Below are 69,623 nucleotides of genomic sequence, written 5' to 3'. Positions count from 1 at the left end.
CATGCCAATATACCAGGCGAACAAAGAAATATTCCTGCCCGTTAACAGTTAACTAGGCCTAGGCCATCACATGAGACTTAATTTTTGACCTCTGAGTTTACTTGTCCCTTGCTTAAATGTAATCCCACCGCATACCTAACAGGATCCTCCGGATCTTTTTGGTGATGATCCTAAGAATTCGTAAATTGTATTGGTTCATCGTATATCGTGCGATCAGTTTTTGTCAAACATTGTTTGTGTTTAATTTTAAATAAAAATATTTAAAATAATTTTTTACCGCAGATGTACAATGAATGGACATGATTCATGGATTTCTGCGAGCCTCACAAAGAGGATCCGGATTCCATACCCAACAGGATCCTCTCCGGATCCTTTTGATGAGGATCCGAATTCACTACGTACCATTGACTCTTTCCTCTTCTTCCTTCGTTGCCTTTCCATTACAAAATTCAAAAATGAAATTACAATTGTAAGAGTAATGTTAGGAAGACTAAAGTTTATAAACTAAATGACATAGAAGTTGGTAATTGAATTATTACTTAATCGTTGATAAATGTGCTTATTATCAATTGGTGACATCTCGTTATATAAAAAGGCCTAGTTTGCTCATCTTCCATACATTATATGTATGTACTCAAGCAAATTCACAGGGACATGCACCTGCACCAAAATCCTCAAGTCCTCATCCATGGCACTACTCTCCTTCGACTTACCCTCTTCCTTCTTCCTCGTCTCATTCGCCTTCTTTTGCATTGCCATCAAATTTCATCTCTTGTTTCTGCACAAGGACGACACCGCATGCCCTGCCAAAGACTTCTGTACCTACGGCTCTTTCATCAAAGCCTCCAAATCCTTCCCCGGATTTGGCACCACCGGAAGTTTAACCACGCGCAAGCGTGAGATTGCCACCTTTCTTGCTCAGATCTCTCACGAGACAACAGGTGGGTGGGCTACTGCCCCTGATGGACCATATGCACGGGGACTGTGCTTCAAAGAGGAAGTCAGTCCCCAGAGCTACTGATGTGACTCGACCAACAAGGAATGGCCTTGCTCTCCGGGCAAGTCCTACAAGGGAAGAGGCCCAATTCAACTATCTTGGTAAGTTAACTTGATTCATCACATTCACAGTTATATATATAAATATACAGTTACCAGCAGACAATTGTTAGTTTATATTGGCAGACAATGAACGTCATAGTCCAAATCCTCCAGTAATAAATTGGTTACGATACTGTATCGACAAGTATATATTATAACGTTTTGACAAGTTGAAAATTTTAAAATTAATCTAACTTGGTAATTGATTAGGAACTATAATTATGGACCTGCTGGTAAGGCGTTGGGGTTTGATGGGCTGAGGAATCCTGAAGTAGTGGCAAACAATTCCATGATAGCGCTGAAAACGGCTCTATGGTTCTGGATGACAGAGCAAAAGCCGAAGCCTTCTTCTCATGACGTCATTTTTGGACTGTATGTACCCACAGAAGCTGACGTTGCGGCCAATCGGACTGTTGGATTTGGGCTGGTGACTAATTAACATCAACGGTGGACTAGAGTGTGGAATACCCAACGAATCACGACTGAATGATCGGATTGGTTATTTCAACAGATATGGTGGACTGCTGAATGTCGATACTGGACTTAACTTAGACTGTGAAAATTAAAAGTCCTTTTAATTAACTGTATTTGGAATTTTCTTAGGACTGCTTAGTATCTTAGCTTGATGGATTTCTCTCCTCTACTTTATTTCTCTGTGAATCTATTTCAGATTCGATGAAATTAAAATACGGTGTAATTAATCACTCAATAATGGAGTGTCATTATAAAAATAAGGATACCAATTTCTTTGGCGGATGCTATGCGTCCAACAGCAGACTCGTATTGCAGCAGCAGGGCACATAAAACATGTCTGACATATCTCCATGCCCATGCAAAATATAGTCCAATGACGCTAACAATTAAGAAATGGTAAGACTTATAAATAGATTGGAAGAAACTGGATGGGGATTTGAACATGACATTAAGCGAGGGTGTTCCTTATCAAATTACACCAATTGCTAGTTTGAATTGATCTGATATCATAGGTTGAGAATGGCAGCAAAATTGGCAAGTAATCAAGGAAGGGTCGTGACAAGCTAATGACTGGCGAGAGTTGTGACCAGATTATCACCAACCATGTTTAGCAAGCACCAGAGAGTCAGTAAATCAACTGAAAATGTCATCAAGTAGTGATAATAATATTGACGGGAGAGGGAAAGAGCCAAAAGCCGCAAAGCAAAACGGCACTTACCTAAGTTGACGTGGAAACCTGAGAGCCGTTCGATTGTGTGAACGGCTAAAATTTACTTACAAGTGCAGAGCTCTCAATCACGGGATTGTTACAATTGTACCCCTCCCTCCCTTATCCGAGCTCGTCTCTGCTTTAGTTTTGCTCCAGACTAAACCGCCGCATGCGCAGCCTTGCCCTCTCCTCTCCTCTCCTCTCCTTTCTATCTTGTTCACTTCGTCTCCAAATTATCCAGTTATATCCAGGTGAGTCACTTCACTGTAAAATTCATAGCTTCATCTTCTTAATCTCTGGATTATGTTATGTTTTCTCTTGTAATCATCAATCAAAATCAATCTTGTGAGTAATATTATACTAGAGAGCTCAACAAATGATGGAACTTAAGCTGTCTCTTTCTTCCACCAAGTCCCTTTCTTTGCCCTTGTTTCTCTCCTCCTCCTCTTGCACCAAATCTCCTTTTCTTCTCAAACCCAAGCAATCTCTCAAAACCCCCCATTTCTCGCTCTCCCAAAAATCCCAGTTCTGGGGAAATGGTTTAGTTTTACACGAGAGAGATGCTGCTTGGGGTAACCTCGCCAAAACCACCCATGTCCCATTTGGCCCAATATGTGCTGCTGCTGTCAAGAGAAGGAAAGAACTTCCCTTTGACAACGTCATTCAAAAGGATAAGAAGCTGAAGCTGGTTCTCAAGATACGCAAGATTTTAGTCAGCCAACCTGATAGAGTTATGTCGCTTAGAGAGTTAGGTAGGTACAGGAGAGAATTGGGTCTGCAAAAAAAGCGCCGTTTCATTGCCCTTTTAAAGAAATTCCCAGCCGTGTTTGAGATTGTTGAAGAAGGGGTTTATTCCTTGCAATTTAAACTGACTCCCGAAGCCGAAAGGCTTTATTTTGAGGAGTTGAAGGTTAGGAATGAGATGGAAGACCTGCTGGTGGTCAAGTTGAGGAAATTGTTGATGATGTCGTTGGATAAGCGGATTCTGTTGGAAAAGATTGCCCATTTGAGAAATGATTTAGGGCTTCCCCAGGAGTTTCGTGACACTATTTGTCACCGGTACCCACAGTTCTTTAAAGTAGTTGCAACTGCGAGAGGTCCGGCATTAGAATTAACTCATTGGGACCCTGAACTTGCAGTCTCAGCAGCTGAGTTGTCTGAAGAGGAAAACCGGGTTAGAGAGATTGAAGAGAAGGATTTGATTATAGATAGGCCTATCAAGTTCAACAGACTAAAGCTGCCAAAGGGCCTCAATCTTTCAAAGGGTGAGATGAGGAGGATATGCATGTTTAGAGACATACCTTATATATCCCCTTACTCTGATTTCTCGGGACTGAGATCAGGTACTATTGAGAAAGAGAAACATGCTTGTGCGGTTGTTCATGAGATTTTGAGTCTTACTGTGGAGAAGAGAACTCTTGTGGATCACCTTACTCATTTTCGAGAAGAGTTTAAGTTCTCTCAACAGGTGAGGGGTATGCTGATTAGGCACCCCGATATGTTTTATGTGTCCTTGAAAGGAGATAGAGATTCTGTTTTCCTTAGGGAAGCATATCGTGATTCTCAATTGATAGACAAGGATCGTTTGTTGATCATAAAGGAGAAGCTTCGATCTATTATTTCTGTTCCTCGGTTTCCTAGACGGGGTGCTCCCAGAACTGAGGCAGATGGTGCAGAAGAAAGTGATGAGGCAAAAGATGGAACTCTTGAGGAAGGAGAGGAGTGGTCTGGGGATGATGATGAGTTCAACGATGACGAAGATGATGATGAAGATGATTGGAGTGATGAAGATGATGATACACCCCCAGATTTTGAGGAAGATGGGAAAACACCGACTATTGGAGTGAGCAAACCAGTCAAACAGGAGGGCAGTTTGAGAGAGAATAATGGAAAAGTGCTTGTTCCATTGTTGCCAGATGGTCAACCAAGGGAGCGCTGGTAAATGAATGAATCTGTGGACTCCGGTCTCAAATATATCCTGATAGGGTTCGTTATTTGTTTTTGGCCTGAAATACTATATATGTTTGATCCTGCTCAAAGGAGAACTCCAGGCCTCTACCAATTTTCCTCTTACTCGAGGTTCAGAGAAGTTTTCTGTGGGAGACAAAGGCATCAACTTCAAGTGTTATATTCCTCTACTGCCTTCTGTAACAGAATCATATTATTTTTGTACTCTTTGGTTAAGATAAATGAATATTTTGTGGGAATGAAAAGTATCAGCCTGTTTCATATGATTTTTCGTGCATCTTAGTAACCTGGGTGATGCTGATCTGTTTAGCCGTTTTTCCGGATCTTCATCATACCACCGTTACTGCAATTCCGTACTTAAGGATTCAGAAACTACCGAATCTACCTGGTAAGGATCAAAAGGAACATCAGGTGAGAAACAGTTGATTTTTTTTTTTTTTTTTTAATAACCCTGATGACAATGATAACTAGTATAACAACCATGCTAAAGAAAGATTGATCGTAAACAGGGAGGGATACCTGAGTTTGATAAGTTGTGAATAATTTTGCATCTGCCTTTATCTGTAAGTTGTCCTCATTTTTAGGTAGCTGCTTCTGCAAATATGCCACTGATGAGACTATTACTTACTGATTAAAAGTGTGCCTAACTGCATATATAAGCACATATTGTTTTTATAGGACTTATCAGCTTGCTGAAGAGTCTTGTATTTTTTGTTGCGTGCCTTATACGGTACCACTCCTAGGTCTAGTTTTGCTCAGACTACAGTTCTTCTGTACTTGTGAAACATCATTATCATACACAATCTCTCTCTCGTCAAGGATTGAAATTTGATAAACGATAGATGCATGCGGGTGTGGTTGACTGCTCGTAGCATTTCACTATAACAAATAGAGAGGCCACACTTGGCCTCAAAAACGCACATTCTAAGGCCCAGCACCATCCCAACACCCTACCAGTAACTCCATTGTCACTCCTGCACTTAGCTTCCCACCCTATTTTCAAAACTGCAGGCTACACTGGCTCTAAAGTTTGTCCTTGTAGGTAAGATTAAGATAGACTATTTGAAAATCATCATGGAAAAGTCCTAGTGATCTTCAATCTTTTCGCTGCGGACAAGAACATCCTGCAAGCATAAAATTGATGTAGAATTAAATTAAGCACAAGGACAGGAAATATTGTGACTGAAAACTATGTGGGAGTTAGGATGCGATTAAGAATATGGATTGAGATAATGAATTGATGAAATAGACTTACTTCCAAGGAACATCACCGACTATGAGCCAATCCCCTTCCTCGTCCTCATATGTCAAAACATGAAGTTCGTAATGACCAGAGTGCACTCTGTCCACATCATCTCCCCCTGTTATTGTTAATTTTTGTTATACAATATGTATATATAAGTAGAATGAAGTTAGAGGTAGGTAAGTACAGAGAATGTTGGTGTTGAACATATGTTGGGAGTGTCCATATCGTGTCATGAAAGCCATGATGGGCTAATAGGTCCAGCTTTCTTCCAATGGCATGCCCTTCCATGTAAACCTTGACATACAGTCTTCTTCTTGTGTTCCTGCTGCTGCTGCTGTTCTCAATATCATTGTAATCATCATCTGCTGTCGCTGCATTCATCTTCTGAATAACTGGCTTAATTAAATTCTTGTCCGATGCTCTCCCCCTAATATTATTACATATAAGGCCAGCGACAGTGGCTACTAATTAATATTAGTTATTAATATGGAATGGAATGGACTTAGTAATATGCAACTTGCGGCAGACTCAGACAAAGGGCTTGTGTTGGCTTGTATTGTACTTGTTGAGAGGCTGCAGAGGGTGATAAGCTAAGCCCGAGCTTAAGTTCTGTGGTGAGATCTCTCTTCAACTGTTTTAACTGTTTTGACAACCGTGAGTGATAGTGTGACAAGGAGGACGACAATGAAGAACAAGTAGTGCTTGTAGTTAGTTATAGGTGTGCTGCTGCTGCCTCTGCTCATCGCTTTTAGCAAAATCATTGATGAAGCCACGGCATCGTCATTGCCATTGCCCTTGCTCTTGCCCACCAACTTTGTGTATGTTTATATGTATGGTTTTTATGGATTGAATTTTGGAGGGACAAAGAATATTTATCAAAATCTAAATGGATATGTTTTCTATGATTTGATACAGTGACACTACTAGGTAAGTGTGGAGTGTCGACCCGAGAACTCGGATGCTCTCAGCCCAGCCGACAACTAGTACACGTTTCAAAATCCGCTTTATTAGGTATGTAATGTATCAAAATAATTACATTTCAACTTGATGAATGCACATGCAATGTTGAACATGCATGTGAATATATTATATGTATATTAAATATACAGAAGAACAAACAAAAAGTTGTATTTTTTGTCTTTACCTTTTATGTATCCAGTTCACAGCTTTGAGGTGAAAACTAGAAACATCCTTCTCGCTATACAAATCATTACATATGTTGCAGTTTTGAGTTGTTTCATTGAATAATCCGCAACAAACTCAAACATGCAACACCATTTTTGATTTGTGCGTGGTTGGCTTCAAATGTTCTCATTGTTACATTATTGTTACAAGTATATTTCTTTCCTTAACTAAGAAATATAAAGTAATTATTGAACTGTATTTTGGATGTACATACTTAACCAACGAATTAGCGATGATTATGGGGATGCACTCTCAATCAATAAGAGCTCTGGTATCAAATTCACTAATATTGGTTAACTAGTAGATTTGAATATATACTTTAAGCTGCTATCAACACTCTAAACAATCTTTGAAATGAAATTGAAGCATTTAAGTGTTAATCACCTTTGTCATCACATTATAGGACGTAGGAATCGTAGTCACACTATATTCACGCTAGGAATTAGGGAAAGAATGGGACAAAGAAAAGACACTAATTACTAGTATTAGCTATACTGCTGTAGTGCAGTCAAATTCGAATTCTTCTTGCTTTGAATAAATTAAATTTGCAGCTTCTCCATTATATTTATATTCCCCCTGCATATTTATATTCCCCCTGCATAAACTGTGTAATCATGATTCTTGTGTTAGATTTCGTGCACCACTTTCACTTTTACTTTTGCCAAATTAATTTTCACCATGTTTTTTCTTGATATGTTGGGTTGCATTAGATTTTCCATGTTTTTATCACGACCGAGACCGATGCCGATGCCGATGCCGAAAGGCCCAGAGAGGAAGGGAACATGAATATCTTTCTTTCTTAATTCTTACAGACCTAAACAAGAATTGACGAATTAGAAAACAAGGGAAAAGGGCAAAAGTGCATTTTCATGCTCCCCACCACCCCAACCCATGCCATCATAATAACAAGAAGGTATCGTTGCATCAATTTAATTTCTTTCTTCTTTTGTATATAAAAAAAATATACAAATACATATATTATGAATTACCTGAGTTACAGCAACTTTATAATTTGCTACATCAATTAATAATTTATTATTTTTTAAACACAATGTTTGTTAAATTAATATTTTAAAAATAAAATATAATACATTGAATGGTGTTTTGCCAACTCCTTGATCTCAACTAGAAGAAGTGCTTCCGTACAATAGGAAGGTCATTGCACAGTATTTCAAACCAATCAAACATTGCTACGTGAAAGTTATAGTGCAAGACAATGCAAGATAGTTTTAAGATACCGTCACAACGACATCTCAAAATAAGTTTGTCTCCTCAAGTATGCACACGCTGCAAAGGTGCCTAAAGCTAATGACAATAACAACTTTAGTGTGATGGTAAACCTTCACCTTGGAGGCGCCTGATGTTTAAAGGGAAGTGGAATACCCATCGATAGACTATGGCCAATCGTCCCCCTTCTCTAAGCCTCGTCATCAAACCAAAGAAAGAAATAAAGACAAGAATTTTCCAAGTGTGGGTGTGAGTAAGTAGATGCTAGATAGAACTAGAAGAGTGTAGGTGGACCAAAGCAAAAGTTATTACAACTCACAAGTCACAAGTACCAAGTAAAACTAATAGACAAAATACAATACCAAAAAGGAGAAGGAACTCTATCTGCAAAGCCAGGCTGCCCGGGAAGTCCAAAGGAACATCTTAACTTCCACTTCCTAACATTGCACTTCTACAGGATACATTGCAGAATCACCGTTAATTGAACTATTTGTAAGCATATTTTGATAAAAAATTAGCCACCTCAGCCGCGACATCATAAGCACCCTCAACACATCGACCCAAGGCTACACCAGTGACATAGTTGCCGCCAAGAAACAACCCTTGGGTCCCAGTATCACTTAGACCGGCCTTTGCAGCATCAAGGACATCAAAATGACCAACCAAGAACTGTGGAATAGCTTGTGGCCATACTTTCACACCCAATACAAGAGGCTCCTTAGCATTACGGTTTAGGAGGACTTTTCTCAGATCTTGATCAACTGCTTCAACAAGCTTGCTCTCCATCTGTCCGTGTTTTATTTTTTTAGAAAAGAGTTAAAAGAAGAAGAAAAAAATCAAAGCCTTGGAAGCAAAAAAATGAGAATGTGAATTACATATCCATGCGCGCTGTTCAAATAACGAGAATGTGATTTTAAATGTATATGCAAGTGCACATGGACATGAAGACAGACCAGAAGCAGCAATGGCACAATACCTTGGAAAACAAAGCCTGCTACCCAAGGACAAAACACATGTTTCTGCACACATGGCTGACTGGGACTTGTATGAAGATACAAGATTCATGCATGATTGCTTGACTAATCAAGTATATGAAATTATGGTAGGATTTAGGTTGACGCCCAAAATGAAAGGTTCACCGGATAGTTACTGAAGGTAATTACAAAAAAGGACTCAGGATATTGGATAAAGTGGGGTCTTCTTTTAGGGTGCCATATATAAACTGAAGTACATTTTACAACCTCCATGACAGTTTATGAGAACCATCAATCCACTTAAATGCTATATCACCCGCCTTATCATCACATTCATGGATTTTTCCCACCACAAAATCATATATCCTATGGCAATGGTCTTACCTCTGACAAAATTCCAGGATTGGTGGCACCTCCAATATAGTTCAAGAGCAAAACCCTTCCAGGTGGTGCACGATTAGGAAAGAGTGATGAGCTGTATATAGTTCCTGCAAAACCCAAGAAAACCCATGGAAAAAATCAGCAAGAAATGGTGATCGCTGATGTCAAGCATAGTTATAGGCATAGATAATGAATTCCTAAACCAAATCGAATCTACCTAAAGTTTTCAGCCCTTGGCTACGAGGATGCAATTGACCAAAGCCCTTCAGTTCACCATCTATCAAGCAATCAGTCCGAATTGCTTCTTTTGGATATGAAATAGAAACTGCTGCAACTGGTGGGTAATAAAATTTTGATAGTGCATCTGCAGCAGCAGCCTGCAAAAAAGAAACAAGATGAGAAACCCATTGATTTGTCTTGTAAATCACCACTATTAGAAAAAAACTTTGACCAACCACCAACTGTAAATGCCTCAAAATCAAGATTTAACTGTCAAACAAGTGGCAGTAAAGATAAGAAACATGTAGGGCAGAAGCATACAGATAGAGGTCGCAATAAACCACTTGCTACATAGGATGGAACAGTCATCACAACACTTCTGCTCAGAACTGAAACCAATCCTTCTGGTGTTTCATAGGTCAAAGTGTACCCTCTATCCAATTTACTGATACTTGAAAGCTTCCAAGATAATTTTACTTTGCTGCCCAACCTGCCAACACGATAGAATACAGTACATCATAGCTGTGAAATACAACACGTGTGTTCTCTCCTTGCCAACAAAAAAGGATGACCATCCAACTAGAGTAAGAGTATTTATCCTTTGTTGAAAGAAAGTACCTTGTAGAAATTGCATCCGGCAACATACCAAGTCCCTTCCTAAAAGATCCAACTGTTTGGCCCTTTGGTTTCGGAAGACGCCTTTTGAAAAACTAAAATTAGGGCATTGATAATAAACTTTACGAGTTAAATCATAAAATAACTTCAAAGAAACAAATATATTATTACGGATCTCGAGGTGGCTTAAGGGCATGATTCCTCCCCTGGATTGCTTTAATGGCACCACCAATGATACTACCTCCATTTTGCTCTAGCTGCCAAACTTTTCCGAATGCTGCTTTCATACTCAGTTTTGAAGGATCACCCGCATAAACACCTGAATATGACAAAAGTTTCAGGGCAATTAAGAAATTACTATAACCAGCTGACCAAAAGCTACACCACTTTAAAAGCTTAACAAGTATATACCAAATTAACTGAACAGCTTTTACAGGAAGGTTTATGCGGTTAGTTTGACAAGTATAATTCACGTAGATAAGTGAGCATGGCTGAATAAATGAATTTGGTCAAAATTCAGATCCTGTGTGAAAAAATGGCAGTTCAGTTAAAAGTGACTTTTAAAATTTGTGAAAGGTCACATTTCTGTGATGGACCATTTGATGTCACATGGTGCTTGCTTGCATAAATAACAAAAAGGAAGAAGTGCAATTCAACAGTGCAAACAATTCTTTTTCATTTCGGTTTGTGATTAAAGTTTGAATGGGATATGCAACAATTAGGTAGGTTTGAGTCCCAACCCTTCTTAGGATCCCAACAGAAGGAAGAAGCAAACGAATATTGGAGTAACTAGAAAAATGCACGAGGAGAAGTTAATGATGTAGTCATAATTATTCAAAAATGGAGATGACCTGAACAAAAAGGCTCAATTAAGCGTTCAAAAACCTCATCGCCAAGATTACGACGAACAAACTCTTCAACCGATTCTTCGCGACCCTGTCACTTTTGTCAAAGATTATGTGAAATGAGCAGTACAGTTGAGGAATTGAGGAATAAGTGAGAACAGCAACATAATAAATGAAAAATAAAGTAAAAAGAAAGAGAACAAACTGGAGGAGGCGGAGAAGGGCGAATGCCAAGAGCACCAAAGGCGGCCCTGAGTTTGCCACCGATGCTCATCAAGTCAAAGAAAGGTATGTCAGCTGGGCTGGACGGCACGGGCCTCAGCTTGCCATCCCACAACACGAACCTAGGTGCATTTGGATCCCCCAGAACCAGATCATCCTTCAAACCACAGTCCACCTACCAAATACAAGAAATACCCAACACACAAATCAATACACATACATTATACACACAGTCATTACTCATACAATTAGAGGAAGAAACTGAATGCCCCTACCACTAGCTAAACATATACTAGCAGTCTAATCTAAGTTCTAATTCACTAATTTGCAATTAATTAATTCAATGTAAGTGTTAAAATGTAAATGTAAATGCAAGAACGAGAACTGTGCCAGAGCAGAAAAGAGAAGTAGAGAAGGGCAATACCATCATGGTGAGCATGGGATCGGACGGCTGAAAACTATTGGGGCCTTCTTCCCAGAGATAGCCGTCCTTCTCGACGGTGATGATGTTGCCTCCCACCCGGTCCCTGGCCTCCGTGACTATGACATTCGGGACGGCGTCGCCGTGCTTGGTAGCCAGCACCTGAGCGATGCAGAGCCCACTGATTCCACCGCCCACCACCACGCAGTCAACAGAAACCGACTGTGTACCCTCCCCATTGATCCCCGACGGCGATATGCTCGACTCTTTGGCCACCGAGCATCGCAACTTTAGGGAGGGGGAGGTTCTGTTTGGTTTAGAATCCACCACATAAATGGAGGGAGGTCGGTGACAGTGAGGTGCAGAGAAGAAGAGAGGCTGAGTGGCCGCGATCCTGGCGGTGCTCATGGCGATTGGCTGGCGGTGACCACCACCGGCGTCGACTGAGATAGACAGAGGGCACCCAACCACCGTTTTCTTATCTTTACAAAAACTCGAGTGTCCCGAATCTTATTTTTGGCTTCGATGTATTTTTACGAATTGACATTTTCCTATATATTATGTTATACAATGTTATGATACTATGCAATTGAGTTGCAACTATGCCCACCCATTTTTCCTAGTTTTTCATTCACTTCATAACTGAAACATACATGACAAATGATTTGTCATGTGAGTGACGTCAAATGTGACATTTCATTTCAGTAAAATTTAGAGTTCGTCTCCTAACATTCACCTATAGTTTAAATTTAGTTCAAAAACTAAAAAACTGTTAATTTAAGTATCTAAATTTTACAAAACCTACACTTGATCCTTGCCTTTAACTTACATAAAAAAGTCTATTAGTTTGACGGAGCTTCTAAAACCCTAAGGGTGTGTTTGTTTGGCATCACTAACCTTCACTGGACTGGATTGGACTAGTGATTAGTGAAGTCCTATGTTTGTTGCAGAGAGGGACTAAATTTAATGGGACTCATGAGGACTACATTGGACTAGCACCTTCGCTAGAAGGTCTTAGCCAATCCCCCCCAAAAATGAGAGGACTGCTAGTCCCGTCTTCTCTTTGTTCACCAACAGTAGCCTCACCAACAGATCCTCACCAGCAGCAGCCTTTTCTTTGTACTCTGTCTTTTTTTTTGCACCAACAGTGTAACAACCCATCCCGGATTTGACGAATTGGAAAGGCAATTTGGTAATTTCATTTTGGTTGTGGGATATTTGTTTGAAATGTTGCGTTATGGCCTTAATTGGTGTGCCCAAGGAGGCCCACCCTTTGATTTTATCCCCCGACCCATTACTCCTTCTCCTTTTCCTTTTCTCCGTGAGTCATCTCTTTCCCTCTCCCTGTGAGTCCTCTCTTTCCCTCTCCTCTTCACTCTCGGTGCTCTCTCTCATTTCCGAAGACAACACACACATACATACACGAACTGTCATCAACATCATAGCTAGTTCGTCACTCCGTTTGCTTCTTCTTGTCTTTGTCAACTCTGCAATTAGGCTTACGCGATGAAACAACGACTTCCTCTGACGGCTTAACTCGGAACCCGACGAACCGAGGTGCGTTTGTTAAGTTTAGGTTGTATCTTCGTCTCTAGTGAGAGTTTTTGGGAACCCAAGTTGTTTTTGAGCTGAAAAACCAAAGGTTTCAACCCTGTTCATACGTGTTCTTCTCATTTCCAGTTTTCAGGCGAAACCCAACAGCTTTTGAGCCAATTTCCAGCCAACTCTAGCCACTACTTGGGGAACCAAAGGAATAATCCTAATTTGCTCTAGTTTTTCTTTAATTTGGTGGGTAGATCGTAGGTTGTAATCAAGGTTCGAGGTTGACGTCTTCGTGAAAACCGATCTTAAAACCGAGGTTGACTCGACCCGATAGCCTTAAACCCAAACACACAACCCTAGTCCGGCCCAAAGATTTGGGCCATGGAACCCAGCCCAATTGTCAAACCCAAACCTAAAGCTTTTTGGCCTAGTTTAAGCCCAATTACATAACCCAAGCCCAAACACCAACCCAGCCCAGAAACTAACCCAAAACCTAGGCCTCGCGTGGGCGTGCGTGAGCTCATGTCTTGGTCGGTGCATGGAGCACATGCGCCTCCACTAGAGGTACTGTTCTTCGTCGCCGTCCATGGCGGCGTCGACGACCCAAAATGGTGCGTGGCCTTCTAGGCCGCCACCCTATGGCGGCGCATAAGGGCGCGTGCACGTAGAAGTACTCGAGGTCGCCTCTTATGTTTTTCAACGTCCTGAATCCGTTTATGACATCCGTTTCCCAAAATTCAATTGTTATGATAGAGTTTTATTAATTGGACTTTTTATGTGTTTAGGTGCATTTGTTTATGGCATTTTCGTCCTCTCCTGTTTGCACGGCTCTTCGCCAATAGTGTAAGGTGAGTGGAACCCTTCTAAAATCCATATTTTACTATTAGAAATGCATACATGAAAAGCATGATTTAATGGTTACGTTTTATGAAACGTTTACGAGTAAATTAATTTTACACTTTATGATATTCATGCTTTATTGATTTTATGTTCTTCGTAGTATATATGATTGATGACTATATACTACGAATAGGTTTTACGATATGACGTTGTAGCTACCGAACTCCAATTAGGATATATATATATATAGTATGTTGATGTCTTTACGTACTTATTTAGTAGTTATTCGAATGTTACTGCCTATGGGCAAATGATACTTTTATATATGCCTTCGGGTGGGTGCTGTAGGAGCCTACGGGCGATTGATACTTATATGCCTTCGGGTAGGTGGTGTAGGAGCCTAAGGGCGGAAGATACTTATATTGGCTTTGGCTGGGGGTTGTGGTGCCTACGGGCGAAAGATACTTATATTGGCTTCGGCCGGGGGTTGTAGTGCCTACGAGTGGAAAATACTTATATTGGCTTCGGTCGGAAGAGTTCTATATGCCTTCGGGTGGGCACACTATATATGATATATGTTTTATGAAGTTTTATGGCATGCTAGGGTTTTCGGAAAACCTATTACTTATTATGTTGTATGAGTTTTCTAAACCTAGGGGTTAGTACATTAAAGATTAACTATTTTCGTATTACTTATATATCAACTTGGTCCACTCATGTTTTGTTTTGCGCCCCCTCAGGACTTAGAATCGAGGCGTACAATCTCAGCGTCAAGGCACTCCCACATCGGCATCTTTGAGTCCTCTCGGTGTAGGACCTATCTCTTTCTTCATTCAATTTTATGTTTTATATTATTCCTTTTTAGTGTCTAGGATTAGTTGTATACTTTGAACACGTTCCATAATTGCATAATCATTGTATTTAAATTTATAAGTATTGTTTATATTTATTGTTTCTTATGCATCCTAATATGGCTTCGTCACCTTCGGGTGTCGGCTAGCACGTGCCTACCCTGGTATTTGGAGAATATCAGGGTTGGGCATGTCAAACAGCCCTACCCACCCCAATCATCTTCTTCGATAGTGGTGGGCAGTGAAGGAAGATTTGTGAAAAACAAGTTCATTTGAGCAACATCAACAACATGCAATTAACAATTAAAAGGCGGAATCATGTTTATATGCACTCAAAAAACAAAACTTAACCCATGAACTTCAAAGCCTAGTAGATAGGTGAACCAAGACTCAACTCAAAACAAAGTGAGTTGAGAAATCAATACCTTTGTAGATTCCTCTTTGCATAAGCAAAGGCTAATCACCCAAAGAGAGGGCCTTCATTCCTTGCATCTTAGATCCATGGATTTGGATGGATGAAAAGGTTTCTCCAAGTTCCCAAAATTTAGAACCTCCAAGTCTCCACACCAAGGCATATTGTAGAAGAAATGAGTGACCTTGAGGAAGTAAGATTGCTAGATGTTTTCCTCAAGGGTGGCCGGCCTCTTTTAGAGCAAAGGGAGGTTTGTGTTCTCATCTTTACTCCTAAGAAAACCCTAAGGATGAAATGGCTATAAAGATGTCTTTATACCACCTCACAATGGAGTGGCAAACTTGCAATTAAGCCAAGTTCACTACCCTCCTCTAAATGGCCGGCCATATGGGATTTATTGGGCTATTTGGGCCTTTGTGAATCATTATTCATTAAGTTGTCATACAACTTAAGTCAATGGACTTGACGTTCGAAGCCCATTGGGCCTTAAGATCCAAAACTATCCCGAGGTCTTTTAACGAACTTATTCGTTTGATTAATAATCATATTAATTAATCCTTGCCATAAACAATTAAACCATTTAATTATTCTTACTCATCTCCGTTGAATCTTCAATCTCTACCTTACACGGTGTACGATCCATTAGGTTCCTTTTAGCGAGGCAGTAGGCGATTCAAACTCTTTCAAATCGATTGTGAATTGAAACTTACTTTCAATTCTCCCGTTAGTGATAATACACTTTTAGGGCTTCCACAAACCATGGTTGACGCCTAGCAGCATGTCATGGTTACCCAAGCTAATCAGAAGAGGTGGAGAACTTATTCAGTTTTAGGATTACAAATGCAATACGGTCTTTCTCTAATACAATACTCTTGACCACATTGTTTGGTTTGATAGTTTATTCATGTCTACTATCCAATGTGAGTCTTGTGCTCATATGATTACCTTGAATATGATTTGGAACACATTCCCTAAATCTCATTCATACTTTGGCCAAAGATTCTTAATCATATCATAGAGTATTCTCCCTCAAACAGTTTGAAGGTTAGAGATCCCTTGTTGCGCATTCACTTGCCTCCATGGCTAAGTGGCTTAACCCCAACGATGCCGTGGACACCCTCCTGATGGAGTGACTTTGACATAATCAAAGATTAAGGACCTAACCACAAGACAACTGTGATGCCTCAGGTCAAAAGACTAATTTGCATTATCCCAACCATGAGTTCTCATGTGACATGAATATGAGAACTCTTCGTTGATCGTGTTCAGTGAACTCATTCTCTATTGAGCACCTACGTACTTGTCTTGATGTCACACACACCAATGACTCGAGACTAGTCACTCTCCCTGAGAGAAGACATAGCACGTACTGATCTTAACGGACTGTCAACGCCCAATTGACAATCCTATGATCAGGAACATTTAGGATGTGACAACGAAAGAATGGTCTCATGAATCTAACTTCTTTAGATCGCATTCTTCCAATCACATATTCCTTGGACTTATCGTTTAAGCATATAACATTTATATGAGACGGCTCAAACAATAATCTTTGCCCTTTACATTTAAACTACATTAGTTTGAAATGCCCGTAAAGTATCATCATATGATTGGTTTTAGGGCACATTTCCAACAGGCAGTTGTTCAATTCCCCGTCTTCTTCTCTGTCTTCTTTTTGCGCCTACAGCCCCACTTACCCTATTCATTTTCGTCGTCTTGCAAATTGGGGATTCGTCTTGTAGCAAGAGAGGGGAGATTATTTTGTCTTGCAAATTAGGGACTCGTCTTGCAGACTTTGGGGATTCTTCCTAATTCATCTTGCTTTGTCTGTTTGATTACTGTTGTTATGTCATTTCATGAATCTGCAGGAACAAGTTTGATTTTTTGGTGTCTGAGTTGTTATTATGTTTGATTAAGTTCATCAAATATGATTTATATAACATATTTTTCTTCATAAATTTTGAAATGTTAATTAATTTGAGCATTTGGGTTCTCCAAAATAAGTGTGATCTGGGAAACTCAATCTTTATCTTGGTAGGGAATGAAATACGATGGTGGTTCATGTAATCCTTGCTGCTTATGTATATTTTCTAGGATTCTCAATTGTGAAGTGCGAAGCAGTCAAATTTGATTGGTGATTCATCTGATTTGGGGATGTTACTCATTACCTCTACTACTTCAATTCGAATTTTTTTTGAAAAATTATTACTTTGTTTTCTGTGTGATTTTGGTTCTCACTTTTAAGAATTCCAATTTTAGTGGTGTTACTAAACAACTTGCTGCCTTGCTGGTTTGGTATCTTGTGCAACTAAAGAAGTTAAATTCTTTGTTCTTAGTTGCAACATTTTCTTAGGGTTAATTCTCTACAGAGAGTCAAAACTCATTCTTTTGAAAGTTAGATTTGTTCTTTGTTTACATGTTGAGATGAAACAAACAATTGGAAAACAAACTTTTTGACTATATAGTAGAAATATGCTCGGACCATCAATTTGAACAATTGATTGAATGGATGGTTATTTGTGAAGTTCCTGTGTTATGGGAAGTAAAAATATAAAAGGAAGCTGAAATTAATTTTTTGAGCCAAACAAAATTTCTAGTCTGGGACATAGTCCGCTGCTGCACCAAACACTTCACTATTCTTATTATGCTTAGTCCAATCCAAGCGAGTCCAGTTTTGTCCCTGAAGCTAGTCTAGTCCAAGATAGTTCGATGCAACAAACGCACCCTAAATGCTTATACTTAATCATACCTGGACTTCATCAAACTTACTCAAAACCTAAAAAAAAAAGGTAAGTTCGAGGACAAGATGGTAATCTAACAACATAATAAAGATTGTTGGGACACGAAATTTGCTAACTTATCACAATAGAAATGTGTAGTTGTATGGAATTTCTTGGGCAGTGGTTCGAAAGAACACATTACACTTCATATAACCAATTTCGTAAGTTGTGTAGCAAGTAGCACAACACTTTAGGAATTAGTGTAAACCCAAAAGACTGTTGTGCACTTGGCAGGGATAAAACTAGTAGACTGTGTAGCATGTTGGCAGGCAATAGAGTTTTGTATGAGCAAGCTAACTGCTAATCTTTCACAAGAATGTGCGGTTGTATGAGTTTGCGCGGCTTAATTGCTTGAGGGGTAAGACGTAGGCAATTTTCCAGAATTCGTAGGCTACTCAGTGAACTGGCAGCAAACTTTAGGGTTCTAAGGATACACAGAGATCACAAGTTGGTCACATACAAGGTGCTCAGTCGCGACTGCTAACTGGTCACATCAAGGATGCTTAACTGCGTTGAACCTCTATGCATAGCCAAAGCTAGGATTCCATATCCACGTAGAGATTACATGTATGTCACGCCGAAGATGTTCAGCTGCTAATGCTAGTATGGTCACATCAAAGGTGCTTAATCGGGATGTTCCTCTATGGGCAGCGGGAACACTATTCCGTAACACAAAGATCGTTATTTGGTCATATATAGGATCCTCAACATTGGTTTCATCACATTAGGGATGCTCAAATGCGGTTCATCTTCATGGGCAACCATCTAACGAACAAACTACGTTGCATGCCTCCTCCATCTCTGAGGCTCGGATCCCTAAAGACTAGGCCAAAAGCCAAAATCCTTTAATAAGCTAAGTCTTAAAAAAGACCATTGTGGCTAATTCTATGGATGTCGACACATGTCATTGTGTGCCCAGTTACACCAGAGCAGCCTGACCCATCAACGTCTGGATATTCGAAGTGCTAGTTTACCCTCTCCTAGAGAGAGTATGGTTGGTTCCCAGAGGGTGCAATTCCTGTAATAAGTCCCGTGTAGGGTGCGATCTTCATTGAAGTGCATAAGTGATCAGTTGTTATAGGCATGCAGTCGAACCAGGCTTGTGAATGACTTCTTTGATCTTCAAAGAAACGTATCAACTTTGTAGAAAGGTAGAAACTGCATAATAACTGGATAATCCTCGGCATCCAAGGTCTTGTTCATCGAGCTGCTTGAGTCATTGAACTTTGATAGGCTTGGACATGGTCTATATAGTGATGACAAAATGTGGGATCCGTCGTTTTGGAGCCTTACCGTCGGGCAGTGATAAAAGCTTTTTTAGGATCAAGTTTCGGGCTAGAACTACAAGATTCGTCCTCTTATTGTAGCTAAAGAGGAACTATTACTGGTAGCATGTGACACGGGTGATAACCTTCTTGCGTTAATTATCTGATAGGTTTACATGTGTGGTCATCTTCTTTATGTGTTCTACTCAAGAGTAGGTAATGGAGTGTTGAAGCTCAACATGGTGAGATTGGGATGAATGATTGCTTCTGAACTGAATGCAAATGAGAAAATAGTTTCGTTAGTTGCTCGTTGTTTGGTTGTGCAAGACACCCAGAGAACACTGGGAAGCTTGTCTGGCCATTTTCCCTTCTTATCTGACAGGGATTTCTTGAGGTAGTCGAGGATTGTTTATTGGATGCCTCGACCTGCTCATTGCCTTAGGGATACCTCGACGTAGACATGTATTGCTTTATGTCATATTTCTTGAAGAACTTCGCCAAATCTTTGCTTACAAATTGCGGGCCATTATCTATGACGATAGCTTGATGGATGCCAAACGGGCAGATAATATTCCTTTATATGAAGCGCTATGTGTCTGTCGGAGTTGTGGTCGTCATGGACTTGCTTTCACCCATTTAGTGAAGTAGTCAGTTGCCATAATCATCATGCATTTGCTTCTAAAAGGGGCAACATTGGCCCTACAGTGTTGATTGCCCACTGCATGAACGGCCAAGAACTCGTTTGCGGGTGTAGTTCGCTGGTAGGTATTGCTGGTACTAGCTTGTAGCGTTGGCAGTTGTTGTACTTTTTCATAAATTCCTTAGCGTCTTGGTGTATTGTTGGCCAGCTGTAACCTGCGTTAAGAGTCTTCTACCCTAAGGAGCGACCTCTTAAGTAGTTTCACAAATGCATTCATGGATTGAGCTTAGAAACTTCAGGTTGTCGGGAGGTTCTAGGCAATGGAGATGTGGTCCAATGAAGGATCTTTGAACGAGCATGTCGTTTCATATGTAGCAGCCTGCTGCGTTTGTTTGGAGCTTTCTAGACTCCAATCTGTCTGCAGGGAGTGTCCCATTGGACAAATAGTTTATAATAGGGTATTGCTAGCTTAGAGTTGTACTAACTTGTGACACCTCGACTGCTGGTTATGTTTATATCCTTGACTTTTCCAAGTGCTCGACTGGAATAGAGCATCTGAATTGATGATCAAAGATAGAGCCTAGGTCTTGTTAGTGCATCTACGTAAGATTTTTCTTCTCGTGGAACTTAAGTAAAGGTGTAGGCGTGAAACGTTGTGAGTTGCTTTCATACCTTTTCGAGGAGTTGGGACATCCTTGGATGTTTGACTGCATACTCCCCAGTAGCTTAGCTGTGATTAATTGAGAATCGGAATAGATTACGAGCTTTTTTACTGCCAGGTATTTTGCTTCGAATGCTTGCTGGTAAAGCCTCGTATTTAACTCCGTTATTGGATGCCTTAAAGTCTAGATACCACAGACATAATTATCGACGGAACAGTGAGTTGTAGAGCTTGAGTCAATGTGGCGGGAAGCCATGAAGTATGATTCTCACAGTTGGGAGCTATAGTGCAAGATAGGTGTGGCAAGGAGCCGCGAAGCTGGGGTTATGTTACGAGTAACATGAGGTGGTGCTCTATTGTCGATATAGGTATACTCAAAGGCCCAGTTATGGAGCAAAGGTCGGTTGGGGCTGTGTGATGCTTAGCAGAAAATGGTGCTCAACTGCTGGTGTAAGGTCATTTTAGGGCCAAGTTGCGTGCAATAGGAGGTGGTGCTCAATTGCCTACGTTGGGCCATTCTAGGGTCGAGTTACGGAGCAAAGGCCGACTAGGGCCGTATGACGCACAGCAAGAAGTGGTGTTCAACTGTTGGTATGAGGCCGTTCCAAGGCTGAGTTGCATACACCAGGAGGTGGTGCTCAATTGCTAGTGCTGGGTTGCCCCTATGTAGAATCTTCTAGGGTGATGAGGATAAAACTTGCTTCTGACATTTGGTGGTTGGAAGAACTCTCCCGTAGGTTAGGTTAGTGCGCGTTTCTAGTGTTTGTCTGCCTTTGGCACGTCTTCGGGCTGATTTATGCGTTTATCGGAATAGACTTTGCGTCCATTAGTGTTTACGCCTTTATTGTTGCGAGTCTGGATTGGGTAAATTAGTACGTCATGAGGATGAATGTATGCGTCTGAAGGTATGACTTGAGCTTTTGGGTTGCAACAACTAGCGGCAAAGTTAACTTTTGAATTTTGGGCATTTGATTGCATCGATGAGAGCTTTTGAACTGTGGAATACAAGTAGTCGGGCCTCAGTTCTTCTTTTTAAGTGTAAAGCTTACTTCTGCTTCAGATACTGCCAAGCATGTAAATAAGTTCTTCACTGCTTCCAGCTTAGATAGTAGGGATGTGATGTCAGGTACTTCTTTAAGTCTTGAAATGTTTCATCTCACTCATTATCTTGTTGCACCTTCTTGATTGTCTCAAAAAAGGTTTACATCGGGACGGTGGATCACAATGGGAAACAATTGAGTGTGGCTACTCGCCTGGTCAAACCTTGATACTTCTTTCAAAGTAGTGAGGGACTTCATATCCAAGATTGCTCGTCGGCCTCATATGTGCATTTAGCGGGGTTGGACTTCGTCTTGTACTCATTGAGGATGTTGAACGCCTCCGCCAAGTTGTTGATGTGGTCAGATCGCTGCTTAGGGTTAAGCAAAATGTGCTCAACATCTTCTTGACCTACTTGCTGTTATTGCTATTCGGTTGAGGTAGAGTCGTTTTTCTACACCTCAGTAGCCTCTACTGGGTAGAGAACTTCTTTTTCCACTTATTCAGAACTTGTACAATGCATCATCAGGATGTGGCCTGGTTTAATTTGATCTCTCTGACTCCTTTTCCTAGGATGCGGAATTAGATTTTCTAGTAGTCGACAGAGGTTATTGCGCTTAGGTAGTCGACAGAGGTTACCGCGCTTAGTCTCACTAGCTAGTGCCGACCTAGAATCCCGTTATACGAACATAAGTCACTAACTATTATGAATGTTTATTTGAGACCATTAGAAGTGTTCACATGTCGAGTTTTACTTTGCCGATAGCAGTCAATGTGTGACCGTTGAATCCGGTGAGTACCTCTATTTGGCATATCATAGTGTTTCCAAGCCCATCTGCTGAATGACTGAAAGTTAGAATAGGTTGGCTACGCTGTCATTGTCCATCATTATTCTGTTGACCATGGCGTAGACCTATTGAACATATACAACCAGAGCATCGTCGTGTGAGAAGTCTACACTTTCGGCATCCTGCTCGATGAAGCCGACAAGGGTTCAGGGTTGACGTCGGCTGCTAGACTTGTGAGATCGATATAGCCTACTAGATCTTTGTCTTCTTGGACTTATAGGTGGCCTCCAAGTGCTCGGATTCTGCAAAGATGTTGTTCATTCGAATCATCTTGGCAGATGGTTTTTCGTCTGCATTTGCATTCCTCCTAGGCTGCGTAGCTGGTTTGTCCAGATATCTGTCACATTTACTATCCTTCACTAGCTTCTCTAGATAATCCTTCCAAGTATAGTAGTTGTCGACACTAAGACCTCGGTGGAATGTTAATATTTGGTGTGATCCAACTTGAAATGTCTCATTTCATCTATCTGGGTAGCTTGATCCAAGGTTTGCTCTTGAGGTTGCAGAGGATTTGGTTGATCGGGATTGAGAACTTGGTGTAGTTCTTGGTGGTCGGGGACCGGTCTCTGCGCTTGGCCCCTTACTTACTCTTGTCATTGGACTGCTTCTTGTCTACCTTCTTCTGGGCTACTTCTAAATCATTCCAAGGCTGCTCGGGTGGCTTGTTTGCTCGTCAAACTTCGTCCCTAAGTGCATGATTATTTACCATAGTAAATTAGTCTACCAGAGTCAAAACCTTTTCCATGATTAGTTCACCGAGTAATGGGTGGTCTGCCGGGATCATTTTTAGAAGGCTATGCTAGCAATCTAGTCGTTGCAGCTGACTATCTTTGCTTTATCTGCCTTGAACCTTTTCACGTAGTCACTGTACGACTTTTTTGGGTTTTTCTTGATGTTGAACAAGTGGTCGGACTTCTTTTTAATCGAGTGGTAGGATAAGTATTCTTTAGTGAAAACCAAAAAAAAGTTCATTGAAACTCCGGATGGACCATGGTGGCAGGGTGTAGAACCAATTATATGTTTCACCTTGTAGGTTGATGGCGAATATCTTGCACATGAGCGTGTTGTTGCTCTGATAAAGGATCATGATGCTGCGGTAGTGTTTTTTAGTGCCTCTCCAGGTCTTTGTCTCCCTTGAAAAAAATGAAGCGTGGCATGTTAAACTTACGTGGCAGCTCCATTTACTCGATCTCGTTCGTGAAGGTAATTATTTATGGTGGTGACGTTTCATCGAAGCGCTTCATCAATGGTTTTGAAACGTTGGAATTCGCACAGTCGCTCAGTTAGGAGCCTCTTTACTTCATTCTGAATTTGCCTCTACTGGGGTAGTAGGCTTTTCGGCTCGTCTATGTTGTAGTTGCGGTGCATGTGGTTCATTCTTGGCAGGCGAGCAAGTTGTTCGTGTTTGCACTAAGCGCAGGCTGCCAGTTGAACTTGAGAGCAATATTGAGTGATTGTTTCTTCCATCAGTCATGTTGCCTACTCCGATATAAGGTGGATGATGCTCATTGCGAGCTTAGTCGAGAATGAACAATTCGCCTGGAAGGTTTTCCATGTTGGTTATCGAAGTGGCCTCAACCGTGAATGTATGCTTACCTATGGGCCTAACCGGGAGTGCATGCACCTCTGTTCTCTAAGACTAGAGTCTACATTATCTGGAGGGCCTAGGCAGTATTGTACGTTGCCAGATCGCTCTGTTCGTGGTTGGTCGATGGTTACTTGCCAAGACGTCGTCTGGCCTTATCTTGTTTCAAGACACTTCGTTTGGGGCATGCTGCATTTCAGTGCACTGTAAGAGTTAATTCACCAAGGTCATTTGATGCGAGAGGGTGCTTGTCAACTTCAGGACCTATTAGGACAAGTGTTGTTCATCATTTGGAGTGGAAAAGCTTAGATGGTATGCGTCTCCTTGAGTGATGGAAGTGTAGTGGAGTTTGGGTGCTAGATTCTAGCTGGGATTGATCAAATCTGTAGTGTACATAGGCGCGGGGTTGCCTGCTGGGTACATGGGTGTTAAGCCTTTGCTAGACTTAAGACTGCTGCTGCATCAGCATTGCTTTGGACTGCGATTGCTGGTTGGGTCACAGCCTACTAGGCTGGTGCTGTTGCACCGTGGGTTTGCTGCTCTATAGCTTCTTCACCGTGGGTAGGGAAACTTTATACGCTGCTGCTAGCATAACCATGATGGGCGTCCTAGATGGTAATGGTGCAACTCTTGCCGTGGTAAGCCTCAAGGAGCGATGACGTGGAGCCATGTCGTGATCCCCATCGTCTAGTCTGTATCCTTAAACGTAGAAGGTTCCGTTCATAGTGGTTTTTGAATTTCCTGTCATCGTATCTCTTCCCCAAGGCAAGAAAATTCTATAGCAAGGTACGTGTGGGGAAATCTACGAATGAACAAAGAAAAGTAGAAATGTTGAATGCAAGTCTTTTTCTAGTGCTTGAATCAAACTCTCAATGAAAGGCCCAATTTGTCGATGCAAATTTCAGCAGTCTTCAGTCTTGACGAAAATGTACTTGCAAAACAGTCAACACCTTTGGTCAAAGACCAAAAGCCTCATGGGCCTACGATGATTGGGGGACATCATGGTTTTTCTGTATGTAGAAAAAAGGGAAGTGTTTAGGGTTTTTCTGTATGTAGAAAAGACGTCCAATTTTTGTGTGGAGAAATGAGGTGTTTATAGGGAGAACGGCCAACATTAGGGTTAGATTTGGTGAGAATATTCTCAAGATATTGTGTAAATAATATATTGGAAATAAAGGTAATTATCCTAATTAAATATAATTAAGATTACTTACTTGATAGGGTTTGTCTTCAATTGGGAGTATTAATAATATGATTTAGGGATAATCCTATTATTAAATACTTTGACTTTTCCATGGGCAGTGGAGTTCTGAGTAGTCGTAGTCTGCAGCCTGCATGTCCTAAGATGTTAAGCTATGTGTGGGATGACTGCTCATTTAATAAAGGCAATTTTGTCTTTTTAGCTAAAAGTCCACATGTCGCCTTCAAGATTTTTGGGATTATTTTTTGCTCTACAAACGATATTTTATACTAAGGGGAAATGGTGAGCTTAGTCTCACAATGAGTTAGGAATAATGTAGTTTAAATTTGCCTTTGGCGAGAATCGAACCTAAGACCTCTCACTTATAAGTGAAGAGAATTACCATTAGGCCGTGATACTAAGTAGTAGTTCAACATAAGTTTTTTTTAGTACATCGAGATATTTTTACACTAAGGGGGTAAGGAGTTCGGCTAAGCCACACAATGGGCAACCTAATTTGGTATCGAATTCGCCGTCTACGAGATTCGAACCTAAGACCTCTCACTTCCAAATGAATAGGAATACCACCATACTGTAGTAATGAGTGGCAGTTCAACATAAGTTTTAAATAGCCACTTAGTACTACGGTGTGGTATTCCTCTTTACTTGTAAGTGAAAGGTCTTAGGTTTGACTATCACTTAAGGTGAATTTGAACCACATTATTGTTAATCCATTGTGAGGCTAAGCCCACTCCTTCTCCTTCGTATATATAATATTGATTGTTGAAAAAAAAAAAACTTATGTTGAACTTTGTTATTTAAAACTACCTATCGACTTTTGATACTATTTTTAAAATCGCTAATTTTTTTGTTATTTTCTACATGTGAAAAGAATTAACTAACCATGTAGTCTTAATCCCTTGCTTCGTTCCATTCCATTGCTCGAGACTAGGGGTGGGCAAACGGGTATAGGAACTACGGGTCGGGGCGGGTAATCACGATTTGGGACGGGTACGGGTTGGTTCTAGGGAACAATCAGGTAGGGCGGGCCATGCCCTTTTCATTTACGAGGCGGGCCAAGTCCAGATACTTAGAAAAACGAGTACCCGAACCGACTCGTTTCTAATTATAATGAACAGCCAAGATTTAATGATAACCTATCATCTAATCTCAACTGTTGGTTTCAACCCTAGTTTCTACCTGAGTCCAAGGTTCCAAAATTCACTCTCTCAGTCTCAGCTGCCTCTCTATCTCCCACAATCTCTATCCCCAAACCTTCTTCTTCTTCTTCTTCTTCTTCTTCTTCCTCCTCTTCTTCAAGTTCTTAATCCCAACTGGGTTAACCAGTTCTTGATCTTTGTCTCTAGAATGTTCCAGTCCATCTTCTGAACCTATGAGAGTGTCATCTTCTCGATGCCGATGAGGTAAAGGCTTTCGTTGAAGATCGATTTTCTGATGATGTTGTAAATTCTCACGCACTCTTTGCCGTATTCGAATGCGATCATGCAATCGACAATGGATTTCAAATCAAACATCGCGACCCAAGAGATGTGGTCCACCGACTCGTCCTTCGACTCGGAATCTTGATCTAATACGCTAGTCCTAGTCGAGGCTTTGGAGGACCGGTTCGAGACTGTTTTGAGGTCTAAATACTCCCGATTGGCGAACAAAATCTGGTAACACTCTTTCTCGAGACATTTCATGACGGATTGCATGAGATTTTGAGCTCGAATGAGCTTTTCGACGCTGATGGTTTGGGAGATGAGGAAATGCTGCATGGCGATTAAGGCCTTAACGATTTCGATGTTCTCTTCCATTAGTGAGTCGGAGAAGCTGTGGCACGGCGACGAAGGCAGCATGGCGGTGGTTCTGGAGGGAGAGTTTGAAAGCGACGGAGACAAATTTGAAAGACAAAGTCCTCATTCCTTTTTGTGGTGGTTTTGAAAAAAAAAATAATAAAAAAAAAATAAAAAATAAAAAACAAAGGACCCTTGGACCCGACCCGGATCGGCCCAAGTTTGATTTGATTCCTGTAATGAAATATGATGTACCCACCTTGACCCGTCCCATTTCTTTTAAGGGAGTTTTAAAGAAAAGCTCGGAGTACTATTCACTTTAATGAAAAATCACATTTTTTACACTAAAAAGTCAAACCTGATACTATTCACTTTACACTTTATTTTGTCCTTATCGTTAAAACTCAAAGTTTTAAAACCCTTTTCATTAGTTTTCCTTTCTTTTAAACTCCGATCTGATCCGATTCCTTCAAAATTAGATTTGACCTGGTCCATGTCCAGCCCTACGCGAGACCCCTAAAGAATAAGTTGAGCCCATCTCTTAACACTTATCGAGTAATATAAGTTATATATCACCAAATAACTATAACAGGTTAAAATATTATAGGGTCCATTAAATTTTTTTGCACGTAAGAAAAGGATACTCTGAAGTCTGAAGAGAGAATTCAAAATAGAGAAGCTGGTCCATGAAGCTACAGATAGCCCAATATCGAAACCCAAGCGACCCAACGGACCTATATCCAACATGGGCAGGGGTACTATCGCCAACTGAGTTTAAAGTGACTGCGCAATACACTTCTGGAATAAAATAGAGCCGGTCAGGCGCCAGGAGAAAAACTCACGTGTATTTCCCGCCGTGTATTTTCATACATTTTTCATTGTTCTGCGTCTCTCTCTCTGATTCACCGTCGGCAAAAAAATTGGATTGTGAAAGTTGAAAGCTGGAGGTCATCGATCATCAACGCTCAACAAGCAGTAGGCTATTTACTATGCTTTTGTTTTTTAAATTTTCATTTTCTTCCATTTAGTTTCTGGTTATGAGATTTTGAACTCCGATTTTCACTTGTTTAATTTCATTGTTTGAATTTCTCACATTCTTACATTTTCCTGGTCTGGTATGGTGTGGTGTGTCATCTGATCTCTGAGATTCAGAACCTAAATCTGCAATTCATCAAGGTTGTGAGCGCCTGAAAGTTAATTTTCGGTGAATTGGGGTTTATTTCGTATCACCATCGTCTAATTCCAATGAAATACTTTACTTGGTGAATATTTACCAATTACTGATTTTTTTCGTGTTGGTTGACGAATTCGAAATTGTAGAGCCTTAGCTTTATCTTGGGTGCTACAAACTCTGTTTAATTAGGAATTTAGGATAAGAAATCATGAAGAAATAGTAAATCCCTCTTTACTTTTGTGCGTGCCTTTTACACTCCTTTAGAAACTTTGAAACCCTAAACTATGTAATAAAGTTACCCATCCATCTTGGTTCTCTGTGTATGGTCTGAAATGAATTATCATGATATTGAATTTCTTTTAGATTCATTTCACACTTTTTTTCTTCATCAGCAAAGAATATTAGCTTTCTATCTGCCTTGCCCTGCCCCTCCTCTTACGCAACTCTCTTTGTTTTTCGAACTAAATTGCTTAGTTTACTGTCCAGGTCACAGCTGCAGTTTTGCTGCTTCTTTGTTCTCAAACAATGGAGGTGGATTCACTGCAATACTTACGGGATGTAAGTACTAACATTTGAATATGTCCTAGTTATATAGCTAACGACTGAGTTTCTTTAAAATTTCCAATTAATTTTTTCGTGTTCATCATCTTATTTGGTACTTGGTGCATAATCTTTCATGAATCTCATTATATATATGCTATCATTTACTCATGATTACCATCTGTTAATTGTTAACATCTGTGTCACTGAGTTGTTCATGTTGCCATTTTGGTTTTACTTTGTTTAATAAATTATTTGCATGTTATGCATGACTGAGTTGCTCAATCTGAAAATGTTGTTTCACCTGATATGTCTTTCCCCCTTTTGCTTGATGGTTTATTGGATATACATCTTATAATATAGATAAAGGAAACAGGATGGTAGAGTGCAATTGGGATTTGCGATCCCCAAAGAATTAGAATCCTTGGAAATTTTAGTCGATATTGAAAACAAACAAAAATTATATGCTTAATCCCTCACCAAATACGTTTCAGGACCAAAAAAGCAATTGTAGGAGTTTTGGAAGCATTAATCATCCATCTAGCCAATCGAGAAAGATATCGATTGGAGTTGTGGTAGACCCATCAACCAAGAAAAAGTCTGGAGTCACCAAGGTAGGTGAACCTGTGGTGCCAAATGCAGAAAGGAGAACATCTAATTTAGGCAATACCACGGAGGAAATAAGCAAGGAGCAAGATGTCACAGCTGCCAAGAAAATAAAACAAGCTAGGGATCCAGAGCAGGTGAATTCCCCATTGATTAGTACTGCATCATTCCACGAGAAAATGCGTACTTCAGATCCCCCTCTTCATGCAAAACAGTCTTCTGATTTGCCATCTTGTAGTGGGAAGCAGTCCAAATGTGATGGAACAACGAATGCACCAGTTACAAATTCTGTTCAGTTTTTCGCAAACCAGACTTCCTTTTTCCAGTCTGACGGTAAGAAGCAGAAGAACTTTGATGGAGTTAGCTACAGAAAGAGGGGAGTGAAGGATGGATCAGTGGAACTTCAGGATTTCACATTTGTGATTGCACAGGAAGTTGTAATGATGGATAACGATTCACCAGTTGATAAAACAGATGCAACAGACAAGGAGGTGACAGTGGATAAAACAGATGCAACAGAAAGCAGGAGAACTGAAACTCTCAGAAGGAAGCTTTGGGAGATATTGGGAACTGTTTCTTCACCTGATGAGCATTCCAAATCTCAGCCTCCTGAGGTTGGTGATAGTATAAATCCACAGCCGGAATTTGATCAAATGGGTTCCACAGTTGTCAAGCCTAAGCATATACCAGAGCAAAAGTATGATGACAAGGGTGATGCATTTATCAAACCCCAGCAAAATTCAGATACTATAGAAATGGATTCTGAAAGTCCTGATAATATTGTCAGGAGACCTGTGACTCGTTCATTGAGCCGAAAGAGAGGTCCAACGAAAAAACAGCAGACAAGTACAAAAAATGGTCCATCCTCTGGTTACAAACTGAAACAGCAAGAGAACAACATATTTTCCTTCGAACAAGAATGCGATGGGAAGCTACATGGCTCTTCTGGTGGTGGATCCTCAAAGTCTATGCGGAAGAAGACAGAGGTCAAAAGTTTCAGAACTGAGTCCCATGGGATCTGCCTTCCTGAAAAGGATAAATCAACTAAGACTCAGAAAGAGATTATTAGGAGTAAGCCACAATCACCTGCCAAGCAAAATAGTTCTGTAGGCAAGAAAATAGTAGATTCTCATGGTTCTCAACATGAGAATAAAAGAGAGTATCATGAACTGGAAAAAAATATTCAAGAGCAGGAAATCTGCCAATCACCACTCAAATACAAGAAATTTAAGGCAGATTTTGTCACTCCCGCAAATAACGACTACCAGGAAGACAATGGCAATCCAAGCTTGAAGAAAGCTACTAGTCCAGAAGCAGATGATCTGAGTCCCACATTTGGAATTAAAACACCCACATCAAGTTCTTCCCCTAGCTCAATCCCAAACTCAGGCCAAATGGTAGATGCTAGTAGTCCTGCTGTAACAGAGAGGAGATTTACTGTGGGAGACATTCGAAGTTTCAGTACTTTCTGGACTCCAAAACAAGATTGTTGTGATAATGAAAAAGCAAATTCTTCTGTATCCTTTGTTATTGAATGGTTCTGATAAGATAGTTTCACAGTATACCATTCTTTGATTAGTATTTTGTTTCTGCCTTCTGTCTTTCCTTATTGAACTTCAGGATGCTGTAGAGGAACTCAAGGATTCACCATTGAGAAAAACAACACCGGATATGGAAGAAAATGCTGCAGAAGATGGCCTTCTTTCATCATCATCTGAAGAGGGGGACTTGAGGAGTTGTGGAGAAGGTTCTCCTATTATCCAAGGATGTGACTGTATGTTCACCCAGACCCTTATCTATATTGTAGGATAAATGCATTTTTAACTTAAGCATGCTTGATTGATTAAGCACCTTTAGAATACAATTGATTTTAATTGTATGATGTAGGAAGCTGCCATATGTTTCTTTCCCCCTCCCCTGCCCTGCGGAAGAATGATAGCCACTTCAGTTATCTAACTGTTCTGTAGGTTTCTTAGAAAAATATACATTCCCTCCTGAAATTAGTAATGCTGAAAAACTATATTCCAACTTTGTACAGGAGAGACTCTGCTGCCACAAAGCAACACATTTATTCATTTAAAGCTTTCAGCTACCTCACCCTCTCTTAATATGCATTAACATTTTGATGTTGCAGGGACTGAAGAAGATAACTGGATAGAGGAACCTTCAGAGCCTAATCTAGTGGATGGACTGGCTAGGTTTTCTCCTCTCTGTTCTTTGTGTTGTTATGTGTGATTTGGTGCAGTTATACTTGCTACCCGTTTGTGATTTATGTGTTGCGCATGATAATGTTTCAGGGCTGTTGAATTGTTTACATTGGAATTAGAAAAACTTAAAGCCAAAATGAAGTCAGCAACTAATAGGAAATCCTTTGAAATTTTAATGTCTGTTGCTGCGGAGGTACATATGCAGCTGCAAACCGTTGACTCTCAGATTCAAACAGACATGTAGGTACTTTCAACTGACAGGTTTGAGGTTTCTCTATTAATTTCAACAATTTCTTAGATGTTTTGGATGATTTTCAGAGGGAAGCTCACAAACCTCAGTAAATCAAAGAGAAAAGGGCTGGAATCAAGGTTTGAAGGTTGTAAAAGTTGTATTTCTGATATTTTCAGTTTATTATTATTATAATTATTATGTTTTGGATTGAGTAATTTGAATCTTATAAGTAACGAATATTAAAAATATGTTTCCATCTCCAAATACTTATGTCCTTCCACTTTTCTGTTTAAGGGTGGTTTGATCAAGCTGAACTGTACCCACTCCTGACAGATATTTATGACATATGTGAAAAGAGTTATTGTTAGATTTAAATGTATCTGGGTAATCACTTATATCATCGATCATAGTCACCCTTCCTTTAGTGTGTTCTATCATGTGATTAGTTCCTGAAAATTAATTTGCTGGCTTTTTTGTAATACTCACCTGCACTGGGTGATTTTGCAAGTTCTACTGGGGAATTTTTTCCTTTTATCCCCTAATTCATGAGTTTGTTTGTTTGGCTATAGGAATAAATGATATACCAATATCATAATAGGTTATCCCCTATGCCATGAGGTAGTTTGTTTGGCTATAGGATTATATGATATGCCAATATCATAATAGGTAACAGAACTAGCTTGTTTTAATGGTGACATGTTTTAAATTGTTTATTGTTGAGAATATGAAGTCTGGCATCAAACGTTCTAAGCCTTTCATTGTAATATGTAAATCCTAGGCCTCCCTTTCAATTGGTAACTGGTTTTGGTTGGGTGGTCCAGCTTAACATGGTATCAAAAATCAAAACAGCAATTCATCTAGTCCAATTTGGCCACATATGTTCCACATCACCACGTGTTTGTGGGGGGTGGTTTTTTTTTTTTTTTTTTTTTTTGGGGGGGGGTGTTGGGGGGGGGGGGGGGGGGTCGGGGTTTGTGTGGTTTTGAGAATAAAGAATCTCACATCAAACATTATATTGGTTTTTAGATTGGACGCTCTAGCTTTTTAACATTTAATATATTGGAAATCCCTGATCTACACTGGGTACTTTTTTTGTTGAAAATCACACTCCATATTTTCTTCTTGGAGGGAGGGCTTCATGGAAATCACAAGTATATAATCAGTTTAGCCTGCATGCACTTGGAATTGGGATTTTCTTCTCGTTGAAGCTATGCCTGAAAACCCACCTTTTTTTATGCAGAGCAACAAGAACAATTGAAAGTGATTTATGACAAGTTCAAGGAACAAGTCAATCAGCATCTTCAGGAATGCAGGAGCACACTTGAAGGGCTGGAAGTGTACCTGACAGAGTTTAAGGGAACTGTTGATAAGCAAAGTATGGCAGCTTCTCTACATTTATTATATTTGTATTGTCTTTGTGTCAATTCATTACTGAAATGTGTTTGTATAGGTGTTATATCATGTCAATCATGATTCTGCCGATAAATTATACTTTCAACAAGCTAAATAATAGATATTAAAGCCTCCTGATGATAGTTTAATATGGTGACATCTCATAGTCACAGGAGTCTTTGAATGCTGACTAGATACATTAAAGTTCCATGCATCCTATGCTTATATAGACTACATGCGTTAACACAAATCCAGCATTTATTGGGATGATAATGATGAACTAAATAAGCAGCTAGAACTCTGTTTGCGTGGCCACATTATGTTATACAGCAAAAATCATTGATGTTGAACCCAGACCGTACTGTAAAAGGCCTTTTTAGATGAGCTAAAAGTGTTTGTACTCTCATTGCAAACAAACAACATCCCAAATCCTGGTACACTCTTTTGATTCTGTTTCACTTACAGAAGCATCACACAGAAAGCTTCTCGTGCAAGTGGAAGAAGCAATTGAGGCCCAATTCAATGATGCCCAAAGAAGAATCCAAGTCACCCAAAAGGCAAGTTTTCCTTCTATCTATGTAATATTTATTATGGAGTTTCGTGCAATTATTTGCGTAATGTAGCTGTGTTGCATGTTGGTTTTGCCTTGGTTGTAAGTACATAGCTATATAGTTATAAACTTACGATAAGTTGGTGCGGCATATATTTTGTGTATATATCTAACTAGCTATTAGATCACTTCCAGCAGCATAATATACACTTTTCAGTGCGTGTCACTCAATAGACCTCGTGAGAAAAACAGGACCTACGAAATCCTCTCAATCTTGGACTCTCATCTAGCAGGGATTTATCTTCTAAATTCCCTAGAAAGAAATCCTGCAGGTGTCATTCACTGACTGGAATCATGGACTTCGTAGTTGGGTTAAGAACTTGAAGATGTTTAAAAAAATTGTCATTTTGTAATAATCAGCCTGTCATCTCATCTAGCTCTTTTTATTTGGGATAATGCGTAGGCATCTGGTATAGCTAACTTATTGTCTCACTAAATGCAGATGGCGCGTGGAAAGATGCTCCAGTTGAAACACGAACTGGCATTGTGTTTAAAAGAGGGCATTCTAAGTTGATACACAAACTGCGTACAGCTCAGCTCACCACACAGAGATTTAGAACCAGATAGCCCCAGACCCGAAGCTTGGTACGAATTATCCCATCCTCCGTTAAATGTGATTTCATGTAACGCATGAATATACACAGTTGAAGAATGAATATGATGTAGTAAAAGCATAGAGCAGGAGTACGGGAAGGAAAGCAAGAGAGACGGCCGGATTTCTTCGGTTCGTTCACAGGAAATTGAGACTAATCACCTAATACAATGACTTTCTCCTCCCTTGAAAGAGCTGGTGTTTGGTCAAAACTAGATTTGACAATTCATCTTACCTGATAGAACTCTGATTGTCAATTATAACTTCATGAAAATACTATTATAACTTTCTTATTAAAGCCAAACAAAATTAAAAGACATGGCAATTTAGTAATTACATACCACTTAAAATTTCAGTTTTTTACATGAACCTCAAATGTCATGTATTCTATTTTAAAAATAAAATGAAAAATGGAGGAGTTTTTGTCTTTAAACCCACGTCTCCCCACTTCAAAGCACCCCCTTAACCCCTTCTTCAAAGTTTCACGCCCAATTTTTTTTTTTTCCAAAGAAGTGATAAAAAGATTTTTATAACAAATAATAGACAAATTTAAATTACAAATGTGTAACATGTGCGTATATGACTAGTATAGTGTTATAAAATGCTCAAATCAAATGGTCCTTGATATTTGAGCATGGTAGTTTACCTCTTTCCTCCTACTTGTGAGTAAGATGTATGAGGTTTAAATTTTATAAATGACGAGTTCAAAACTAATTTATTAATCCACTTCTTAGCGTAAAAAGGTCGAATGAAAAAATAAAAATTGCCCCTATTAACTTAATGTGCACAAATACTTGCAAATTCTATGATAACAAAAAACATAAGTTAATTGTTTGATGTCAGCTCATTCTTCCCTCTTTATTTCCAAATCTAAACTTCTATGAATTTTACATGTTGTGCCACGTTTCACCTATTTTTTGGTTTCTCTTTGTTTTTGTTTTTTTTTATCAATTGGTCACCAAAATATAAAACAAACATTTCAAATAACATAAGGTAAGACAGAGAGAATAAGAACTTAGGCTAAATACATTACATAACAGATGTCCATATACGAGGCCTTCGTCTTCTCCACATTCGCCCTAAGTTCCTTGATACATATAAATATTTTCAAACTTTTTTTTTTCTTTACTTATCTTTTAGAAAGGGAACAATTGGTGAATTCGCTACGACAATTCATTTTTCTGGGTACCGAAAAAACTCACAGAGACATTTCAACTTGTCCTTAACCACCACCGTGTAATCTTTGAAGTATAGCATTAGTTTTAACTGTCCTTTATTATCTTCAATGCTTAGAAGCGTGAAGCTCGAGCTAGCTAATAGATAATGGACAATGGATTGGGCTAAATCATTATAAGTAAATGGGCCAAGATCACAAACTGGGAGACGGGCAACGAGACGACAGCGTAATGGAGGCCGACGACACACCATCTTCATTAGATTGGGGGTTAGAGTTGAGTTGATTATTTGAATTTGGTTGGGGTTTAGAAATTGAAATTGAAATTAAAACTGGGAAGGAAGCAGTGGACAGTCGAAAAATGGAAGAGAGCGAGAGTGAGAGAGTGAGGGAGTTGATAGGGAAAGCAGTGGGCGATTGGGACGACCAAGTGATGACGAGAGCCCGATTCAAGGCGTTTAGCGGGCAGAGATCCGATTGGGAACCCGTTTATCTCTTCTGGAGAGATTTAATCCTCTGCGTCGCTCGCCAATTGGGCGTTTTCTTCATTTCCCCCTCTCGCCTCAATACCCACTGGTTCAATCGAGGAGGCCTCGCCCCTCTCTGCCTCCCCACAGTTCTGGTATCCCTCCCTATCATCTATGCATGTTTTGGGTACTGACTAGGATTAGGAACATCAACATTTTCTTGATTTCTTGTTTGTTTGTTATTTCAGTTTGAAATGTATAATGAAGGTGAGGTTGTTCTCAGTGTGGATCTTGTGGACCCCACTGCAGGGCGTCTCTTCCAGATTTTCAGCAGACTTTCCAATTCCATGGCAATGCTCAGGACCACTCCGGAGCTTCTTATGTCCCAAGATCGTCTCATCCTTACCTCACTTTTGAAGGCATTCATTTTTCTCTTCTCCATCTCCATCGCCATCACTTTGGTTTTAACTTCTTATTCTTGGTCATTTGATAGGGGTTTTGTTGGTTGTGAATGTATAGGATAAAGCTGCTCAAGTTGTGAAGCTTTTATCTGAATGCCATTGGACTTCTTCATGCGTCATCACCATGAAGAGGTTACAGGACTTATGTGGAGGACCCGATGAAGCTTCCGCGGTCTTGTCTCACTTGGTAGCGCAAGCCAAGGCACGCTATCTCTCTCTTTCCAAGGGAGACCTCATAGAGGTAGGTAGTACGAGTACTACTTGTCATTCTTCTATCCTATTTCTTTGTAATTATGCACAATGGATTTGTTTCCTTCAGCTTTGAAAATCATTTCTCATATGATCACGTAAATTGAGATTTGTTTTGTTTGTGGCTTTCTTCTTTTGCAGGGTGTGAAACTTTCCCTTTCAGCATCTTCCCTTCCGAGTATTTCAAGTCTAGATTGTGATGTTCTGCACTTGATTTGGACAACAGAAAAGCTTCAACAGCAACTTCATGTGATTGACCAACGTTATGAAACGTAACTTTTTCTCACTCTTAATACTCTACTTTCTGACTTTCTTGTTGGAGAATCTGAGACCATCTTTTCATAGAGCTCAATCAACATACTCACTCATTTCTCAGTTAATGGCATTGTGTGACATGATGACATCTACGGTAGCTCAAATCACTTATAAACAAATGGGCTTATGTGAACTGTTACAGAGATTGCCTCTGCTGTATCATGATAATATTTATGTTATCATTACCTTGGCTCATCATTTCTTGACTTATTTGATATCTCTGGCTTGTGCCAGCTGGTTGGAAAGTTCCGTCAACATTAGTAACCATGGACAATTAGAATGGATTTGTTTTTTATAGAAATGTTGGGTGCAGAACTGTTAAAGATCTACGTTATAATTGTCGTCTTCTATGCTCCCTTGATTTATATCTGTTTTCTTATGTGGATAAAAACAAGTGTGTTTGTCCTAGTGATTGAGTGTGTTTTATTTTATGTGTAGGTCACGAAAATCAGCATTAGCTTGTTTGAAATCTGGAAACAAGAAAGCAGCGCTGAGGCATGCAAGGGAATTAAAGTTAGCCAATGAGAGTAGGGAAAAATGTGCAGCTCTCTTGAATAGAGTGGAGGAAGTCCTTGATGTTATTGCAAGTGCCGAATCAACGAAGAAGGTAATTGTAGGAGTGAAGATAATCTTATGTATTAGTGCGTAAATAATTGAAGCAATTGAATAATTTTTGAAATGGGGGAATCTTTAGTAAGCTGATCCATTTTGGCTTGTTGGCAGGTTTCTGAAGCCATTCAAATTGGAGCTCAAGCTATAAAGGAAAATAAGATTAGTGTGGAAGAAGTCCAGCATAGCTTACAAGAAATAGAGGAATGCATTGATACACAAAAGGAAATAGAAAATGTTCTAGGTAATTTCTCTTCTTGAGTTAAAATAAATTAAGCAGTGGTTGAATTGTCAGGAATGCGTTTGGTATTTAATATCGTATCTGATGTATTTGGCTTTTGCAGAAGCAACTTCCCTTTACACAGTCAATGATGAAGAAAGCATTGATGAGGAGTTGAAGAAATTAGAGCTCGATATGGGACGTGAAAACCTTCACGAACCAAACCTGAGCAGCAGGGTTAACAGCGCGGGGAAAACAGAGGCTTCAGACTCAGCTGATTCATTGATAGACTCTTTATATAATCTCAAGCTTGTAGATGATGGTCAAGCAAGGATACCAGCAGTTGAGGAGGGCACTGCTGAAACAAAGAGAAACAAGAAAACAGAGAGGTCTGAGCTTCAAACTGCCTAAGATTTCCCACATGGCAGAATCAACTGGTGAGTATTACTTTACTAATTCCTTGTACACTATTTGTACATAAGTAGTAAAAACCTTGTAATAGCCATTGTCAAGAATATCAAAATTAACCCAGTGAATGACGGATTGGGTCAATTTTGTAAATGGACGACTTTCATTTGTTCCATAGTTTCTTTGATTCTATCATTCTATGTCCTGTGACCTGCCTACTGCCTAGAGGTGCAATTTTGATTGGAACTTTTTATTCGGCCCTTCAATTCTTTTAGCTGAAAAATTCTGAATACAAAACATTTAAAAAAACTCAAAAATTGAAAATTGTGATCCGCAATAAAACTTTAAGAACGGAAATTGGGACCTTTGCTTCGGATCCAATCCCTCCAAAAATGACCCTCCTTACTCCATGTTCTTTGGGTTTTAGCAAATGCACACCTGTTCTTCCTATCCTCTAGTTTTCATTTGTTTTTATTTTTATTTTTTATCTTGGACACAACGATTAAATCACACTCAAGCAATGATAATGATTATGTATCAAACTCATAAGGTGATGAGCAGTAGAATATAAGGTCTTTGTTAGTCTGGAGGTGGAGGCGGCCTCTCGTCAACACACTTAAGGATTCTCTTCGGATCCTTTCCTCTTAATCTATCAAATCAGGGAATTCGTGTCGTTGAAATTTGATCAAACATTTATAAATAAGAGCCCATTTTAAAAGTTATAATAACTTTAGCCGTTCGATCAAATTTCAACAATACAAATTTCCTGATTTGGTGGATTAAGAGTTAAGGATCAAGAGAGGATTCTTTCCCGGGATAGGGATCATGATATATGCATGCATGGGACACGTGTAGCGTAGGAAACGGGAAACTCTCTCCACTTCGATCCGATGGGGACATAATCAGATCAGATGACCGAGCAGTAGCAGCTGTAGCCTGGAGCTGTCGTTTGCAATCAGAATTGAGAAGGCGATCGGTCAAAGCAAGGAATTGGATATGAACGATGACGAATAATCAACGGTCGGTTAACGGCAGTTATAATAATATTAAGCTGAGTGTTTTTTTTTTTTATTAAAATATAAGCTGAGTTATTTAATTAAAGAATTCTTATTAGTACTTCGAAAATTTTATTCTACATTGTCAGTAAGTGTATTTTTTATTTTAATTTTAGAAAATTTAGAATATTAAATAAGATATTTAAAGTATCAGTAATAATTTCCTTTTAACACATAAGGTTTTACTAGTTTCCCTCCCTCCAAAATTCCAAATTCATACGGTTAGGGTTTTCTTGCTCAAGAAATCATATTGAATGATAATTAAATTAGTGTTAATGGATAAATAGATACGCTGCCTTTGCCTCTGCCTCTGAAAGCAATGTAGAAATAGAATGGTGGTCATAGTTAGTAGAGATTTTTCATTATGCTCAGAACATGGAGTAGCACAATATATTTTATTATGCAAGTGGAGGGATGTTTAAAAAATAAAATTTTCTTCTATTTATAATGACTTATGATGCAATGTTTACTAAAAAATTTCCCTTGGTTAGAACTTGAGAGGGCACTTGTGGGGATGAGGTTTGACCACCGTGCCTGCCTGCCTGCCACCTGTCTCTCTGTGACTGCGAGTGGTGGTTGATGGACAAATGGGCCACAAATGGGCCAAATTTGGTATTAATTTGAGGCGGAGGAGGGAGGAGGTGTTGGACATCCATAAAACCATCCATCATTCGTACGGACCCCACAACCACTTGTTTTCTTCCATGTTAGTGAAAACGCGGACAGGTGTCTCGCGTCCTTCTCAAACGCGGTTTTGCATATTACATCACATGCCATATATCAACGACTCTTTTCAACATAAATACCCATTACCCAGCAATTTTATATGTTATCAAAAACATGGAAACATTCATTTTATAAAAAAACTCAAAAAAACGAAAATTTTATTTAAACTTACATAATCTTTTTCTACATTTAACTTAAATTTTAAAATGAATTATCTTTTTTACACTCAACTTAAACTTAAACTTACAAATCGAAACAAAATGTTATTTAACATTACGATTTAATGTTATTTTTTTTATTATATAAAATATGAAAAGAGAAAAGCAGTCGTATTTTATATAAAGAAGATTATACACAAGGGACCCAGCACCACCGTGGGAAGGAAACTTGTTTGTGGTATCGCATATGGCAAGTGCTCCAAAATTAGTAGTAGAATCGTATAAAGGGGGAGGGCATTGCAGGGATTAACTGAGTGAGACGTAAAGGTATTAGAAAAAAGAGGAAATAGGGTAAAGATGAGATGAGGACTAGGTGGGGTTGGATTATGGATATAAATATAATGATCATGGACCACACCTTTACCTTCTTCTTCTTACCATCAACCAACTCTGCTCAACTCAACGCCTCAATCATCAATTCATCTTCTTCTTCTTCTTCTTTTCACTACTACTCAACAGCTACCACCACTAGCTAGCTATCCATTCCTTAAACGCTTTACCTCGCCAGCGGCAGCGGAGGAAGAGGAAGTCCGGAGCGGAGAGTCAAGACAGACTGACACACACACACACACACACACATATATATATCAAATGGCGTCGGATGAGAGTATGACCATCCGCTCTTGCATCTCCATGCAGGAAGACGAGTATGACGACGGTGATACCGATGAGGGGTATGATCATCATTATTCCCATCCCCACAACTTGTCCAGGCTTTCCATGTGCACTCGGAGTCGGAGTTCCACCTATTACGACTATGATGACGACCAAGACATTATTATTGCTGATGAGGAGGAGGTTGCTACCTACGCCCTCGACTACTACCACCAAGGCCAACAGCATCAAGATCAAACCCATGCCCGGCAACAAGGCATGACTATGCAAATGTCACTCTTGTCCATCGAAACCCTTGACGATGGCTATGTAGACGACGAGGAGGACGACACATCCTATCACAAACGGCCCAAACAAGTCCTACCAGAAGCTGGCCTCTCATCCGACTCCGACGGGGAACCCGGATGCTACTCGCTTCCCGCAACACCCCCAAGGCGAAGGCGGACACAGGCTGCTGCTGCTGCTCCGGGCCAACTGTTCAGTTATAAACATCCCAATCCCTTTTTGGTCAAAGAGTATGCCAGCGAGAATGAAGATCAAACAGCAACGAGCCACCATCCCAAGAGGAGCAGGAGGAGGACAAGTAGGAGGAGAATCGTGAGGAACCGACACTCATGGCTATCGGCATCACCAGACAGAGGAACCCTTGCTACGAAGAAAGATGAAAATGACGAGGAGGAGGACAATACGGAGAGCATGAAAATGATGATGATGAGGATGTGCAATATTAGTAATCATCAGCAGCAGCTTGATCATTATCACAGCTTTAGCGGGGAGAGTGATCAGGGCGGCACTAGTGGTCCAGGTACAGGGGTGGTGGTCATAACCAGGCCCAAGGGAGGGAGGAGGTCCCTCTGCATGGACTTGGACGAAGTAAAGGCTTGCAGAGATCTTGGATTTGAGTTGGAGCACCACCAGATGCTGCACGAGACGCCCTCCCGTCTTTCTCGCTCCGCCTCCACCCTCGACACGAACACTACCTGCAGTAGCGGTGCCAACTCCCCCATTGCTAACTGGCGCATCTCCAGCCCTGGTATGTATGCCAGACCTCGAGTTGCTTCTTTTTAAAAATTTTAGTTCTAAACTGCATCATCCCAAGTACTAAATGTCTCGCTTCAGGTGACGACCCACGGGAAGTCAAGGCTCGACTCAAGGTCTGGGCGCAGGCAGTGGCACTGGCATCCACATCACGACCAGGAAGCTGAGCTAGCTGACTCATTCACAAAAAATCGTCTATTATCTCAGTTTTGATTTCTTATAGGTATTTAGTTTACTCCTGAGTCCTGACACTTATGTTTGAGTACAGAACAGAACAATGAGGCATTTCGGGTCCGGAGGGAGAGTTCCCAGTTTGGGGATTGAACATAGTGATAGTATAGTAGTAGCCTTTCCGCTAAGCACATTTTTCTTTCTTCTGCCTTTCGGGTACATTTTCCCTGTGAGTGTCGGAATTTATGATTGACGCTCCTTCATCTGTATCGAGTTCACTATCTTTCGTTCGTACCTCTGCAGCTTCTCCACATTGTAAATACGACACGATCAATGATTGTCTCATCATGGTAGACTTAGAAACACGCTTGATTATGTTTATCGTGTATGAAAGATTTGGAAGTTTCAGTTTCCAATTGGATATTGGTTTGATTAAGTGTATATCCTAAATAGGTTTGGCATCGATATTGTATTAGTTATGCAACATGTATCCAAAAATTTTCTCCTCTCTGCATAGTCCTATTATTGTCCAAAAATGTTGTGCTACCAAAACTGGTCGAAAGCTCTTAAACAAGATTGACTAAACTAAAACAGAGACAGACGAAGAAACAACGCCATACTTATTTGGGTGAAACTCTGGGTCCAGGAGATAAAATTGAGGTAAAGTTTTTAGCCCTAGCTTTCTCTCTCTAAATCAAACTGCGTTAACAATTAATGGCCGCAGTCAGGCCTAAGGAGACAATCAATGCTGGAGGGTTTGTCCCAGCGAGCTAGTAAATTAAAACCTACCTCGTGATATTAAAGAAACAAATAGAAGGCGAAAATTGCAGTCTCTGCCCACAGAGAGACAGAGATACCACCTATCATCACTGGGCATACTGAAACCACATGATGCATCTGGAACAAATTATGGGCACCATCAAGACACTTAGCAGATTTAGCACGGTAAAGGACAATCTTGTGGACTGAGAATATGTCACGGACGAAGATAAATCCTCGCTGCATGGTAGAAGAATCATTTCAGTCTCTCAAAATTGAAATCGAGAGAAGAATTTCGGTAAGGTTATAGAAATCTGAGAAGAGAAGGCATCTGCTCATTTGGATGCTGAATTTACTCCTATGTTGCTAACAAGTTGAAAACTTGTACACCGAATAAACACATGAACAACTATCGAAACCAACACCTTCCCAACTCAAGGACGTAGGCACTCGTTCAAACCTCTCCATTTTATTGGCCAGTGCCTCACCACAAGGATCTCTTGGTCACTACAAATCTAGGGTCTGTATGGTACTCTACTTGAATCCAACTTTTTAAACTCAAAAATAATTTTCAAGTTTTAAGCCTTAAAAACTTGTTTGTTAGGACTATTTTCAAAAACTGAACTCAAGACTAACTAAAAAATATAGTCTATTCTCTAAAAACATAAAAAGTAAGTTTTTAGAGTTTTTAAACTTAAACTCACTCTTTTCTTTTCCCTCCCTCCTCTCCTCCCACTCCAAATCTATCTCTCTATCTTTTCTTCTTTCTCTCTTCTCTTTTTTTTTTTTTTTTAATCTTTTTTGTCTCTCCTCTAATCCGCTCTCTTCATTCTCTCGGTTCTTTCTCTCACTCCACGTCCTCTCTATCTCGTCCGATCATCTCTCTTCTTTCTCTTTCCTTCAATCATCTATTACTTTCTTTTCTCCTCTCTCATGTTTCTCCCTCTCCTGCGACCCTCTCTTTATAGATCTCTGTCTAGTTTAAGTTGTAAGATTTAAAATTTTTAAATCGAAAATTGTTTTCAAGAAATGTTCTTAAGAAATGTTTTGAGAAATGATAAAAAATTTCAAATAGGATACCAAACAGACCCCTAGTGATTTGTGGGCCAATTGACCTTTTGAAACAAAAGCAATTGCAACTAACTGAGCCATAAGGAGTGCACTACTTAGGAGCCATCAGATTTAAAATCATGAAAAGATTCCAAATTATATTGAGCCACCAGAATCTCTTAATGTGAGAGAAAATGAGGATGACTCCAGCAATTACAAAAACTTTCATAAAAACAAGTAGTAAGTTTATTCCAATAAATGAATAGATACAAATTCCAGAAATGGTAATGGAGTAAGCCATGAATTCTCACTCACTTGGACATAAGATTGTGGCAGGTGTTATCGCAGGGGTATGCACAGTCAATAGCTTTAACCGGCACTCTATCAAAATACCAGTCTCCAACAGACACAGCAATTGCCTGCATAAAAGAAATGTAACTTAATCCATGTCTTTCAAAAACTAATTTCATTTCATCATAAATGACTGTAGAAGCCAAATATGTCCATCTTGAGATTTCGAATGCTACATTTAATCATTCAATGAAAATTGTTTGCTACATTTTACTGCCTGTAATATGGTATTAACAGAATGCTTCTGCCATTCTCATTTAACCGAAATATTTCAAATAGATAATTACAGACACAATTTTGTGAGTTTAAGGCTGCCTCTGCCCCAGATGAGAATTCACTAAAGTAACCTTTTCTCATCTCAACCTCTTACTATGACTTCCACAACCATTTGAAAACATAGATGGGGACATACCTTGTTTTCAAGAAGAGGAGAATCATCAGCAAACCACGTATCTTGTCTCTCGGACTGGCAGTGAGCGAAGCAGGAATTTATGAATAATCCGTTTTTATTAGACTTTGAGAAATCACTAACAGCATTGAGCATTTGATTTCTGAAGTCTGCTCCATAGAAGAGAAAGAGAAGATCATTATGTGAGCCTGTTTAAGTTATGAATAATGACAATAAAACAAATAAAATCAAGATGAGCAAAAAAACCGAGAATTACCTTGGAGAAACTGGATCTGGGATGAGTTACAAAGTGCATAATTTCCTTTGCATTCGTTCCATACTCCATGAGGATCAGCCGATCGAGGGGCTAAACTAGCGTGCACCTGAAGAAAACATATACAGGACTTGGGTCAAACTATCAAAGATTTTGTTAATCATCGGGGCCATGAAATACCAGTAAGTCCTTGGCAATTGGTCTTATTAGTACTGATTGTTGTCCTAAAAGTAACAGTCATATGGTTAAAAACTACGGCTTTCAACTATGCCTCTTATAAGAAGAGCATTTTAAAAATAAAGAATAAACAATGCAGTGGCTTGACAATCCAGCAGTTGCACCAAGCAGACAGTGTTTGAGGAGGTATAGATAAATACTGTCAACCAATAACAACAGGCCCTCCAAATCGTATAATGAAAAAAAAATAAAAAGAAGATTACCTGCCATACATCATAGGCTGCATTGAGAAGAAACATGGGGGTCTTAACATTTGCAACCAAATTCTGAGGAAAAAAGCACTGAGAGAGAGAGAGAGAGAGAGAGAGAGGGAGAGAGGGAGTTAAAATTGTATTCACACACATACCATCAAATTCAATTAAACAGAGGATTACCGAAGTTGGGTCTAGATGATCGAGACAAGTCTTAGGCAGATTTTTTTGCACTTCCTAAAATTCATAACAAATATCCAACATCAGAACATGCAAAGTGACTGGAGAGTTCTATAAAAGAAGCCCATAAGATGACAATTGAAGTCCATATTGTCTGTTACTAGTCAACAAATACTAATGTCCCAAATTTGTGCTACTAAATAGTAGTAAACTTCATCTCAAATGACCAAAAGCAACTCAAACTGAAGTTGTGAACAGATAGCTGCGGTATTGCAATTAATTTGTAGGCCAGTGTGACTACTATTGTTGTGAGTCTTGTGACAAACTCACAAGCAATACATAGAAAAAGCTAGACTAATTTAGAAAGAAATTTACAATTATAATACAAGCTCTGTCCTTCAAAGGGTCAGACCCAGAACTAAACCTAGGTTCTTAATTTAAAATTGGAGGTTAGTCAACCATGAAAGCAGAGACTGAAGAACCCTACCTGCAAGCTAACTACATCTGCATAAAAATTCCTTAATGTGTGCCCACCAGATACATCAGTTCTGCAAAATAAAACAAAAACAATCACTGGAACCTCAACTGAAGAATGCAAATTGATAGAAGTTATAGAAGATCAGCTCATTACGCATCAAGGAACATTCCAGCATCACTTAGACATTTCACCGTGGTAGTTTCTGGAAACATGTCCCGGAACTCATCACAGTGTAGTATGGATGCCAGACCCCCAGCAGAGCATCCAGAAAGAAAAGCCTGAAACACAATTTATTGAATAGAAAGTAAAAATATCGAAGCTGACTCCCATTACTAAAAGCAAGCTCAATGCAAAACCTTGTCAGCTTTCTGCATTCCCTTCGACATTAACTCATCCATGGCAGCCAACCATATCCTTTGCCCTCGAAATTGAAGTTGTGCAGCCTGAAAAGGAGAAATTAGAAAATTCAATAAAATTTACAATCAAAAGCTTTTAGTTCTCAAAATAATGAACTATGCAGTCCTCGTGCGTTAATTAAAAATGCTCATTCATCGATGTAGATATTATCTCTAGTTGACCATGTTGAAAATATTAGGCCAACGATGCAGTGACGGGTTGAGATTTGAATTAAGCGAAGCTAAAGGGTTACAAAATGGTTGTGGGTCACCAAACTAATCCAGAATTGCTAATGAAACCCCTAAAGTTGTAGCGGTTATAGGTCTTAAGTATGAAGGTGATCGATTCCAACACCAACCTCATTCTGACTGTCTCCACTGAAAGATGCCCCGTCGCAGTAACGGAGCTTGACTCTGTTCCAGTTGAAGAAATCTGCAAACATGCAACATATAAATTATCAATTAAAAATTAAGCGCGTGCAAATAATTAACCAAGACAAAGAGGGAGGAGCTGAAAATGCATTTGATTTTGAGTTGATACAATAAAAAATATATATTATAACGCATTAAGTAAGTAAGGCAGCAGCGGGAAAACAAAGCAAACCAACGAACCAGGGTTTTGTTGAGGTTTATTGCTCAATAATCCAGTGAACGGTAATTGCTTTTCCATGTACTTGGAAGAACCGCGGCGAGTGGTTTTACGGAAAACACAATTTCTGATTGTATTACACCACCCACCTCCCTCCAACTGAATCAGCCAGCTATTTGCACCCGATCCATACCCACCATGAAGATGGTAACCAGGCAATGTGCCATCCAAACAGACTGCCATTTAAGTATCAACTATTCATTTAATAATTAACAATGGGTTTAATTTAATTTTATTTAATCAATAGGTTATTAGTTAATAAATAAACGTTGAGTTGAATCAATTCAAAAGAGACGACACGAACCAGCTCCTTTGGAAGCCGCAGAGTCGATAAGAGTGAGGCCAACCATGAGCTCAGGCGCCGCCGCTGCTGCCGCCGCATCCTCCTCGTCGGCAAACTGAAACTCTAACGAAGATGGATGTTTCTCATATTTCTGGGATCCGTTCGCATCCGCAGCCGCCAATGCCACCGTCACCAACCACAACCACCACCACACAACATGCTTCATTCTTCCTCGATCCTCTCTGCTCTCCTCCTCCCCAAGCAAGCTCTCTCTCAACTTGGAATTCTCAAACTCGTATTAGAGTTTAGAATTTAGCTCAATTTAACTAATTACGCAGAAAATAACAATCGAGTGGGTTAAGTTAATTCATTAAAGTCCAAAAAAGGAAAGAGAAAAAAACTCTCTCTTTCTATTTTTCTTCGAATATGTTCAAAAAAGCATCCGTAAAAGTGGTCATTAGTCAGTCATAACAGTGACAGTGCTTACTGCTGAGTGCGCAGAAGAGAGAGAGAGAGACAGAAAGAGAGACTCGTCTTGTCTACTTGTCTATCTAATTTTAATAATTCTCTTTTATACAGCTGTTTCCACCATGCTTTTTCTTTTGCGACCTTTGAAGAGCCACAAGGAGAGTACTAGTAGGCAGTAGGCAGTAGTCAGTAGCAGTGGAGTGGATTCCTCCCTCCTCCTCATGAATCAGAATCACTGTTAAAGCATGCTTTTATATCTAAATTCTAATAGGTTGAATGAATATACAAATAAATTCTCTCTCACAAGGCAAAACTAGAGCCTCCGCCACGACATATCAATCGACCCCGAAGTTTGAACACTTCGTCCTCCCCCAGTTATTAAATGTTTAAATTGAGTAAATTGTTGCAATGGTTTTTTAATTTTAACTCAATTAGAGTAATAATCTCTCAATTAAAAATTCATTATCATTGATCTCTCAATTTATCAAAACATGCCACTATGATCCGTCAACTAAAAATTCATTACCATTGATCCTTCACCTTTAATTCAACTGGAGAAATGATCCTTCAACTTTAACTTGATTGTAGCAATGATCTTTTCAACATAACTCATTTTGACAAAATTGACGAAAATAAACTTAACTATATGTTTTGATGAGTTGAGGGACCAAATTGTAGAAATAATCCTTCCAACGTAACTTATTTTGACAAAATTTTTACGAAATTAACGAAAATGATCATAGCTATATATTTTGATGAGTCGAGGGTTCAATGGTAATGAATTTTTAGTTAAGAGACTATTGCTTCAATTTGATTAAAATTAAGGAACTATTGTTACAATTTACTTGTTAAAATTTAATCAAAATAATTTATGAGCCCTTTAAAAACCCATCCCACTTGACAACGTCTCCCCCTCTTCTTCGCCAAACTGATAGTGCTCATACACTTCGAGTAAGAGCTCCCTGCACGGCACAACCGCCCCAAGCTTGATGCAAGCCAAAAAGGCACCCGAAAGCTTGCGGTGAAGGCTGTACGCCTCGTCAGGTGGTGGAGTCACCCTGTGTCTCAGCATCGTTGCCCCAAGGTTTGATACACTCTGAGTGATGTTTGATGCACGGAAGTCATACCCACCAGGCTTCGCAAATGGTAATCCCACAACAAACCCGGCTTGAACATGCGTTTCTAACATTATTTCTGACTCCGTTCCTGAGATGAATCCAAGTCTCCTAGACATTTCTAGGACTGTATCACTATCACCATTTGCGCAGGCAAGAACCTGATCAGTCACATATGCAGTGCAAAGTCCTCAGCAACTTGCAGCTCGGTCTAAAACGTTTTAAACAACAAACAAACAACTAATACTCAACCACAAAACTCAGTAAAATATAGAGAGTAAGGAGATTTCACCATTCTTAGATAATCATCAACAAAACTCTTTGGGTAATCCCTAGCTGCTCCAAAGTCGATCAGATTGATTGATTTCTTAGCCTCGTCGTACAAGAAATTACTCCAATTAGGATCAGTCTGTATTCCATAAGGCACAATTAAAGCAAGTTGAGCTGCAAGCCTAAAATTAGGAAGAATGCATGACTTACAAAATCTCAGAATGTTGATTCCTATACGCATAGCATAGAAAAAAAATATCAGACAAACCATACAATAAAGTTCACATGATGAATAACGCTGGATCAGTTGTCCAGCAAAATGGATATCCCTGAATTTTGATATGTCAAACGAACTAAATATCTTTCATACATAGGAACTGGACTAGACCATAGGTCTTGCTTAACTTGACCCCCACCCACGGCATTTAGCTACCTTAAATCTGCGGCTGGAGATTAAAACTCAGCATATGTGCTAGCTTCTAAACTGGGGCCCATCACCAAACCCTACAATCTTTAGGGGCAGAAAGCACTAGCAATTTCTGCATGAGTACTTTCAGGTTTCAAACCCAAGACCACATAGGGCAAACCTAAGTGCCTCAACCACTCCCATTGAGCCTCCATTGGTTCCTCTACTTATTTCTTTTTCCAATGTAAGCACTCATAAATCATTGCTATCCTATTCTTTCTCCTAAAGCTCGTCTTTCTTAAAATTTCTTCCATCTTCAGCCCACCATAATCATAGGGACACTTACTTTGTGTTGTGCACTTGTGCTACACCAACTTTACATTAAACTACTGGCTACTGCCGCTAAAAAATATTGTTACCGTGTCCCTTACAAATAAACTTGGTGGGATTGCTTGTAGAAGACATACTTTAAGTTGACTAGCAAAATGAAAAAAAAAACTTCGATGGATGGAAAAATACTAAGATATCAACTTCATTGTTGAGAGCAAGTTATTCTTAAGGTTGTGCAAAGTGAATGCTTATAAAAATAACGTAAGAAAAGCAAAGCAAAGATTAAAATAAATGCTTGCATTGGTGAAGAGATATAACACAGAACATGCCTGCATGAAACGAAAAACAAATAACTCCTTCAAAGTGAGCTCTAGCAACTTTCTGCCAACATAGTTGCGAGTTTCCTGGTTTAAGAGTGTCACTTTGTCAATAGGTATTCCTGCAGCAAGAGAAAGCAATATCATGTTCAAAGATATATCAAGTTATCGACATAAATTCTCTATTGATGATACAACCAATGCTACAATGAAAGCTCCATTTTAATGATAACAATAGGAAAAAACTAGAAAAGACAGCTAAGTTAAGTGATATATACGACAGAAAAAAATATCATTAGAGCTGGTTAATTATTTTTAATCATTACCATTTTATGCTTTCTTCAAATTGCAGCAATGCAACTTTCAACGTATAAAATTCTGAATCCGTGTAACTTAAGATTGAAAGGAAATCTCTAACCAAAAACAAAAGGGTCTAAGGAAATGTTGCAACTCATTTCCAGAAGTTATAAGCAGTCCTTAATTACATTCATTTATGATAGAAGATGACTTGTGCATATGGAGCATGAAAAGAATATGACATCATCCAATTAGTAGCTTGCTTTTCAATATCATCCCTTGATTCATAAGCTTAGTTAGTTACACACACAATTTTGATAGAAATTCCAATTGCTGCACTAGTAGAAAATAAAAGGTGGTCTCTCGACCAGTATTTGTGTGCCCACAACATGTTGTACAGTTCAATATTACAAAACAAATCTTGAAATAAACACCGCTTCTTCAAGTAAGTGTGTTTGAAGATTAACTAATCAGCTTTGGATTTTGTCCATGAGAAAGTCCCGAAACAAAGCAAAACATGTTGGGAATCAGTTCTTTAAATTCTCATCATTGAGAAATCACCCCAAGCAACAACATAAATTTTTCAGGGTAAAAATCATTATATCATAGTTTAAACAATGTAATAGCATAAATGGCATAGTTTACTTGCCGGAAACAAGCTCTGTAGTTAAGACTCTTTTGCTCGATATATCATCCACTACCAATGGAACATAAAATCCTTGTGCATTGGATAGCAAGTCACGAAACCTTTTTTGACTTTGTGCCTCCAACACATAGTCGCATTCACGGGATAATTCTTCTTTTGCCACCTAAAAAGGATTCCAAGGAAGAATATAAGCATGCATTTTGAAAATTTTAAGATATCTCATCATCTTCTGAGTTTGAAATCATCCTCCACAATTCCATGTCATCCCGATACATTCCACATGGAATCAAGTTCTGAAGTCATGAGCATAAGGGAATGATCAATGAGGATTAGATACACATCCACACTAAAGAAAGAGTAGTATAATGGCCAAATTTGTAAGTGAAGCAATTAGTAAAATTAGGCTCACCTATAATATTCCTAATATACAATGTAAGTCATACAGATGCAATAACCAAAGGCATACAAAATAAAAATACCTTCATAGCTCTTTCAAGATAAAGTCCCTTGGGGATTAGATTTGTATAATCTAGAAGAAGTTTGACGTTGTCAATGTCACTTTCAATGCTATCAGCAACACCAGGGTACTGAATTTTCATTGCAACATCCATACCATCCTTTGTGACAGCTCGATGAACCTAAAAATGCTATAGATTGTAAGACAAACTGTCTGAACAATGTAAAATACATGACAAATTTTATTACAGAAATCTATCAAAAGATGCAGAAGTTCATGTTGGATTATGATCGTGCTCTTAGGCACAAAGTTGGCATTACAAGTACATTGATGGCCATCATGAAAAGTCTTTAGAGTATGTGGTTAATTTTCTAATACACGGCAATTTGGATGCCCCAGAGGTTGTACATATATAGTGGGTAGGTGTGCGTGCTTAAGTGTCTGTAACAGGTAACAATTAACAAGCAACAAGAAACAAGCAGTACTGTATCTGTCACTGTCACCTGGCCTATACTTGCAGATGCCAAGGGTTCATAATCAAAACTAAAAAGCTTAGATTGCCAGTCAGGTCCTAGTTCAGCATCCAAAACTTGATTAAGCTGTTTCCTGGGCATGACGTCTGCACCTTGACGGACAATATCGAGAGCTGCCAAGATCTAGAAGAAAATGAATATAGCAAAGACATTAAGAAACTGAAAACATGCAATGCAATGTGCTGTAATGCATATGAATTTTATTTAAAAAAAGAAAGAGAGAAGTAGAATGTTACGGGAGCAGGGACGAGGGATTCGTCCTGTATACTGAGCATCTGTCCCAATTTGAGGGCAGCTCCACGCATTCTACAGAGTGCGAGAGCCAAACGTTCTGCATTTTGGGGGGACAAAAATGGAGAAAGAGGAGATTGCTTGTCTGATGAGGTTGGTGTACCATAAACGAGCCTCTTGGTAGACTCCTGAATGGTTCCCCACGCGAGCCCAGCTCCGAGACCAGCAAACCTTTTTAAATCATCAATCACAATCACAAATCACATACATATTCATGATATCATTCATATGGAAAAGCAATCATTCATAAGGAAACTAAAAAAGAGAAGAGTAGAGACCCGAGTGCTCTGGAGAAGGGGGTGGAAGGAACTCGTCTCTCTCTGGGCTTCCGCCTCTGCAATGGCTGAGGTTGTGGTTCTTGTTCCACCAAATTCTCCTTCTTGGCGGAATCAAGGACCTCCATTGTGGTGGATTGATGTTCTTCTTCTTGTTGCACTGGTTGCTGCAACTGTTGTTGATTGTGTTCTTCCTGTTTATGTTCCGGCGCAGGAGCAGACGAAGGAGGAGGAGGTGGTGCTGCTGCTTCAACTTTAACTTGTTCATGTGTGAAGTATACGACGGAATCTTGGCCTCTGGTATTCGTATTGGAATTGGAGTCATTAGTACCAATGGGGTGGTTGTTGATGAATTGGGAGAGGGTGCCTTTGGTGAGGCCGGAGAGGTCGGTGGCGGACACCATGGCTTTCTTGATTAGGGCATCCAAATCGCCATTTTTGGCGCTCTGCAAAGTGGGAGATCGATTCGCCAACTCCTTGGCGATTAGAGACACCCCCTTCACCACTCTCCCTACGTCCTTCCCCCACTTTCCCCATGATACCATTGCACTCTTCTTTTTTTCTCTCTGATTGTTTCCAATTCAATTCGATTCTACACACAAAATAAAATGTATATGTGATTTGCTGCTCAAAGTTCAAACCTCGAAGCCGCCTCCAATTTAAAGTCTCAACCACCAATAGTGCAATTTCTGACCAAAAGAAAGATTAACCACCAAATATTAATATTAAGGTTCCCTGAGGTTGCGTTTGGTACGCGGGACGGGACGGAACAGAGTGGGACGAGGCGTTCCGTCCCGCGTTTGGTGCGCCTAAAATGAGTGGAACGGGCTGTTCCATGGAACAGATTTTGGATGATTTTCTGTTCCACACCCCCACCCTGGAACGGGTTGTTCCACGCCTGTGGGACAGAAATTTCCAAAATTTTAAGACAAAAATGCCCCTTGTCTTTTTCAAAATTTACATCAAAAATCATATAACAAACCCTAAAAACTATCCCTCTTCTTCTCAGCCGTCGTGTTCCTCCCTCTGCATCTTCCCTTTCCTCCTCATCTTCTTCCCTGTAGCCTCTTCACCTCTGCATCTTCCGTGTAGCAGCTCTGCGAACCTTCCTCCTCATCCTCTTCCGTAGCATCTTCAGCTCTGCATCTCGGTTCCAGGTTCGATCTGTTTTCGTGTAGCTCTCGGTCTCTCTTTCTTCGATTGTTCAAATGTTTTTTATTTGTTATCTGTTTATGTATTTGTTCTCTGTTTGTGTTTGATATTTTGTATCTAGTTCTAGAGTGCAGCAAAATACTAGTTTTTTTTGGCGATTCTCATCTGGGTCTGGTACATTTTTTTCTTTGGTTTCTGTTTCCGCTTTCAATCTGTCTTTCTGTTCTCAAATTCAATTTAGGAAATTAGGCATCTTGCAAGAGGTTCTGCAAGAACGTTGTTCCCTTCCTTATCAATTTGGAGCATGAACTAAGGAATATAATGAGGTTATTGCCCAAGAGGTTCTGCAAAAACGTTGGCTCCAGAAATCTGGGAATACCTGGTCACAGGAGGTTTTGCATTCGAAACCTCCAATCCCAATTCCCAACTTCTTTGTTCATTTTCAAGTTGTAGGTTTGTCTGCATTTCCCTAAAAAAACAAACAAACTATGTCAAATTTTGTACAGTTGTTGGCGATACTAGGCAATAGAGATTATTTATTATCAAGTGAGATCTGATACTCTCATGAAGTTCTGTTTCAACATATGCAATCAAGTAATTTGCAATAAATTTATCTCCAATCTAATCACAGAATCTTGTTTTATTCATTTTCATACATATTCTTATTTTGATTGGGTTCACTTTTGGAGGTATTGCAAGCTAGACATCTTTTACTTGTTTTCTCCGGCTTGAAGAGGATTGTAAGAAGTGTTTTTATTACTGTCTGAGATCCACAACTTGTGTTTGTAACTAGTTTATTTTCGTCTTTGAAAAGCATCTATATAAATGTCATAGAAGTGTTGGATGCCTAGCTTTAGGAGAGCATCCTTCTCCACATTCTCAAAGGTTCAAAATTGATAGCCTAGAAAGATAGCCTGCTGGTGAACACTTTCCTGTAATCCAGGTATGTATTACTCTGCCAAGTAATCCTAGACTATCTTGCGAAGCATGAAAACAATGTGCAAAGAGGCTAGTATCCAAGAAAGGATGGACTTGAATAGGTGATTACTTAAATACATATCAATCTGCAATTTGGTGTTTCTTGAGTGCAGTTGTTTTAAAATTATTTGCATGTGGTTTTTTATAGTTTTGCAGTTTGGATATAAACTGTGTGAGTGCAGTTTGGATTAAAATGGATTTTGATTAAACTGTGTGAGTGCAGTTCTTGGTGATATAAACTGTGTGAGTGCAGTTTGGATTAAAATGAAATTTGATTAAACTGTGTGAGTGCAGTTCTTGGTGATATAAACTGTGTGAGTGCAGTTCTTGGTGATATAAACTGTGGTTTTTTATAGTTTTGCAGTTTGGATATAAACTCTGTGAGTGCAGTGGTAAAGAACAATGGTTCATTCTAAATGTCAATGGACTAATCCATCTGATGCATTTTGTTTTCCAGATTCGGGAAACCGTCCCTTTCAGATTTTTGGCCAAATATGGACTCAATGGAGGGATGATCTTGCAAGAGAAATATATGATGAGTGGAGAGGAAGGAGGGCTTGAAAATTGGTTAACATGGTAGTTGTTGTAATTGTCTTTTAGATGTGGACTCAATGTAGTTGTTGTAATTGGCTTGAAAATTCGTAACATCAAGACTATTGAGATGTTTGTTATTGTAATATGGTAATTGGGAGTTATCTAGATATTATGGCTTATTTGATATGTTTATTTGGCTTATTCGAATGAAGGTGTAGAAAACGGGAAAAATTACAAATTTTAAAGGGGTTTGCATGTGAAACACAACATATACCTATTAAAATTTGGACCAAGAAAAACAAATAATGGATAATAGTGTTCAAATTTGAACAACTTATTTAAAAAAAAAAAAAAAAAGAGTTCTGTCCTGTTCCGCCCATAAAATTGTACCAAACAAGGGACGGAACATGGGTATTTTAGTCATTTTAATCTTTTGGTTCCGTTCCGTCCATGTGCTACCAAACACAGGATGGAACAACCATCTTGTTCCGTCCTGCGCGTACCAAACATAACACATAACATCTGTTCCGTCCCGTCCCGTCCTGTCCCGTCCCGTCCCGTCCCGTCCCGTCCCGTCTGCGTACCAAACGCTACCTGAGAGTCTGAGACTGAGTCGTGTGTTCTTCCGACCCGCAGACACCACTTTTGTACTTTTTGACCCACCCCAAACTGCCCAGAATAACTTCATCTTTGGACCACTAAGTCCATAGTTTTTTTCTAAGGCCCAACTAAACAATTCTGTACTGGGTTTAGCAACCCCAAATGTCAAGTTCTGCTGTAGTTTGAGCTCCTTTAGTTGTGACTTAATTCTTAAATATTTCCTTATTCATTTAATATATTACTAGCCTTCGTACAAGCGCGTCTATTTTTGAATCACGGCATGCTACTCATGACTTACACATTAAAAATATTTATATGCATGAATTGCTTCAGTATTTTTTTTATGACAAAAAGAAAGTCAACTAAATGAATAATATTAGACCATACTAGAAGAAACTCCTCATAAACCAATCAAATCAGCTGAATCCACATAACAAAATCGGTCTTTCAATTTCCATTTACATTCTATTGAATTTACAATAAAAATAGAAAAAATAATATTTGATAAGCAACTGATTGAATCACATTATTGCTAGCCCATTGTGAAACTAAACCTACCCCCTCCCCCTCAGTCTAGATTATATCCTTTATTAAAAAAAAATCATTTGACAATTAAGTGAATCACATTATTATGGGTATGCGAAAGACCTTTTTTATAGTCGGCAGTATGCGCCTCTTAAGTATTTAAAAATAGAGAAAATAATATTTAATAATGATAAATTAGGTTCTCATCTCTCATTTCTCCATCTAATTAATTGAAACCTTATTCCTTTTTCATTTTTGATCAAGGTCCCATGACTTTTCTTCATGTCATTATTTGAATATTAAATTATTTAATTACAAGTCTTTAAATTAGTACTAGGTTGATTAAACCTTATTCATTTTTTATTTTTTCTCTTCACTTAGAAGTGAGAGGTTTTAGGTTTGAATCTCGTAGATGACAAATTCAATACCAAATTAGGCTGCCCATTGTATGGCTTAGCCGAACTTCCACTCCCCCTAATGTAAAAATATCGATGTACTAAAAAAAATGTTAATCTGTGTTTATTTTATGTTTTAAAATATATCAAAAGTTATTTCTTGCACTACATTAATAATTACGTGAGTACATTTTTTTTGCTAGAACTATGAGAAAATTAAATTACTCTATTATTGATTTTTTAAGTAATTGTTGTAACATCCCACATCGCCCAGGGGACTGATCCTTAAATGTATATTCCCATCCTACCTAGCACGAGGCCTTTTGGGAGCTCACTGGCTTCGGGTTCCATGGGAACTCTGAAGTTAAGCGAGTAGCGCGCGAGAGCACTCCCATGATGGGTGACCCATCGGGAAGTTCTCGTGTGAGTTCCTAGAAACAAAACCGTGAGGGCGTGGTCGGGGCCCAAAGCGGACAATATCGTGCTACGATGGTGGAGCGGGCCCAGGAAGTGGTCCCACCCGGGCCGGGATGTGACATTGGTATCAGAGCCTATCCCTGGCTGGAAATGTGCCGACAAGGACGTCGGGCCCCTAAGGGGGTGCATTGTAACATCCCACATCGCCCAGGGGACTGATCCTTAAATGTATATTCCCATCCTACCTAGCACGAGGCCTTTTGGGAGCTCACTGGCTTCGGGTTCCATGGGAACTCCGAAGTTAAGCGAGTAGCGCGCGAGAGCACTCCCAGGATGGGTGACCCATCAGGAAGTTCTCGTGTGAGTTCCCAGAAACAAAACTGTGAGGGCGTGGTCGGGGCCCAAAGCGGACAATATCGTGCTACGGTGGTGGAGCGGGCTCAGGAAGTGGTCCCACCCGGGCCGGGATGTGACAATTGTTATATTTGTAACAATATTATTTGAATTTGTTTGAATTTTATAATTTGTGGGATATTAAATGCATAAATGTATGAGTTAAATCCCTTAAATGATGTTAGGGACCTTGATTAAACTATTTAAACAAATAAGGTTTCATTCTAACAACTAGGTTGATTAGAGACCGAAACCAAAATGACCAATATCATAAACAAATGATTGAATTACATTATTGTGTGCGTGCAAAAGACATTTTTTTATCACCGGCGGTGTACACCTTTTAAGATGTTTTGAACATGTTTAAAAATAGAGAAAATAATGTTTTATAAACTAATGATTGAATCACATTATTGCTAGCACATTGTGAGGCTAAGCTCACCTCATTCCCCTTAATGTAGATAATATCGTTTGTTTAAAAAAAAAAACAATAATTTGACAACTAATTGAATCACATTGTTATGCGTGTACAAAATACCTTTTTTATAACCGGCACTACGTGCCTCTTAAGATGTTTTCAACATGTTTAAAAATAAAGAAAATAATATTTAATAAACAACTAATTGAATCACATTATTATTAGTGACACGCCCCGATCCAGATGTCCTTGGGACATCAAATGGTCACATGCTGGCCGACACCCGATGGTGACGAAAACCATTTTTTGAATGCAAATGCTGAGAATAAGAAATAAATCAGACTTATAAATTTAAAATATAATGAATATGCATTTCAGGAACGTGTTCAGAGCACATATCTAATCTAGAACACTAAAAGAATTTATATAAAAATTGAATGAATACAAGAATGGGTCCTACACCAAGAGAACTCGAAGATGCCGCTGCGGAAGTGCCTTGACGCTGGGAATGTATGCCTCGATTCTAAGTCCTGAAGGGGGTGCAAAACAAACATGAGTAGACCAAGTTGATGTAGTAATAATAATAATGATAATAATAATAATAATAATAATAATAATAATAATAATAATAATAATAATAATAATAAAACAGTTATCAACATACTAATCCCCATGTTTTATGAAAACTCATATAACATGATTAAAATAGGTTTTTCGAAACCTAGCATGCTATGCAATGTCTCAAAACATATCTCGTATATATTGTAATCATTAGTGAATGTCCAATATCCCTCTAGACCTTATGCCAGCTCCCCATCTCTTTGCAAATTGGCTAAGGAAAATCACCCTCAGGCCCTATGCTAGCTCCCCGTCCCTGTGCTAATAGCCAGAGGAAAACCATCTTCAGGCCCTATGCCAACACCGTAACCGTCACCCGGGACGGAATCTATCCATCGCCCCGTAGCAGGATAGGGACCACTAGGTAAATACAAAACCATTGAACATACATGTATTTGAAAGTCAACTTCATAGTATAAAGTCATTCATCATTTATACTATAAAAAGGTGTTCTAAACGTGTTCTAAATATTATATCATCATCCATCAGATATTCTATATAAACACGAGTTATAAGAAAAATAGTAATAATTCAAACTAGCCTCAATAAGCATGTTATCTCGTAAAACGTTTCACAAAACGTAATCATTAAATCATGCTTTTCATGTGTGCATTTGTACTGTTAAAACATGCATTTTTAGAAGACGTCCACTCACAGATACTTGGCCGCCGAAGAGCCACGCAAACTAGCAAACTCGGAATCGTCACAAATAATTGCCCCTAAGCACATAAAGTTCCAATTAATAAAACTATATTAAAACAATTGAATTTGGGAAAATGGACGCCGGAAACAGATTCAGGATGTCGAATTACCCTAAGAAGGGTCCTGGATAAATTTCGTAAAAGTCAATAGAATATTCCAGAGAATATTCCCTGATGGAATATTCTCTAACATAATATTCTCCAATGGAATATTCCCTAACGGAATATTCCCTCAAAAAGGGTTTGGGCCGATTAAGGTTTAGGGTTTGAAAAGTTAAAGGGTTTAGTGGTTAAGGCCCTAGGTTAAAAAAGTTTGGGTTAGACTTTTAAAAGGGTTGGGCTTTAAGAGTTTGGGTTTAGTTTCAAACAAATAAAATAAATAAAGAAATAAAAGGGGTTCAGGCTTTAGGGGGTCACAAGCCTAAGGCCCGAGTTCTAAATGGCCCAAAGGCCTAAGTAACAAAGGGTTAAGGGTTTAGGCTAAAAAGGTTGGGCCTAAATTCAGATTTAGGTTTGGGTTTAAAAAGGTTTTGGGTTTGGGCTTAAAAGGGCTTGGGCTCAGCAGCCCGGTCCAAAGGATTGGGCTGGGTAAAAAAGGTCTTGGGTCTAAGGTTTGTGGGTCATCGGACCTTATTGAAGAAGAAGGCCGGATTTCGACTGGAAAATTGGACAACTTTAAACGTTCATAACTTTGTCAATACTCAATGAAATCGAGTGATTCAAAAAAGGGAAGTCATAACTCTCGACCAGACGAAGAGAATGGTACCTCGTATAACATCTAACTCGTCGTGGCTTCATCGGAAAACACCTCAAAAGTCAAAGAGGTCGCCGGAAACTTGGTAAGATTCAAATGAGTATAACTTCTTCAATACTGAAAGAAATTGGGTGAAATAAAAAAGGAAAGTTGTAGTACTCAGCAAGACGAAGAGATTGATACCTTGCATGCAGGCCAACTCGTCGTGATTTGGCTGGAAATTGCCTCAAAATGGGCAGTGCTCACCAAAAAACTGGGGAAAGCTCTCCGAGTTGTTTTCATGTCCAAACCTTCACCAAAAACCACTTTTTAGCAACCACTAAGCCTTCTAGACTACTAGGGAGAAAGATGGAAGAGTGGTTCGACTTACCTTCATTAGAAATCACTTGCACAATGACTGTGTACAGTGCCATAGAGAGGGAGAGAGAGAGAGAGATTGGAGAGCTGAGGGATGGAAAGGAGGGTTCGAGTGAAGGTGATGGTGTGATCGTGGTGATGGCTGCTTGTGTGTATGTATGTATGTGTGTGTGTGAGTTCAGGGAAAAAGGAATGAGAGAATTGTAGAGAGTCGATAGGGAGGGATAATAGAGAGTGAGAGCTGAAGGAGAGAAAGAGAGCTTGAGGGGGCATAGAGAAAAGAGAGGCCGGGGGGCACAAAAATAAGGTGGGCCCCCTGGGCACACCTATTAAGGCCCTAAAAACAAATTTTAAATAAAAACCCAAAACTACTTTTAAAATCGAAGGTAGGGTGTATCAATCTACCCCTTTTATAAAAATTTCGTCCTCGAAATTTAAAATCACTTACTAAACTGAAATACTCGAAAATGGGAAGAAGAATATATCTATAAAGAGAAATTATGTCAGAGTGGGTACATCAAAGAGAATATGCCACACTGTCGCGAGCAGGTTGCAAAATCCTCTATCATGCCTCCAAGCTCTTACTTTCTTCCCCATCCGTGTAAAAGTAGAAACATACTTTGTAAAGATATAAAGTCGAAAACATAATAGCGTAAGGTCAAAAATATGTAAATACGCAAAATACGATAACGTCAAAATAGATATGTAATCACATAAGTCAAAAACTCGCACCGACTTAAAACTGAAAATGGACAAGACTTCCAACAAAACATTTGTAACGTCTAAAACAAATATATAACTATAATAAGGAAATTTACAATACTTACACTAAAAATCCAAAAGCAAAAATGAAAGTGGGTCTCACCTAAGAATTCGTAACCTCACGTACTCTGAGAACAAATGTGTCTTTGGGTCAAGTCCCAAGAATAACAATCCCGTGACATCTGCCGTAGATGGGTTTTCCTGCCCACTTGCTTGACGAACCCAACGAATAAGCCATCGATATCACAGTCGGCCCTGCGATATCGACCACCCATTTGCTGTTTTGTTAAGCAAGCAGTGATTTCGTGAGGGTGCATGATCTCTTATGTCGTAATTTCGATCCTCCGAATACCAGTTCACAATATTCCTCTGTCAGTTAGTGTTGCCTGTAAAACATTCTTGTACCATGCAGCAAAAAGTGCCATACCCAAACCAAACAAAACAAAAATTATCGTTGTAATAACTCCATCCAGCACCAAGCACACCATCCTCCTCAATTCTTCCAAATGTGACCAACTACTCTAGTGTTTTGCCAACAAAGAACCCATTTGAAAACTATACCTTTGGATTTAAGAGAAGTGGCTACCATGTTAATAGCAAACTCAAAAGCTTGAGCCAAGCAAGTAGAAAATGAGAAGTCATCTTTCCTAACAAGCAGCATCTCTTAGGAGTTGTTGCAATGCTCAAACCACCTCTCCATTTTTGCTTAGTTGCAGACTGTTGGAAATGTGCCCTAAAACCAATCATATGATGATACTTTATGGACATTTCACATGTTAAACTAATCTAGTTTAATATTAAGGGCAAACATTATTGTTTGAGCCGTCTCATATAAATGTTATATGCTTAAACGATAAGTCCAAGGAATATGTGATTGGAAGAATGCGATCTAAAGAAGTTAGATTCATGAGACCATTCTTTCGTTGACACATCCTAAACGTTCCTGATCATAGGATTGTCAATTGGGCAATAACAGTCCGTTAAGATCAGTATGTGCTATGTCTTCTCTCAGGGAGAGTGACTAGTCTCGAGTCATTGGTGTGTGTGACATCAAGACAAGTACGTAGGTGCTCAATAGAGAATGAGTTCACTGAACACGATCAACGAAGAGTTTTCATATTCATGTCACATGAGAACTCATGGTTGGGATAATGCAAATTAGTCTTTTGACCTGAGGCATCACAGTTGTCTTGTGGTTAGGTCCTTAATCTTTGATTATGTCAAAGTCACTCCATCATGAGGGTGTCCATGGCATCGTTGGGGTTAAGCCACTTAGCTATGGAGGCAAGTGAATGCGCAACAAGGGATCTCTAACCTTCAAACTGTTTGAGGGAGAATACTCTATGATATGATTTAGAATCTCTGGCCAGAGTATGAATGAGATGTTGGAATGCGTTCCAGATCACATTCAAGGTAATCATATAAGTACAAGATTCACATTGGATAGTAGACATGAATAAACTATCAAACCAAACAATGTGGTCAAGAGTATTGTATTAGAGAAAGACCGTATTGCATTTGTAATCCTAAACTGAATAGGTTCTCCACCTCTTCTGATTAGCTTGGGTAACCATGACATGCTGCTAGGCGTCAACCATGGTTTGTGGAAGCCCTAAAAGTGTATTATCACTAACGGGAGAATTGAAAGTAAGTTTCAATTCACAATCGATTAGAAAGAGTTTTAATTGCCCACTGCCTCGCTAAAAGGAACCTAATGGATCGTTCACCGAGTAAGGTAGAGTTTGAAGAAACAACGGAGATGAGTAAGAATAATTAAATGGTTTAATTATTTATCTAAGGCTAGGATTAATTAATATGTTAATTAATCAAACGAATAAGTTCGTTAAAGACCTCGGGTTAGTTTTGGGCCGCAAGGCCCAATGGGATTTGAATGTCAAGCCCATTAACTCAAGTTGTATGACAACTTGAATAAAACAAAGGGCTTGAAAGCCCAATAAACCTATAGGCCGGCCATGTGTAAAAGAATAGGGCTTTTGGTCCATTAGGTCACTTATTTGAAGGGACTATATAAAGGACTTTATAGCCTAAAATTTACTAAGGGTTATTTTTGGGGAAAGGATGAGAACACAAGCTCTCCTTTCTCTCAAAAATTTCGGCCACCTTGGAGGGATCATCTAGCAATCAAACTCCTCCAAGGTCACTCATTTCTTCTTCATTATGCCTTGGTGATGAATCATTAGAGGTTCTCAATTTTGGGAACTTGGAGAAACCTTTTCATCCATCCAAATCCATGGATCTAAGATGCAAGGAATGAAGGCCCTCTCTTTGGGTGATTAGCCTTTGCTTATGCAAAGAGGAATCTACAAAGGTATTGATTTCTCAACTCACTTTGTTTTTGAGTTGAGTCTTGGTTCACCTATCTACTAGGCTTTGAATTTCATGGGTAAATGTTTTGTTTTAAGTGCATACAAGCATGATTCCGCCTTTAATTGTTAATTGCATGCTATTGATGTTGCTTAAATGAACATGTTTTTCACAAATCTTCCTTCAAGTGGTATCAAGAGCCAAAGTCTAGTAGTTGGTGAATCCTTTTAGGTTTTGTAGTTCATAGTTTGTGATTTGAATGTTGTAATTGTTACAAGCTTTATTCTTGCTTCTTTGAATGTAAATTTTGTTAGAAAATTTGCCATCTCAAATGTTGTAGATGTAGTTCATATGAGCATGAATTTTGGAGCTAAAATTTGGTGCCATGTTTTTTGGGAAATTCGGCCAAATCCAAAGGGTGGATTTTTGGGTTCTTGTTTGACTTGTTAAAAGTGTTTTAAAGTGACTTTTGGAACCCCTATGTACCCTAGTATGGTTGTATGTTATTTCTCTTAAGTTTGAGTGGTTTTGGTATGTTTTTGGGTGAAGAATGTTCATGGGGCTCTTATGGGTTTTCATGAATGTTCTTCATTGTTCTTGATATGTTCTTGCCAAGAACAAAAGGTTTGGTGTTTTGATTCAAAGTTTTGATTTATTTCATAAAGTTTTTGTTTTGAAATATTTCTTATGTTTAAATATATTAGATATTTATTTTGAAAAATTAAAGAAATTTTAGTGGGTTAGTGTGTAATGATTTATTCCATTACACACACCCCACTTACAAAAAACTTTGAAATTTTTATACACTTTGTTTCAAGTGGCCGGCCACCCTACTCAATTAGGGTCCTTGTGGGGCTTTTATGCAATTATATAAAGTTTTGATACTTTTGTGTATTTGCATTTTGACCCAAAAGTTTACGTTTTTACGTAAAGGTCCAAAATCACTAAAAGGACAAATTGTTTTGCTCCTTTAATGAAGTTTTAGTTTTTGTGGAAATTTTTGGGTTCTAGTTGTAATTACATGAAGTAGTGGACTTTTGTGTTTTTACAAAGTGACCCCAAAAGTTTAAGTTTTTGCAAAATAGCCCAAAAGTTGAGGTTAATTGCACTATGGCCCAAACAAGTTGAGGTCATAGCATTTTGGCCCAAATTAGGTAGAGAACAAAATTGTTTTGTCTCTTTAAATGAGAATTGGATTTTCATTTCATTTAGCTCCATTTAAATCAATTCTATGGATACAAAAATCAAATGAAAATGGTGCATTCAAGTTTAATTAGTTAAAGCGTTAATTAATTAAAGAAAGGGTGATTATGAACCTAAGCCTACTATAATTGAGCTATGTGAAAGGCCGTTTCAAATTTGTTTGAATCATGGGAATGTGTAGATTAAATTTTGGTTGTAATTTGATATGATCAATTGTTGTAAAAGAGCATAAGCTCTTCTTTACTTTAAAGTAATTTGATTTGATCAATTGTTGTAAAAGAGCATAAGCTCTTATTTACTTTGAAGTACTCCTTTCTTGTTTTATTCGATATGCATGAAATTGGAGTAGTTGGGTCCAACGGCCAATAAGACAACACGCCTTAATGTGATTAAACACGTAACTAAAATCAATCACCATCCCTAGACCGAGATTCAACACTAGGCTCGTGTTGAATCGAATCAAAGGTTCATAGTCATCCTAAGGCCCTAAGGTAACTATATAGTCCATCAATGAATGCAAATCTTGTGTTAGTAGTACCATATAGTCTTGCTTTAAAAACCGTTTTAAAAGCATAGTGGGAGTATTATATACTACTAAATCAATCATATGGACCAATAGTTGTAATAGGACCAAAATGTTTTAATTGGATTAAAATGTATGTTTATATGTGATGAGACCTAAAAACCCTCAACCAAATCAATATTAAGTTGATAAGCGAGAGATGCTTTGAATATCTCTTCGTGGCCTTCCACCGTGGTAGGCTCCAATCGTTTGTGACTTGTACACCGGCTTCACCCTATCATGGGGGAGTACAAAGTGCATGCTTACATTCAGGAGGAGTCTACACGCATATGATGAGGTGAGTGTAGGCAACGAGGATGGCCAACATCATATCATTGTGAGGCTATTCTTGAACCCCTTCATGAACTAAGCATGGTGGGAATAACTTAACTAAGTGCAATGGCGCCAATATCATATCATTGTGAGGCAACATTCTCTAGAGGCCAAATAAGATGGGTACTTGCAAGAGATGCAAATGAGTAAGCGTACTCTCTCATTATTATTATTGCTAACCGACATCGTATCATCGTGAGGTGGGTTTGGTAATAGTGAGCCTCCCATACCCTACTAAGAGTTTCCTCCAAAACTCTCGAATTCCGATGAGGGATATGGAATTTGCTAAAAATAGTGGGCGGTGCTATTTGATTTAAAGACCCGAATCAAATGGCTTAAAATCAATTAATTTATATTCGTTATGTATTTGTTTACCAATATATTTGCAAACGCTATCCAAAACTTGACAAAGAAAAGCCAAATGCTTTAATTTCCGAACTTAGTTCTACAATCCCATAGATTGTCTTTAATGGCTTGTAGATGTAACTAAGTAGTCTCATCCTCACAATCTTCCTATTGATAATGTATCATTGGAAGAATATGTTAGATAAGTCTAACATGAGAAGGACAACACTTTTAATGTCATAATTCTTCAAATACAAATTGTTGTATGAAGAAATAAGAGTTGCTTTGAACAACCCTTAATCAACACAAACTTTAGTGCTTGTCTCTTTGTTACACGAACAAGGAACTTGAGAAGTAAGCACAAGGGCATGGACACTTTATGTGCCATGATTCTTCACTTACAAATTGTTGTATGAAGAAATGAGAGTTGCCTTGAACAACTCTTGAGAGTTTGTTGTTATGTTTAGAACATAATGGTTGGTTGACAAAAATAGTCCATTTATATGGACTTATGATGATTTTGAATTATTGAGTGTTGAAGTGTTAAACCACTTAACGAGACGGAAACTAGGCAAGGACTTCACCTTTGTGTCCCTGTCCTAATGGTTCACTAAGTTTATTGTAAACTATATAGTGAACAATAACCGCACACTCTCCAAATTGTTTGATGTGTATAACACAATTGAAATAAGTTTCAAGAGAGATAATGGGAGTTTAGGGACCATGACTATTGTAGTCAAAGGAGAAGTCAAATGAAGAAGGCAAAATAACTCCAAGGGAACAAACTTTCTTTATGAAAGGATGGACATTGGAAGGGGTATTTGCAAGAAATGTCTTGCAAGTGTCAAGAACACACCTTTCGAAGGTGTTGTAAAATGTTCTTGAATAATTCAAAACAGTTGGTTCTTCTACTTGAATGTATGATTCTGTATTAGTAACTATGTTTTACAATTGTTGTAAAAGTGTGCTAATAAAAAAGTAGAAGATTAATGAGAGAAGAGAAAGTACTTCACATTTGGAAAGTGAATAAAATATAGATCTCTGCGAAAGCGGATTGTACTTACTTCCTCATATGAACTACCAAAGAAATTGGAAAATACTAAAGATTGTCTTTACATTCCAATTTTAAGGAACTTAAATCCGTCACTATAGTAGAGATGGATAAATGTTTTGTTTGACAAAACATTGTTCTTTAATTAATCAATAATTAGATTATTGTAATTTAATTGGTTGTCTCTATAGTAGAGATGATGTGGTAGTTTAACTGTTTAGAATACGATGATGCTTAAAACCCAAAAGGTTGCAAGGTAGTGACTAATCCCAACTGAGTTGTGATACCTCTAAAACATAAGTTACGAGTTGGTCATAGATGGATGCTTTGGATCGTTAGATCCGGATCCAATACCTTCTTGTTAAAATTGTATAGAGGCGAAATGTTCGAATCTTTATTCTTTTGGAAAGAAGAAAGAATCACAAAGTTGTTGAGGTTAATTCAATTAGATGTTAGTGGCACTTGTCCACAACATAATACTACTCATGTTGTATGACATTCACCGAAGATCACTCTCGGTTGGATTATAGTTTATTTTGAATAAACACAAGTCCGAATACTTTGCAAAAGGTTTCAAAGAATTCAAGAAATGTAAGTAGATGAGTAAGACGTCTAAAGTATTTACCTCCTTAGATTTGATCCAAGGAAAAAGTAACACTTTAGATTAATTTCCTTGAAAAATATCAAGGAAAGTAGCATCGTAAGATAATGAATTTCTCCATTAGGAGAAGAATGAACATGAATAAGATTTAGTTCGTTGGACATTATCAATTACCCTTATATATATGATATATACTTCTAAGACAACCTAGTTCCTATACCACAAGCTCCAAGGTAGTCCAGAAGGATTTATAAACCGTCTCAGTTGAATGGTTTGGACATAATATGGGTTTCCGAAACCATTATTAAGATAGTCTTGATAATATATGTCTAAAACTATAAATCACAAGACAGGTTAGTTGTAGAGATCCATCCATCATGGATCTTAGCAAGCTAGTGGGAGCTATAAGCGTCTTATGAGAAAAGATCAATTGTTTGATTTCTCATAAAGATGTAAATGAATCTTTTGTTTACTAGGTTTACAAAAGATTAGTGGGAGTTGATCATATTCCTAAATTTGAATATATATACATGATATATATTAATTTTGAAAATGAAAGGAATTCTTCATCGTTAAAGTTATGACTTTAAACATTCTATAATGATAGAATGTATATGGGAGACATAGTCTATATACATGGGATGGAAATCTATAATGATAGATTTCAAGATATAATTGGATTATATCAATCCCTAAAATAGACAAGAGATGCTAGGAAGTTTCTCATATGATGATAAACTTCAATTAGAATGACAATTCTAGTGAGACTAGGAAGTTGTTCTTCTCAAAGGGAATATACCCTTTGACTCCCAAAGAAATAATGCGTAAATAGAATCCTTTATGCATACGCAGAAAGGTGATTTATGTATTTCATATTGTATGAAAACATTGATATAAGTTGTACCTAGAACGGTACAAGATGATATCAGTGCAAGCCCAGGATCAGAACCATGGCAACTGTCAAGTGAATCCTTAGGTATTTAAGAAATACTAAGGATGGATTCCTCAAGAATGAGGAAGAATTAGAGTAATGTAATGGAAGCGTAAATGTATTAGATTATGAATCTAATCCATCATAGAATATCTCTTCATTATGAATGAAGTGATAATGAGATATCTCTTTATTATGACTAAAGAGATATTTGGGTGGAAACGTTAAAAGTAAATGACTTTAATGTGTTCCATCATGTATGCAAAATATATTGCCATATAGAAGCTTACAACATTGTTGTTTGGATGGGAAAGTTCATTCATGAACTCTCCATTCGGTTCCAACCAGAAAGTGTATGACACTAATGGGGCGATAGCTCAAGCCAGGGAATCAAGGTCTCATCAAGGTCCGAACTCAAATAAGAGACTGAACCACATGATTGAGAATCATGTATAATGGTGACGTCGTTATTCTCAAGGTTGCTTCTATGGATAACATATAGATATCCATTGTCTAGGCCTACTACTCAGCCATTTATGAAATGACTACAGAAGAGGTATCATCACTGATGACTAAGCTGATTGGCTCTAGTACAAGTGGGAGATTGTTGGAAATGTGCCCTAAAACCAATCATATGATGATACTTTATGGACATTTCACATGTTAAACTAATCTAGTTTAATATTAAGGGCAAACATTATTGTTTGAGCCGTCTCATATAAATGTTATATGCTTAAACGATAAGTCCAAGGAATATGTGATTGGAAGAATGCGATCTAAAGAAGTTAGATTCATGAGACCATTCTTTCGTTGACATATCCTAAACGTTCCTGATCATAGGATTGTCAATTGGGCAATAACAGTCCGTTAAGATCAGTATGTGCTATGTCTTCTCTCAGGGAGAGTGACTAGTCTCAAGTCATTGGT

The 69,623-nt window shown here is 38.9% G+C and overlaps 9 protein-coding genes, 1 long non-coding RNA gene and 1 pseudogene across 12 annotated transcripts; 6 read left to right on the top strand and 5 right to left on the bottom strand.

Annotated features, from left to right (window-relative positions):
- Window positions 1–665: 665 nt before the first annotated feature.
- Window positions 666–1,664, top strand: LOC103953068 (annotated as a pseudogene).
- A 735-nt stretch (window positions 1,665–2,399) lies between these two features.
- On the top strand, window positions 2,400–4,515 carry LOC103953067 (protein WHAT'S THIS FACTOR 1 homolog, chloroplastic). The gene has a single exon (XM_009364788.3). The coding sequence runs from the start codon at window positions 2,658–2,660 to the stop codon at window positions 4,221–4,223; it is 1,566 nt and encodes a 521-aa protein (XP_009363063.2). The 5' UTR covers window positions 2,400–2,657; the 3' UTR covers window positions 4,224–4,515.
- Window positions 4,280–5,963, bottom strand: LOC125474622 (auxin-responsive protein IAA30-like; the record flags this gene model as incomplete). The annotated part of the gene is given in 3 exon segments (XM_048578525.1): window positions 4,280–5,610; window positions 5,680–5,707; window positions 5,709–5,963. Coding segments are annotated over 3 exon segments (393 nt in total), but the record flags the coding sequence as incomplete, so codon positions are not given.
- A 2,194-nt stretch (window positions 5,964–8,157) lies between these two features.
- On the bottom strand, window positions 8,158–12,122 carry LOC103967516 (protoporphyrinogen oxidase 1, chloroplastic). Its single transcript, XM_048578507.1, has 9 exons — window positions 11,588–12,122; window positions 11,147–11,338; window positions 10,948–11,032; window positions 10,268–10,415; window positions 10,100–10,180; window positions 9,803–9,971; window positions 9,480–9,639; window positions 9,266–9,369; window positions 8,158–8,693 (listed from the first exon to the last, which is right to left on the bottom strand). Exons 1-9 carry the CDS (start codon window positions 11,990–11,992, stop codon window positions 8,394–8,396), a joined length of 1,644 nt encoding a protein of 547 aa, XP_048434464.1. The 5' UTR covers window positions 11,993–12,122; the 3' UTR covers window positions 8,158–8,393.
- Window positions 12,123–26,617: 14,495 nt separating this feature from the next.
- Window positions 26,618–27,085, bottom strand: LOC103953130. Its single transcript, XM_009364865.2, has one exon. The coding sequence runs from the start codon at window positions 27,083–27,085 to the stop codon at window positions 26,618–26,620; it is 468 nt and encodes a 155-aa protein (XP_009363140.2).
- Window positions 27,086–27,829: 744 nt separating this feature from the next.
- LOC103953065 (meiosis-specific protein ASY3-like) lies at window positions 27,830–34,694 on the top strand (the record flags this gene model as incomplete). The annotated part of the gene is made up of 10 exons (XM_009364787.2): window positions 27,830–27,997; window positions 28,683–28,754; window positions 29,231–30,859; window positions 30,963–31,116; window positions 31,477–31,540; window positions 31,640–31,789; window positions 31,868–31,926; window positions 33,022–33,156; window positions 33,639–33,730; window positions 34,226–34,694. Coding segments are annotated over 10 exons (2,595 nt in total), but the record flags the coding sequence as incomplete, so codon positions are not given.
- A 1,061-nt stretch (window positions 34,695–35,755) lies between these two features.
- On the top strand, window positions 35,756–38,473 carry LOC103936663 (charged multivesicular body protein 7). Of its 2 annotated transcripts, none has more exons than XM_048578506.1 (7): window positions 35,756–36,203; window positions 36,300–36,435; window positions 36,536–36,718; window positions 36,868–36,998; window positions 37,480–37,648; window positions 37,765–37,894; window positions 37,995–38,473. In XM_048578506.1, exons 1-7 carry the CDS (start codon window positions 35,911–35,913, stop codon window positions 38,279–38,281), a joined length of 1,329 nt encoding a protein of 442 aa, XP_048434463.1. In that variant the 5' UTR covers window positions 35,756–35,910; the 3' UTR covers window positions 38,282–38,473. The 2 variants fall into 2 exon arrangements, with proteins under 2 accessions (XP_048434463.1, XP_009344786.2); XM_009346511.3 differs by having other exon boundaries at window positions 35,760–36,171; window positions 36,265–36,435.
- A 2,395-nt stretch (window positions 38,474–40,868) lies between these two features.
- Window positions 40,869–42,617, top strand: LOC103936665. Its single transcript, XM_009346512.3, has 2 exons — window positions 40,869–41,925; window positions 42,012–42,617. The coding sequence occupies exons 1-2, from the start codon at window positions 40,869–40,871 to the stop codon at window positions 42,095–42,097; spliced, it is 1,143 nt and encodes a 380-aa protein (XP_009344787.2). The 3' UTR covers window positions 42,098–42,617.
- Window positions 42,618–42,700: 83 nt separating this feature from the next.
- LOC103936666 (pectin acetylesterase 3) lies at window positions 42,701–47,972 on the bottom strand. Of its 2 annotated transcripts, none has more exons than XM_048578505.1 (12): window positions 47,824–47,972; window positions 47,358–47,662; window positions 47,017–47,229; window positions 46,764–46,837; window positions 46,366–46,452; window positions 46,163–46,287; window positions 46,019–46,079; window positions 45,364–45,588; window positions 44,927–45,032; window positions 44,674–44,819; window positions 44,226–44,329; window positions 42,701–43,100 (listed from the first exon to the last, which is right to left on the bottom strand). In XM_048578505.1, the coding sequence occupies exons 2-12, from the start codon at window positions 47,560–47,562 to the stop codon at window positions 42,968–42,970; spliced, it is 1,479 nt and encodes a 492-aa protein (XP_048434462.1). In that variant the 5' UTR covers window positions 47,563–47,662; window positions 47,824–47,972; the 3' UTR covers window positions 42,701–42,967. The 2 variants fall into 2 exon arrangements, with proteins under 2 accessions (XP_048434462.1, XP_009344788.2); XM_009346513.3 differs by lacking the exon at window positions 47,824–47,972 and having other exon boundaries at window positions 45,364–45,441; window positions 45,535–45,588; window positions 47,358–47,752.
- A 599-nt stretch (window positions 47,973–48,571) lies between these two features.
- On the bottom strand, window positions 48,572–53,428 carry LOC103953061 (protein ABC transporter 1, mitochondrial). The gene is made up of 8 exons (XM_009364781.3): window positions 52,745–53,428; window positions 52,412–52,637; window positions 52,146–52,298; window positions 51,665–51,823; window positions 51,189–51,348; window positions 50,255–50,364; window positions 49,212–49,328; window positions 48,572–49,080 (listed from the first exon to the last, which is right to left on the bottom strand). The coding sequence occupies exons 1-8, from the start codon at window positions 53,284–53,286 to the stop codon at window positions 48,685–48,687; spliced, it is 1,863 nt and encodes a 620-aa protein (XP_009363056.2). The 5' UTR covers window positions 53,287–53,428; the 3' UTR covers window positions 48,572–48,684.
- Window positions 53,429–53,612: 184 nt separating this feature from the next.
- On the top strand, window positions 53,613–55,591 carry LOC125474616. The gene is made up of 3 exons (XR_007256081.1): window positions 53,613–53,898; window positions 54,021–55,005; window positions 55,262–55,591. It is a non-coding gene; the product is annotated as an uncharacterized LOC125474616 (long non-coding RNA).
- The last annotated feature ends 14,032 nt before the right edge of the window (window positions 55,592–69,623 follow it).

Source organism: the organism of the source record quoted next, unplaced genomic scaffold (genome assembly GCF_019419815.1).
Source record: "Pyrus x bretschneideri cultivar Hongxiangsu unplaced genomic scaffold, Pyrus_bretschneideri_v1 Contig121, whole genome shotgun sequence".
NCBI classification, from domain to species: Eukaryota; Viridiplantae; Streptophyta; class Magnoliopsida; order Rosales; family Rosaceae; genus Pyrus; species Pyrus x bretschneideri.
Note: the sequence above shows the minus strand (reverse complement) of the source record. Positions and strands in the feature narration are given on the sequence as shown.

Coding starts and splice junctions, on each gene's coding strand:
- LOC103953067 (XM_009364788.3), top strand. CDS start 2,658: ATGATGGAACTTAAGCTGTCTCTTTCTTCCACCAAGTCCCTTTCTTTG.
- LOC103967516 (XM_048578507.1), bottom strand. CDS start 11,992: ATGAGCACCGCCAGGATCGCGGCCACTCAGCCTCTCTTCTTCTCTGCA. Junction 11,339..11,587: donor ATCCCATGCTCACCATGATG/GTATTGCCCTTC, acceptor TGTATTTGGTAG/GTGGACTGTGGTTTGAAGGA. Junction 9,640..9,802: donor GTTTATTGCGACCTCTATCT/GTATGCTTCTGC, acceptor TCTTTTTTGCAG/GCTGCTGCTGCAGATGCACT.
- LOC103953130 (XM_009364865.2), bottom strand. CDS start 27,085: ATGCTGCCTTCGTCGCCGTGCCACAGCTTCTCCGACTCACTAATGGAA.
- LOC103936663 (XM_009346511.3), top strand. CDS start 35,911: ATGGAAGAGAGCGAGAGTGAGAGAGTGAGGGAGTTGATAGGGAAAGCA. Junction 36,719..36,867: donor CCAAGGGAGACCTCATAGAG/GTAGGTAGTACG, acceptor CTTCTTTTGCAG/GGTGTGAAACTTTCCCTTTC. Junction 37,649..37,764: donor GTGCCGAATCAACGAAGAAG/GTAATTGTAGGA, acceptor GCTTGTTGGCAG/GTTTCTGAAGCCATTCAAAT.
- LOC103936665 (XM_009346512.3), top strand. CDS start 40,869: ATGGCGTCGGATGAGAGTATGACCATCCGCTCTTGCATCTCCATGCAG. Junction 41,926..42,011: donor CTGGCGCATCTCCAGCCCTG/GTATGTATGCCA, acceptor GTCTCGCTTCAG/GTGACGACCCACGGGAAGTC.
- LOC103936666 (XM_048578505.1), bottom strand. CDS start 47,562: ATGAAGCATGTTGTGTGGTGGTGGTTGTGGTTGGTGACGGTGGCATTG. Junction 45,589..46,018: donor CAGATGTAGTTAGCTTGCAG/GTAGGGTTCTTC, acceptor TATGAATTTTAG/GAAGTGCAAAAAAATCTGCC. Junction 44,330..44,673: donor CTCCTCTTCTTGAAAACAAG/GTATGTCCCCAT, acceptor TCTTTTATGCAG/GCAATTGCTGTGTCTGTTGG.
- LOC103953061 (XM_009364781.3), bottom strand. CDS start 53,286: ATGGTATCATGGGGAAAGTGGGGGAAGGACGTAGGGAGAGTGGTGAAG. Junction 52,638..52,744: donor CCCTTCTCCAGAGCACTCGG/GTCTCTACTCTT, acceptor TGATTTAAAAAG/GTTTGCTGGTCTCGGAGCTG. Junction 52,299..52,411: donor AATCCCTCGTCCCTGCTCCC/GTAACATTCTAC, acceptor ATTTTCTTCTAG/ATCTTGGCAGCTCTCGATAT.